Genomic DNA, 72,089 nt, shown 5'->3' with positions numbered 1-72,089 from the left:
GTAAGATGCTAGTTTTCTCATGGTCAATTACAATAAAAGCTTTGTACTTGTCGATGGTCGATTAACTCCACAGTATGAATATAATTGAAGTTAGAAACTAACTAGTATATATTATCTGTGTTATAATAATTAATAAATATTTTTAACATAATATTATTAATTCTCTTTTCAGGCATACAATCACTATCCACCGACGATGCTTCGTTAGAAATCTTACCCCAAGATGTACAAAGAAAACCCGTCGGCAAGTCATTAGTGCTAACGTGTCGACCGATCGTAGCCAAACCAGAACTGATCTCAAATTTAGAATGGAGAGACGCACACAACAGGACCATTTCACCAATCAAGTAAGCTCATTAAACTTTATTAAAATTTGATAACGAATAACTGTTAAATCATTATCTAGAGACAATACGGGATCGGTATCTCCGTCAATGTACGCCGAGATGATGGAAGGTCAAAGATTAGGTCTCGTCATACCCATTTTAACAGACAACATGGCAGGAAACTATCATTGTGTGGCGGTGTACAGTAACAAGCAAAAGTTATACGCCAATGTTACGATTGATACAATCGGTATTTATAATATTTTCTTTGATTTAATCATATATCTATACAAACAGATACTAATTTTAATTTCATCTATAGTTCCAGTTGAATGGGTAAATGCACCTGAATACCAATACCCGATCAAAGGCACTGATTATAAAGTGAAATGTGAAGTTAAAGCAAGACCGGCACCGACAGTTGATTGGTTGAGGAATAGGAAAGAAGTATGTGCTTTATTTAAGTTAAATATGCATTGTAAATTGTATATTATGTTATTATTATTATGCTTTTAGATCCGAACTAACGACAAATACGTGGTTGAAACAAAAGGTCTTCTCATAAAGAACGTTCAAGAAGCCGATGATGGAGTTTATACATGTAGAGCAATCGTAACTAGCACTGGAGAATATCTTGTGAAAGAAATAAAATTAGAAGTAATATAATATAATATTTTTATCTATTCATAAATAAAGTTATAGTTCTGTATATTAATAATAATGATACTATACTACATTTTTAGGTTCATTCGCCTCCTGAACTAGAACCAATGAATAACACTGTTGAAGTTGCTGAAGGAGAAACAGCGGCTATCAAATGTAGAGCTCAAGGAAAGCCACCACCAAGTTATGAATGGATCAAAGGAAACAATCATGAAGTAAGCTCATCATTAAATCATCATTCGGCATTGTAACGTTATAATCTAGTTATTCTTTATATAACATTTAATTTTAAATTATTTTATCTCTATTATAGTAAAAAATTAGCATTGTGACTTCGAAGTAATAATAATAAATAGAAAGTCCACATCTGCTAAACACTTTATTTGTACAATAGTGACTCGTGGTAAATGGATACAATTTATAAACTCTAGTCAATAATACCCTAATATAAATCAATGAAAGTAATAAAAAATTTTCACCCTAATTGTATAATTATCAAACACAAAAATCTATCCAAATATATATTTATAAATTTGTTTTATATTAGAATCTAGCGATGGCTGATAGATTCATGGTCGACAGACTCATGGGTACCTTAACAATGAAAAAAGTTGAAGAAAATGATTCAGGACCATACACATGTATCGCCAAAAATTCTGCTGGAGAAAGTGAATACACCGTTAACGTTGAAGTAAATATCTTTCATGCAATCCATAACATAATATGTTTTTCTTTTTTTAACATAAAAATTGTTCTTTATAGGTGATTGTAAAGCCAAAGATTTTTGAACTTGAAAATGTAACAGCTGAAATTAAAAACGAAGCCAAGATTATCTGCAAGGCGAGTGGCAGACCAGCTCCTCAAATTCTGTTCAGAAAGTATGGCTCACCAGATTACATGGTGATCGGTGCGCAACAAAACGACGACAGAATCACCGTCGATCAGCATATAAACAACGAGCGAGGTGAAACCTTCGGATACCTCACCATCTTGAACCTGAAGCGATCTGACGATGGACTCTATGAATGCATGGCGTCTAACAAAGGAGACAAAGCTTACAAGAACGGCCACATAACTGTCCATTTCCCACCTACGTTTGAAGCGTCATTACATCAACCACCAGTGTGGAGTTGGGATCGAAGACCAGCTAACCTGACGTGTATTGCTGAAAGTATACCGAATGCCACAATTGAGTGGAGGTAATATTTAATATAAATATCAATATTTTAATTAACACACACATCTTTCATCACATGTAGGCATTATATTCCTGTCACATGAGTCTATGGCAAATGCGAATTGTAATTAAAGCACTTGTCGCAAAATGCCAGATCTACTCAATCATTTTATAAATACTTTAATTTCATACAATTAACTTTTTCAGAGTGAGAGATAGACCGATTGAAGAAAATGCCTATTTACAAATCATCGGAAGGGGTCCTGCTAGCGTTTTAAGCATTGTTCCAGTAGATACTCATTACTACACTGTATATAAGTGCGTAGCAAAAAATCCTCTCGGAGAAGCAGAACTAGACGTTGAATTGAAAATGGCAACGCGTCCTGGAATAATGCAACAAGTATAAAATCATACATTATCCACATTGTATAATTATAAAACAATCCAATAATAATAATAATCGTTTATTTCCAGTCCAAATTAGCATACATCACAGCTACTTCTATCAAATTCACTCTCGTTGGACCTGGAGAAGAATTCGGATTACCGATGAGAGCCTATCTTGTCCGATACAAAGATGAGAGGGAGTTTGACTGGAACCGTGCCATGAACAAGACATGGAGTATCAATTCGCCGTATACGATCGAAAACCTGAAACCTTTGATCACATACGACTTTAGTTTTGCTGCTAAAAATGACGTTGGATTAAGTACTTGGGGAGCTACTCAAAAATACACGATGCCTAACAGGTTCATTTCTTACTTCGGATATTTTATGGAATGTGGTGGATTTTTAACGTTTGTTTGATTTAGATCTCCGCCAGAGACTCCAAAGCTCTTGCAAGGAGATATTGACGAGGCGGGAGTGGTTCAATCGCCGTATGCTGATCATTTTGAACTCAGATGGAAGATACCGGCTGACAATGGAGAACCTATTGATATTTATGAAGTGACATTCTGTCCGGTATGAATATGTTAATACATACATATATTTATTTTGTAAATGTAAGTGATATGCATAACAGCTTAACCTCAATGCACCTACAGGAATAAAATACATAAATTATTAATTGAATAATAAAAATTATATAGAACCTTCACTAAAATAGTGAGATACTTGATATGTTATACATGTGATGGATCAAATGATAATATTTTTCTCTGTAGTCTCCATTGCGTTCTAAACAAATTGTACAGTGATTAGAAGGTGCACGGTATCTCTAAAAAAAATACACAGCCCGTATACCGTCTACTGCAACACTTCGTCGGACCTTTGAGTAATCCAAATATGTGAAAATCACTGAGGGCGAAACCTAGCAAGTACAGTTTTGTGTTCAAGACACATTTCGGATCGTTGAAACCATTGGTCAGACAAGAGTGTTACTACATGATCCATTGCTTAAACCACTGCCGTTACCGGTAATAGGGCCCTACGAGTCCAACCCAATGGACGGCATCCCGCTTTTTAGGGCTAGATGAGCGGGATCCACCCCCCGTAGTACTACGTTATTTGAGTCTCAGTAGTGTTTCTCCCGATTGTTATTGGGAAACGCTCTCCTGATCACCTGCAAATCTGTTGCTTAGCTTTTGCATAGCATTAGCGTTGCATGCCCCTGCATTTCTAAGCTTCATCCTTTAACATCACTTTCGTGATGCCTCAGTTCCAGTTTCAACTCCCGGTCCTTAAGGGCCGGGCCCTTATTAGCCTGCTGGTTTGAAATGCAGTGCTTTGCTCGTCATTGATAGTCCAAAGGACGCTACCTCGGTTGGGTGTTCACAGAGTTTGCTTCCTCTTAAGAGCCTGGGGTTTTTCAAGCTCAAAAGAGGTCCCTCACTCTCCCACACTGTTAACGGCGAACTCCAGCGTGTGGTCGACAGGATTGTTCAGACAGTATGGAATTGAGCATTGTCACGTTGCAACATGCACATGTACTATGTTGAAATGCTTCTAAATAAAATACTGATAATAGTTTTCCCCTGAGCATATACTGCTCTAAACCTACTTCTTGTTCATCCTAAATGTCAGCATACTCTTTCTCTCAGATGGTTTTCTTCGGTTTTGACGAAGAACTGCTATTCCTTACTTACTAATGTTAGCTTACAGCTGGACTTAAACTCCAGTAACAATAAATTCTTCCTAGTAATCCTTAACTATTTTACTTTAAAGCGCTGCATGTACTATCCTACAGACACTTTGAAGAACAGCCCGGGCTGGCCCAAGAATAATCAGCGCCTCGGGTTCTAAAACAAAGGTTGTCATGGAAATTTTTGTTTAAAAACATCCGACATTGTGTTAAATAGAGTCAAATGGCGCTCTCATTTAGGGTAAATGACGCCTCCTTCGGAGTAATTGGCGCATCGGACAACCGCCCGTACAGCCCACCCCTTGAGCCGGCCTTGGAAACAGCAGAATATCATGGACAATGGGGTTTGCTAATCATTTCCAGAAGTGAAGCAATTTCATTTACCATTACTCGGTAATGTCTTCAACTACTGCAATGGATTGACACCTTCTTGGAACTTTATAGTCAACTCATACACTTGCTAGAGTGACAAAAATAGATCCAGGAACGTCATTTGGGACACCCCTTGAATTTGGCTTAAATAATTTAATGAATACTATGAATTTTAATGAAATCGAAATATTAAAAAAACGACCACTGACAATCTCGAATCTATCCCGAAAATATTTTTCAAAATATGTCATTTCAGTGAAATCATATCAGAATACTGTTTTACCGGTAGATACATATTTTTCCCATTGATAATATATAATTTATATGACAGATGCTAGTAAAATTATATAATTTTAACTTTATATACAATTACACACTTATCAATATTTATTTACACGCGATGTATAAATGTTACAGTGAATTTGTATTTTTCAGTGAAGTTATATTTTCACAAGTAAAGTACATATACATTTTCACCAGTATATACATATTTCTACTAGCGAAAATACAATTTATCTAATAGGTACTAGTGAAATTATATGCTGCTCCAAAATGTCTATGAAACGCAATATGACAGTTGCGATTTATTCATTTGCTGTTCAAACCCAAACCTAACCTAATGAAAGTTCTAAAACTAATTATAGTCTTAGATCAAGTCCAAAATACGAACTAAGCCAGCTTATCTCTCAGAGGTAAATAAGCGAAAGAAGAGTCGCGTCTCGCATATTGCTTCATAATTTGTCTGCACTTTGATATTACATTGTTTTAAAAATATGATAGCCATCCTTACTTATATTACTATAACCTCTGATATAAGAATGTCAGTCAAAGTATATTCAAACCAAATTTTGATCAATAGGAGGGCGCAAAAACAATTATCACTTCTCAGTAATTAAAACTTCATGTCAAAAGCAATAAAATCAAATATTCACAAAAACTTGATATTAAAGTTATAAAAACTGATTTGAATTCAGTATAAAATGCACTAAAATGTGCTATTTTAATTTTAGTAATAAAAAGAACGTATTTATAACTTTTATTTTCAATACTATACGAGATATTTTTCGCATTATGCGATGCGTTTAAATTAAAACGATATCGAACGCTGATGTACTATGTTCGCTAAGTGCAATGCAGGTAGTATAAATTCCCAGCTGTAATAGGTAATGGGGAATTTCCAGCTGTAATGACGAAACCTTTTTTTTACATTTCGCATCATTCAACTGTCTGAAGCGACCAATAAAATTGTCGTGAAGTTCGTGGAGCGCGCGGAACCCCCCTCGCGCCGGCCCTGCATTGATCACTATACTAAACTTTTAATGGGTTTCTCTATTTCACTACCTAAATACTGAATGTAAAGCTGTATCAAAACTAGGGAATGTTTCAATTATCGCAGCCATTTGAAACTACTGCTGTACCTTTATGTTGCATGTCTGATTCTTACTCCCACTTATCGACCAGTTATCAGGAAGACTTAACAGTGTTTTAAATGTTTATATCATTTTTTAAGGTTTTCGCTTACATCATTGAAAACCCAAATTGGTTATGAAATCTGTGTGATAGAGCAAGTTGTTGTCCATTTCATTATTAAAATGAATTCGTGCAATGCTAATTTTTACTTATTTAATTCCATCTTGATGCTAATTTATTTCTTGATTACTCTACATAGGTTTATAAGGTGAACGGAAGATGGGAAATGGAGGACAAAGATGCTTGCATGCTCCAAGAGATGAAGGCGTACGAGAACACTGCCTTTGAAATGAACAGCCTCACAGCGGACACATTTTATCAAATCAGAATACGTGCGCACAACATGATCGGTTACTCGGTGCCAGAGGAAATGTACATAAAGACTGCTAGAGGTGAGTGGTTAGAAAATCAGAGCGAGGAAACTAAAAAAGCCGGTTTCTATAACGTCCTGTATCACAGCTACTCGTCGCTAAATAGTGCGTCATCAGTTAAACTTAATAATATGACGCTTGTTTCGTTACTATTATGTTTTCTGTTGTGTTGTGCGAAGTAGTCATGACGCTACCTTAAAACTTTTTTTAAAACCTAGCACATTGTTGTCCCTATGTGATTACTATTATTTACGTGTCACTCATCTGCGTGTCGATATGTTCTTTCACCTGAAAGTTTTTTTTTGTCTACGTGAACTGCGTGAAATCTCTGTGTATCGTTGTGATATTTAAACCATTGTCTTTTAATATTCATAAATTTATATATATACATATATATATACATATAACATATTTATTTTTCATCATTTTTTTATGTTTCATTTTTATTTTTAATATAACATAATAAAATACATTTTAAAAAACATATCATTATTTTTTTATTTATTTATTTTCTCACCTCCACTCGAATACCATCATAACTTGGAAGCAACACTAAATTTTTAATTATAAATAAAGAAAATAGTGAAACACACAATCGTATTTAAGGCATTTAATATTTTTGCATGTTTGGGCTTATTGTAGTTTTTGTTGATTTTCGTGTGATATGGTGATAATTTTCGATTAACCAATTTCTAGATTTGTTTTTATTATAATATGAGTCATAAATGTAAATAAATTATTACATTCATGGCTCAGCACCAGTCTGATTTGTTTATGTGATATTTATAACGAGTAAAAATATTATTGTTTGTTTTATGATTTATATGTACAACAAAGAAAAAGCATGTCAAAATTTATAGTTATTTAATTCCCGTGGAAGATGGTTATATTTGATATTAAAATTAAATAGACCATCTTCCAGACATTTTATACAAAATAAAAATCATCTCACATTAAAGCACAACACCTCACGTTGAATTATTTTAATTTACATTTTTTCATTAGCCATCTTCAAATCAACTAAAATAATTTTCATGACCATAAATCATATTTTATTAAATACTTTATCTCAAAATTCATTTCATTATCATATTCATTAAATGATGATTTATGATATAATATTACAAAGAAAACGATCTTTCCATTTAGGTAATTTCTACAACGGATCTACATCTTTATTCTACTCTTCAACGTCACTGGTGATGGTATACTTCCTTATCGGCATATTTAACTTAGTTTTTTAATATGTTTGTTCTATACGAATCGTCGAAATGTGTGTTCATGCTCTTTCGAAGGCTTCCAATAGTAATTCAATATGATAAGAAAAGTTTAGTGTGTCAAAAGTCATGACTTTTGACAAGTCTGAAAATTTTAAATGTGATATTTATCATTATGTAACAATCGTATTAACGTTGATACAACGAAACTCCTTTTATTTAACTAATTTGGTGATATCTTTGGTTATTTCTACTTTGTAACTATTAAGGACCATTTATTATTGAAAAATCAATTCAAACATAATCAACTATTTACATAAATCACTATGATAACTTCAAGTATTTGTGGTTCTTAATAATTTTAAATCAATCTTTTTATTGGTGGTGGACATTTTCATTTTTTAATATACATTATAATGAAATATAAATTTACTTGACATACTTTTTTTACAATACTTATTTCACCTTTAAAGATATTAATTAATGTGTATATATATAAAAGTATTATCATTTTTGTGATATAACCACGGTGTCGATTATCCACTGTGAGATACTAAAGATTGCTTACAAGTGAAGCCTAAATATATAAAAATAAGACCGTAAACCACTTTTGTATTCATTAATTTTGAATATGTCTAGACAATAATACTCTTACAAAATGATCGATATAATAGATGTGTAAAGATATCTTTTATAACATACGTTTTTGTGTATATATCACTAATTTCCAATTATAAAATGTCAGTAATATATCGAGCCATAAGTTGTAATAATTGTTACGATCGTAAACATTTATTGTGTGTTATCTTAAAATGATTTAATATATAAATTATTAATTTAATGAAAAATATCTCTATTTACTATTTATTTTGTTAATTGTTGTTCTATAAATTTCCATTTTGCTTTACATATATTTTATAAAATGTTAGTGTTTCAATGCTTATATCTAAATTAAAATCGCTTATAAATGTTAAATATGAATTACTTTTATGTAATACGTTAATCTTTGATACCATAAACATATTATATCGCGCGATATTAAATTGCGTAACCTGTATATATAATATGTATTGAAACTAGACTGAATTTTTTTGAAGGCATTAATTAAGAAACTCATACACAAGTCAGATAATGTATTATATAAAAAAATATCTAATATATTCTAAAGTATGTCTAATATGATTTTTTTTCTACGATCATGTAGCAAACGCTAACTGTGTAAATATACATTTATATTATAAAAATTGTTAGTTTTTTGTAAGGTGTAATATCATTATTATATACTAATTGTTATAAACTAACAATTTAAACTTATAATCGAAATTTAACAAGTATTATAAATAACGTGTAATAAAATTAACCGTTTTATTAGCGTATTTGAAGAGTTTTATATATTCATCTCCCTTTAGAGTACTTCATATAACTTAAAATATAATACTTATATATACAGTTTACATACATTTTAAGTTAATAAACTATTTTGCGTTATATGGAGTATTGGTTTAATTAACACACTCTAATATTGATACAAGTGGAAAATTCGCATTAAAGTGCGAACAGTAACAGCTACTAATATGTAAAACGAGTAGTGTCATTTAACAGGAATCTGCGTACAATCTACCGTTTTAAAATGTAAAGTACGAAGAAATGCAAAATTAAAAAGGTAATGAACGTGTTATATCATGGTATGTTCTATTAAAGCATTGCCTTATTGCATGATATGCAAAAAATATTAATGTCGCTTACTAGCACTAACATTTATTATTATTACAATAGACAGTATAATAATGTATATGTTTTAATATCTCGGCTTGCAATAATTACAATATTAAATTAACTATAGTTGGGGCGCATCTTCTTGTGTAGATGTATGTGATAATTTCATTTTTAATAATATACACTAACAATACTTTATGAAACAATATAAATTTATGATACAGTTATTTGCTTATTTATTATAATATACAGACTTAGCTTTTTATATGTATTATACATATTAAATTATCATTGTAATTTATGTTTTTTAACTCTTTTATAAATTGATTTAAAAAATATGTATTTAAAAATACGTTTTCCCTGCAGATAATATTACTCGATTTATAAACGAACAAATATTTCAGTGGATTTTCTATTAACGGACTTTATTTTGAAGTTATTTTTGACTTAAATAAAATGTAAAAATAATTTAATTCGACTTTAATTAATGTACAAGTATATATTTAGCTCATTTGAAACTGAATAATGAGCTTAGGATAATATTTCTGTATTTCTAAAATAGAAAAAGGGACTTTTCCATAATAAAAGTCGCTACATTAACTATAAAATCAACTAAAATAAAAAAAATCTATATGTATTTCTAAATACTATGATAACAAAACTGTTAGTTTTGATCTCAAAATCCAACCTTTTAACTTATAATCTCTATTCAAATGAGTTATATAATTTATAAACTTAAAAAAATAGATTTATCTCAGTTATAAAGTTATAAATCTCTTATTTTTATATATTCATACATATAATATGTAGATTACTTTGATTACTATCTTAATTATTATAATAACTAACTGTATTATATTATTTCATATATAAAAATAATTAACTATTATAGGCATGCCATCACCATTTATACTAACTTTTATCTATTTTTAACATGTTTTTCCTACAGGACACTTCAACGGTTATCGGATAACACACTTCTCACCAAATTACAACATTTTATATTTAATATATATATATAACATACAAATATATTCAGCTTTTGTATTGTATACATATTTTTAATCTAATAAAAAATAAATATTTAATATATATAAATTAAGTATAAAACAGAGAACGGTTATATTTCACTATTTCTTTATTTACACTGAAATTGTGTTGCTGTGTATATATACATAATTATTATTTCCTTATATCTATATATGCGTTTCAGTATAAATCGCCACTCGACTTTCATTATTTCTTTATCATCACGATCATTCATTTCTGATTATTTATTTTATATTTATTATGTACGGTGTACGACTTGAGGAATGTAACGAATGCTCCACGTCCACTAAATGTTAGTCATGACTCCGAATGTTGATGTTAATGTTACTTTATTTACAAATTGCACGTGCTACCTCTTGATACTCTGAATATAAGGTTGTAAAGAAAAAAAGTTAAATTAGATTGTTTGTCTTAGAAATACTCCAAATAGTGGTCACCCCTGATTTATTTTAACTCCCAGCATGTGAACACTTTAAATTTATTCAATAGATTCAATATGTATACATTTTTTATTTTATAGATTTTTAAAACTATGATACTAATGGTGATAGTTATTCTTAAGAAATGTTTTTTATTTATTTTCGGGATTGTATTGGAATAGGAACAACCTTTTTTAATATTAGAACACTAACGTCACATAGCTTTCTCAGTTGTAAATAATTTAATCAACCAATCAACGGTGACCGTTTTAGAGATATTTCAATCGTTGAATTTAATGCACATTCACATTGAAAAATCTTGCTAATCATATGTTTTATGTTCTTATGTTGATATGGTATTTTATGATTTTAGGAATGAGCGTCCCAGTTCCGAAGCGCGGTGATCCGGCTTTATCTAGCGCGGCCATTATTGGCATCGTTATTGCTGGAGTATTTCTTATGGTTGTCGTCGTTGATCTTTTATTGTGTTGCTGCAGAAGACAGGGAGTCATTGCTACAATTTGCTTGAAGAAATCCAAGCAGCACGAAGAAGATGAAGCTAAACTTGGAAGGTATGTGGATTGTTATCATATATTTTCTAATTTTTTTGAATAAAGTAATAGCTGTGTTTCTCACATTATCCAGAAAAAACTATTCAATTCTGGAGATTTTTAATATTAATATATATATATACATATTCTGTCCAGTAATTCTTTAAATATAATTTTAAATAATAAAATTTCACCAAAGATATACTACGACATCCTCTTTATTTAAGCAAGCATTTATCTTCAAGTAAAGAAAATACTGATATATAGTACTTCACAAAAGTTCTTCTTGTTGGAAAAAGTGCATAGCCCTTACTTATTTTAAATAAAAAAATTACAGGAAATTCCTTGAACTTTGTATAAACCCACCATTTAAAACTAAAATTTGCATTGAATAGAAATTGACTTTTTCAGAATGAGGATAACACTGCTAATACATCCCATTTTCTTAAACTGAATTCCAATTCAAAATAACTAAAGAATCAGTCATCACAATTAAAATACATTGTATGATGGCTCATACTTAAACAAAAACAATCAAATGAAATTACAAGACAGAAGTTGTATTATATATTACTACGTTACAAATTCACTATTTGAGAAACACATGCACATAGTAGCACAAATAATTAACACGTTTTTCTAGATTTTTTTAGACAAATTTAAAATCTAAATGTTAGATTTTTTCCTAAACTGTTCAACTCTTCTTTATCGGTTTAGCTTTAATTCTTCTTCAATTTGCAAGATTATGTTTGAAGATGTTTTTTTATTTCTTCATGTTTTTAATATAGTCCCAATGCATTATTTCAATAATATATGTTTATTGTTAATTTTACGACGCATCTTGATTGGTGTTAGACGATCACATCATCATATCATTAAAATCAGCATTGAGCATGATTTTTTGTTAAATCATCATAAATCGATTCACTGTGGTTCAAATTGCGATTCTATCAGGACATTAAGGATGTTTACGAAGATTTTATTTGCAAATAAATGGAAATATACACAAAAAAAGGCAGTTATATCTATGTATATAAACAATAAAAACATTTAAAAAGGGTATAAAAAATATATAGCCTTATCTAAGATTATTCTCCACCTCGCTCTATCCTGAGCCACACGACGCCAGTTACTGATGCTGGGTGTGCAGAGATCTTGTTTAAATCCGTCCAGCCAACTCAGTCGCAGTCTACCTGCGCTTTTCATGTCTTATAAAAAGTTACTTTTTTCATGGGTTGCCAGTCCACCGAGACTTTGTATTTTAATATACTTGTCGACATCAGGCTCCTGATACAACTCATAGTTTTTTGTTGTACTAACAACGCCGAGTACCATCCTCACACATAAACGCAAAAATCTTCAGGATCCTTCGCTTGAAACTCTGCTGTCGATGAGTTGCAGGTTCTCAGCGTATATATCTCAAACTCATATACCAGGACGAATCTTATCGGTGTTCTTGTTTTTCTTAGTATACCAGTACTTTTGATGAGTCTGAGCTGACTAAAGAAATTTGTTTTTTGCCAATGCAGCATTTTTGGCGTTAATGAGAGATACAAGATAAACAAGAATCGATCATTTCAATGCAGACATCGTCGACATGAATATTGTGTTGGTTTAAACCAGTTTCCTCATTCGGCAACCCAGGATATAATTAGATATATATTAAGGATAACCCGGCTATAATTTAGAACGGTTCATCTTTACATCTACAGTAAATTATATTTGTTTTGAATTCCTTCCGCAGACTATTTGTATTTTTATAAAACTGTCTATACTCATTATTTGAGTACAACGGTTTTAACAGTACGAGCTGCATGTTTTCTATATTTGTTTATTCGTCTATGAACTTACTTCTCGACCGTTCGAAGTGGCACCGTTCGCCAAATGAGATAATAACGTTTCTCGGAACAACATTAAAATGGCTTTTTTAGAAAGATAAAAAACGTTCGCTTATTATAATAAATTTCAAAAATCCTAACAAAAACAAAAATTGCAAAATAATGATACTGTGTTAGCAGAAAATAATTAATTAAGTCGACTGTTAGATACTTTGGTGGCTAGATCGACGTCCAGTTAGATTTGAACAATGAACCACAGTGTGACTGAAACAAAAATTTAAGGTTGCCACCTAGGAGTATGAATAGCAGTGATTTATAGGTAAAAAAGGGGTAAAACAATAGCTTTATGAATCCGTATTTCTCTTAGTCTTTATGGTTGGCGCTTCCCGCTGCCATATTGCAGCAATAAGGAGCCTCCAGCGCCCCCTTCACCGGCTCCTCTGCCACCCCCTGTCAAACTCGCCTCTACCCCCACGTAAGAGCACAATTTTTCATGCGACCATACTATATCGGGGATCAGAAAAAGATATTTGGTATTTCGTCATCGTATTTCATTTTTGGTTTCATTTACTTTTTTATTAATCATAACTCACACAAGGCATAATTGAAATACCATTAGTTTTTCTATCTCGATTTATGTTAAAAAATCGCATTAATGAAATGCTTGCAACATATTAAAAGTAGAAAGTGTGAATGGTTATATTTTATATTTATTTGATTGCATGTTAATTATGACTAAGCTTATGTTTTGAAATTTATTTATTCATTTTTAAAAAGAAATGAAATTTTTGAGAACAGTTAAAAAACTTTTTCAGTGAAAAGAGCGTGAGCGTTGTTTTAAATATTAAACATAAATACAAATTTGCCCCTTTTTATCAATGTTTATTATAGATCATCAACTTAGTTCTAACCCCACATATCACATTAACTCATTTATTTATGTATAAACCTTCCTTTTAACTTTAAAATATATTTAGATTACTCAAAAAATATCAATGTAATTCACTTTTATGCGTTACAGTTATTATTTTCTTCTCACAGAGAACCCAAATGTAAAATAAAAAATAGATACATGGAGTAAGAACTAAGTAGACAATAAATTCATAATTTTGTAAATAATTACTATTTTTTAAACCATAGTTTATTTTTAAAAGAACTTCATTTTAACCTGTTTGTTCCCGTGTTTTTATATGCTTGCTCCTGGTGTCTTACGCCTTCTCATCTAATAGTTATATAGCTACCACGCCAATGTAAGAAATACACTATATTTACATTATTTTCCTTCTCTGAATGCCTGGATATTACAAATATTCTTTATCGGTTATTCACTTAATGTGTAATGTGTTTTTATTTATTTTATTTGAAATGCATGATCTGTTGATGTTGTTATTGATATACATTTTTAAAAGCATGTTTATAAAAAAAAATGATACCAATAGGTAGATTGCAAATTAGATTTTAATGACTTGAGTATTATTTTATATTGAAAATCGACGAGCGTAAACCCAATATGTTACAATATTTAACAATAATTCACGCTGCATCATGCGTGCTTCGAAATCTCATTTCGTTGAGTCTGGATAAAGTGTAATGAGACAGAGAATTTTAAACTTTTGGACTTAACCAAATAAATCCTACTTCACTTTATCGTCACAATGAACCTAAATGTATTTTTTTAGTACATGAACGAGTTTCTTGACTTCAACGTCATAGATGTCACACAACTTCTTTAGGTTCGTTGATTGTGAAGCGTGTTGTTTTTTGAATGAACTTATCAATGACTATGGTTGACTTTTGAACGTCACTTATTCCTGCTCTAAATTCATGACACTATTTTGCTATAAACGTTAGTGATGAACCTTGCTTGACATTTAAAACTCACTGTTACTGCAGAAAAGACAGCGTTACCAGTAAAAAAATTATTTCCAGTTTTACTAGCAATGTATTTTTATTTTCTGAATATCCCTCGTAAATAATGATTAATTAGCACTCCCTCAATCGTTTTGGGGTTAAACAAAATTTCTGTCGCTCCCAAACTATCAGAAATTAATGATATTTTTAATGGGTATTATTATTGCCTATTATAAAATATATTTATGGGTAGGGTAAGTATAAACATAGAACAAAAACCAATGCTTGCTATATATGTAATTGTTGTATTCGTCAGATTGCTTTATGACGGCCGTGATTCATATCTATGTTCTAACTTTATATATTTTATTTAACAGTGACGAAAAGGAACCGCTAAAAGACAACAACGATAGACACATCATTGACCATTCAATGATACGTAACTCGTCTGTGGAGTTTGACGGACACAGAGCCCACGCCAAGACCGGCGAAATCATCGGAAAGAATTCAGCCGTTTAATCAGTCGACCAAAAGTAATACTATGATAATGTACTTATATACTATAAAAATGGCAACTTAATCGTATACATGTATATTTTATTAACGAAAAAAAATATACCTATATGCAATCTGTTTGTTTATTCGTGATTGTGCCAAAAAAATCTTGTAATTTACATTTCAGGGTGGAAGTATTATTTCAATTGGTCACAAAATATTAATTTTAAATATAATGGACAACCCTGTTGGTGTGTATTATTTAATGTTAAATGTTGAAGATCTGTGTTTTAATGATAAAAATCTGTTACTCACAATATTAAATATTTAAAAACGCACAATGATCTTGATTGCAAGCTTTTTGTTGAATTGCATAATCACTCGACCGCGGACTGGAACGGGTCTTTGCTCGGAATGGAGTGCTTCACTCCCTTCGAAGTCCGACCATGTCGCTACACATTATTATCTGACAATGGGAACAAATAATATACATATATTACATGTTTGCATTACAAATGCATCTTAACCCTTTTACTTTCATGTAGAAAATGCTCGAAGATTATTTATAATAATAATTATAAGTAAAAGGGTTAAGCTCATAATATCGTTTCATGGCATATCCAGACTTTGTGCGCTTTGCTCTTACATTGAAAAACAAAATAGTAAACACACTCATATTCCATTACACTATGAGACTGAATAAAAAAAATGTTGTGTTCAAATACCCGTTACACCCCGTTTCATTCAACATTGCAAAAAATTGTTATAAATGAATATGAGAGTGCAATAAAACCATGACATTTTTTTCAAAACGTACTTAGGTCTGTTGGTTTATTAATGTTACAAATGGCCTTAGCTATATATACAAGATACAAGATGATCTAAAAATAATGTATAGATCAAATTAAAGTCGATTCAATAATTTTGGATCATCTTGTACAAATTATGGATATTGTTTAAGCAGTAACTAAATATATACGTGATTATTCCATTATTTTTAGCTTAATATTATATAAACGGCATAAAACAGTTAGCCCTTAAATATATACATATAGTATATATATATTTATTTTATTAATTCGTGATATTTTTTAAAATTTGAATTGGTAACTACCCGCAGCAAATTTTTCATGCAGTTTAAAGGTCAAAAGTGATCTGAACAATTATCAGAAATTATATAAAAAAAACATGTATATCGTGTACTTATTTAACGATAAATATAAAAGCTTAAAATTTATACACATATATTTATTGTAAGAATCAATGTAACTTATGTATATGATTCAGCTTATTGTGTAAAAAAATGAGACGTTACGAGATTAATACGTTGAAAATCGATGTGCTCTTTGATAGTTTATAAAAGAGAAACTGTGTGAAATTGCATAAACGTGTATTGGACGCTTTATGTTGTCGCTATTCTATTCTATATACGCAGCTAATATTATAAGACGAATCGTATAATTATTATGAAGATATAAAACGTCGATTGCTATAGTAAGAAAAAATATATTATATATTGAAAATATTTTAATTCATACGTGAAAATATCTATGGAGAGATTGTAAAGAAGTATTAATGAAAATCAAAAAGTATTTTTATATACTCGATGTAAATTAAACATAAATACAATTTGTAGAATGTATGATTTTTCAGATACACTAATTCAAAAGTAAGTTCATCAGAAATATTTTTGACGACAATAAATATATATGTTATATAAACAACACAATATCATATTCTTTGTTTTTGTCATGCTTAGATAAATTTTATCAAAGTGAAGTCATCGAAAGAGATTATAAATTACTTTAACTATGTAGCTAGATTATTGAGTTACCTAGATTATAGTTGTATACTTTACATTCATAAATTATTACAATTCTGTGGCAGAAATACTTCTAATGACCAGTTTGTAGATAGAGCTTAAATCATTGAATGTTTTTTTAGTCATTAATCCACATCGTAATAAATACAATTATTGAGCTTAGCATTGTGTAAATAAATCAATTTTGAGGTCCATATATAACTTAAATTCTCAATTTGTCAATTAATTCAACAGCGAAATGTATAACATATTCCAAATATTTACAGTTTATAATTTAAAATTATTTATATAAATTTATACGTATATATGTATATTGAAACAGAAATTATCTATCCATTTAATATTGATGTGCATTTCATTATTATTATTAGTTAATTAAGCCTAGTTTTAAGCTGCATTCTTATTATGTGACATTAAATATTTTCCGTATTTTATTGTATATATACAATTATATTATTTGTATTTATAATTTTAATGTATTATGTCACTATCGATTGCTTAATAATTTCTTAATGATTATTTTTTTACGTCAACTAGTCAGAAATAGCAGTTTTTCTTCTGATGTTAAAGAACGTCATAACTATAAGATTGTTGTTATTGAGAAATCTCTAAAAGAAACATCCACCCCTCACCAAAGAAACGTTCAGCAAAACGATCATTATGATTCTTCGCATTGCGTCAAAAACGTTTTGAGATTTTCTAAAAAAAGGATTGTTTCAGTAGTTATGACATGTGTGTAATTTGATTCTGAAAAATGTTTTTATACTGTGTAACGCATTCGTTTGTGAAGTGGAGAATCTGCTTATATAAATATAATAAATTTTTAAAAAAAATAAGAAAATAGTATCATTGTATCCCTACTGAAATCCTCCGATGAAGAAGAAAAAAATGGCTTTTTGAAGACTCCTTAAAAAATACTAGATGTTTTTATCAAACAATAGTATTAATGCAGTATTATAAATAATCAAAACAAAAACTGAGTATGACCTAATTAATGGTAGAGTTTTAAAAGAACTTTATGTTTACTGAAAATTAAGATATTCTTCAATTCGGTAAAAGGTGGCTCAAATAATTATATTTAAACCTAGGAAACATTCAGAAAATATGTGTATAAACCCATTAGTTAGCTACCAATATCCAGTCTTAGAAAAAGTACTCCAAAAAAGTAAAATAATGTATAGTAGCTCTACAACTTGAATAAGAACCTTCCATATAATGATTATTTGATCCTAAAATCATATATGGAAATAGATTCATAGGGTACTACACAGATGCCCACGTTTGTATGGGATCTTATTCTTAAAACTCGCTAAATTACTCTGATCAGAAGTGATTATTTCGACAATACTGCGATCACACAGACTCGTTACGACTAGAAAAAAGGGTTCTCCCATAAATAACACGTAAAGATTTTCTGGTGCATTGAATGAATATTTTTTTGTTACGAAACAGTCACGGGAAATAAATATCACTGGAATACTAATAGCACCGTATGGTCACAAGATTCCCGTTACTCAATTCAACCTCGGAGATATCCATCAAGCAAATGTCACTCGCTAAAGGCGTATACTTATTTCGTTGTTCTAAGAAGCGAGTGCAACGATTGGCTGGATGATCGCTGCATGATTGTGATTGGTGAGCAAGCTTTCAAACCCTGAACTCCAATGTGGGGAAGACGATCACCTGGCAGACTCCGGCACTCGAAGAGACTAGCAGACACTGTAGCAGAGAGGAATCAATCTCCGCTTTACTGTCGCTGCCACACCAACCAGAGCTCTAAGAATCTTTCACAGACACTATCCCTGCGCCAGCTTCTCCGCCACTGCTTGGAGAAAACATCTGGTCCATCATAGTCTATAGTAATATGTAAAATAATCTAATAAAATTCTCACTAGTTTCCAGCTGCATCTTACTGACTGCGAAGTCACACACCCACAGGGTTATCAAACCTTAAAGATTATTTTATGTCACTTACTAAGAAGAAAGAATATTATTTCATTTGTTCGATCAATCGTCAATCCATTATTTGCTTGAAGCAAATATTGTACATTCCATTTAAAATGTATAATTCTTAATACAATAATGACATCGGATTCAGCAATTTTCGCAGAGCATATTTATTTGAAATTCTTTACTGATCCTCTCTGCTGCCAGATATTCAGAAGATTCTTCTTGAACATCATATCTCAAAGATTATTTGTCTCCCACTTTCTTTGATAGTTGATCCTAATTAGATTTGATTTATTTTACCTTTAACGTTAATTTTCTATTTAAGAATGAGAAAAGGATATTTGGAAAGGGTGTTTGATTACAAAGAATTATCTAAAAATAAGATAAAACATATGGTAAAAATGTAAATATATTATTGTATAATATTTGCCATTTTACAATATATAATCACACTCATACCTATTTCAATATGAATTCGTGGCTTACAATATAATTCTCAAAAATAATAATTTTCAAAAAAAAAAAACAACACATGCACACAAAATTTTTGAAATCATACAATAGGCCAAAAGTTTATAACCGTGCACAAGTAATTTCATGTATCGATTGCCAATTATAATACATTTGGAATAGTTAATTTAATGTTACCAAAATGTAAATATTTTTCAATTTAATTTTCTTATCAATACTATTGCTAGATATTGTGGTGTTTTTATTAAATAATTATATATACAATGTATAAATATATATATATTAGAGGTACTTAGAAAAAAGGCTCGGCGGACTTGAACAACCCATCCGAATACATTTAGACTATTATTTTAATGTGCAAGCATCAACACCACTAACGTCTTTTTTGAGCGATAGAAAAAGTAAAATAAATCCATTTAATTCCATAGCACACACCGATTCTTCGTCAAGAGATCACAGAAACCTCACGGGACGGCATCCATGACGGCAACAAAAATATTTTTTTAATCCATTCCTAATAAAATATAAGTGCCCACTGTCCAAACTACAGATATTTATTACTACATTTTTATAAATATAAATTATTGCGGAAGTGTATATATTATGTAACATACACATACATTAAAACACGTTCTTCACTTTCATCTCTAAATTTAAAAACATAACCAATATATACAGAATTAAACTTTGGCCCTTACAATAACCAAACTGACCTTGAATAATGTGATTGAAAAATAAAACAAAAAAAATATGACACCCTCAACATAAATATGAATATCACATCATGATAAAGCAAGATTAGTTAAGGACAGGTAATGTTCAATTAAATTATTTTCATTATATAAATACTAGACTAGAGAGTGAATACTTTATAATAAAATCAACGTACGTAAACAAAATAAAAATCTTGCCAGTAAAACTTTTAAAGAACCATTATATAAAAATCACTTAAAATCAACGAATCACAAAGCCAAACACAAAAAGATAACGATAATATAAATTAATAATACATTTTCATTATAGTCAAAATTATGTCTATTATACATATTTACAAGAAATTTTATCTTTTTTAAAAATATAATGGCATCAATATATCAATGTGCATTTATTTGTTCAAACGAAAGCTTGCGTCGCTTAATAAACACATTTTTTTTTAATAATCTAATAGGGATTACAAGGTTTGGACATATTACTTGATAAGGTTTTATCACGCTCAGTATTATTTATGGTTAGCAATGTTTTAAAAATATTAAGTACAAACAAAACTAAAATGTTGAACATTATTAAATTCGTATAAATATACCATCATCTGTATTGTAATCCCTACGTATAAAATCATTGAGTCAATACAGCTAACAAGTTAGGAAGACGGATTATTTTTTCACTTAAACATTTGAAAGGCCTTTCTAATCAATGACTATAAACAATATTTAGAATCATTCACATTTGTACTCCAAAATGTCTAAAGTATATATTGAACTCAAGTGCTATAATAATTTAAGAGTCGACATTTCGCTTTGTTAAATTCGAAATATAAATATGTAATAATATAAGTGCATTTACAAAGCAATTGGAAAGAATCTACCTAAAGGCAAATGCCACACTCTTGTATATCCACTTTATATTATAATGATTACATCTATTACGAATAACACATGGATCTTAGAATCGATTTGGTAAATGTTTAGTTGGTTATATGTATAATTATATAGACGAAAAAATAAATAAACGGGAAGATCTCACTGGTTTGGAATATCACTAATATTCTTTGTTACAATAATAAATATATTGGAGAGAAATATTCGCATTTGAATTTTTAAGTTTTATAGCGTAAAGTATAATTTGCCATTTGAATTGGCTCTCGAGATTCAATTATCTATATATAATATAGAAAATGGAGATTGAAGAAAAAATTTTGATGATTAGTTATATGATGATTTTAATGATTTGACTAAATTGTCGTATATTTAAAAATGTCGTTCACATTAAAACCATATCGGGGTAACCCTGCCATGTTCAAAATACAATCAATAAACTAGCAATAAATAATGGTAAATACAATTATTCACCAGTCTTTGTTTACACTTCAATGGAAGAAAATTGATTTTTAACAATCAATGTTTTTGTCATTTTTTGCTTTTATCTAAACATCATTAAACTTCTATGCCGTCGTTTGAACCTTTGGGATGCTTGGCACGTAGCTTAGTCTCTTCGCTCATCCTCGGCTTTTCCGTTCTGGTGTGCCACACTAAAACTTTTGTACAACGATCGGCGAGCGGTTCTAGCTCATCTCTTTTAATCAACTGTCTCAAAATCTCACTTTCCTAATATAGAAAATATATTTAATTAATATCGTGTTTTTTATATATATACAATGTATAAAAGTACAAATTTACTTGATAACCAGCTTGAACTTTATGAGTGAAAACAGCGTTCGGATTATCTTTTATAAGCCTCAGGTTGATGGCAAAGCCCGCCATGTCTAATGGGAACGGTCGTTCTGGTCTCCAAACGCTATTAAAACCTGTAACATGTTTCCCTTCAGAATCCACCATCGGCCTTTCTACCATCATTCCACCCACAAGTCCAACAGGCCATACGCCTACTTTGCGTACTTTCCGCATCTGAAAAATCACATGTTATTAAACACGAATTATTGAATAAGACAATAATGAACGAGTTAAACACCTCTTCGAAGACTTTGAGGGAATATGTATTATCATCGTCCATAAAGTAAACAACGCCGTTCAGCTGATCGTCAGTGTCGAGGTTCTTCCGCAACCAATCCAAACCGGCGTTCCTTTGCTCGACGCCTCGGGCCTTCATCCAATGAGGTTCCTTTTATTTTTTTATTGTACAACAGCGTGGCGACACAAGCATAAAATCGTTCCAGAGAGATGATGAAGGGGAATATTTGGGAAATGAAAAACATAAAATTATGCTTCAAATGGGCTAACATACTAAATGATCAAAAAACAATAATTGTTATCGAACAAAATCTCAAAGATCCGAAATTAAAAACTTATATAGCTGCAATGCGCGAAACAGTAGAAACAAAACTTGTACATAGTTTGAGTTAGTTTGTGAGTAATAATTGTCGACTAGAGCGTTATGCGTAAAGCGTTAAAATTAAAATAAGAAAAGAAGTAGTTTGTTTAATACATATAATGTTAGTAAGGAGAGGAGAAGCAAAATTAGCATGAGTTAATAAATTTATTGAATGAATGATATTATATTTTGCACGAATAATGTGATATGTGTGTTATTTTATTTGTTAGTACGATGATGTTATTCAAGCAAAATGTAAAAAAAATCGAAAGATGCAAAATATAAAAATAATAACCCAATATACCAAAATAAAACTGAAATATGTGTCAAGGGCAGTATACCATTCTTGTAGTGTAATGTTAGCTACGTAGTTCATCCGTATAGGTAATGCGTACTTATTGAAAAATTAGTTTAAGAGAGTATATGAATTTATACATTTATAAAACATTCTTTAATTATCCCAATTGTAAAAATTGCAACAGATGCACCCAATATGACAAATCCAACCATTTTTTACTTAATTATAACACCGTGATTCCAAAATCAAGGAAACCCTTCACCAGCAATCTGTGTTAATTTCCAACTGTTACCAAATAGTAGGTACTTTCACTATGTGTTGTAATTGCTGAACGCGCATTGAACGCACACAACACCATCGTCATATAACGCACAATTGTGCAACTTTAAAGCGGTGTGTGTGCGATAAAAATATGTATATTTATTGTAATTTCTCACTTTGGACTTGGTTTAAAAACTCACCGTCGGCTTCAACTGTTTACTCTTTTTCGTTCTAGCCGCCAAATGCGTGTACTGAAGTGAAGTTTCTTTCAAAAAGTTGTCCACCAGAGGCGTCTTTTCCTCAGAGTCCTCCACGACTATCCAATGGAACTTATCTAACCACATCAACGTTTGGGAAAGTCTGAAAAGAACGAATTGAAATCAATTTTTAATTAAAATATAATATATTTCAAGATTCTTCCAACAAAGAAGACTCAAAAGTGAGGAAATAATACATAATTTCAAATTGGAGCTAACAATCCATAGATGCAACTATAATCTGTATTTGCGTTAACACAGTCAGTTCGAGAGATATCCATTTAATCATTACTCAATAGAGATACTAAGTTTGGGTTTACCCCCCTACTATTATATATACGGATATACGTTCGATACACGTATCATTACTCCGATTGATTGATAAATATGAAAAATATAGTAATGATTTTGATTTTTATAAATTTGATCAAAATATAAACAGGAGTAAACTCAATTATGAATAATGATGAAATGGATAGCTCTCGAACTGACTGTGTTAACGCAAATATGGTATACCTCCTTAAAATGAATATTATACAACTTTATTTATAATTTATAAGACTTTATAAAAAAAAATTAAAAAGTGTTAAATATCAGATGGGTATGTTTAAAATATTTCTTAATTTTAAAAAAACATATTACAAATAGCTTTTAACAGCTAAGATAATATAATAAATGTTCTTATCATGCCTTAATTCATTTTTCCACAGATTCATTAAATGGAACATTTTTCCTCTTCCTGAGACATTTTTGGAAATAAAAATACGCACGCGAAACTACAGAACACGAGAGCATGTTAAATATGTTATTTAGCAAATGACATATTTGGCTCTCTAAAAATTCAACATCTTCTAGCCATTTATATTTAAAAAGGCACAAAAAACTCATTTTTAAAAGTCATGTAACATTGCCTTAATGGTATTATTTTGAAGAGGACATTTCACTGACTTGTTTAGTGTATTTATTTTCGAACGAAAGAAACATCCTATTATTTGCAAGAAATTAAAAAAATGACTACGGAAACATATTTATAAAACATCCTAAACCGGAAATTCTACATCATGGCATCTGGAAACTATTCAGTAATCTAATAAACAACGATAAAATAATACACAGAAAAAAATTAGATACTATTTTTTAACTTTCTTGTTAGCACAAATTTTTAGAAATACTTTTTTTATCAAATAAACCATTTGTCCTCAAACTGTATTGTTTTATTTCTAGTTTATAGGAAAATACCACAATATATTTGGCTGTGTAGTGAAAATGCAATATATTTAAAAATGGCTTTTGCAAAGATTATTTTTTGTTATAAATTATTTTTCATGAATTAAACTGTAAAATATAAAGCACTTTAAATTCTAAAAAATGTATACACTCAAACACAAATATAAATGTTTTATCTTAGTCCTCAGAGGGCGATAAGGCTTATCTAATTTATCGCCAGAATTTATAAAATTAATCCACACAAGCCGCATAAGAATAACTAATAAGCAGTGTTTCGTTGTCTGCGCTAAATTACAACAATACTGTGCACTAGCACAATTCGTAGAATTAGCAGCATGACTCGATCTTTTCATGGTCGATCGTGCTACGAAATCTAATCAAAAGTTTGAAGTGTGAATAAACTCAATTTACCTGGTCAAGTCTGCCTTTTGCACATGTCTGGAGTACGTGGGCGTGATGGCGTATACCATGGGCAGGTCCTGGATGTTCTTCGGTTCTCGGGGACATGGCGCGCCCCTAAAATAAAGGTAAATCAGTGTCGCAAGGATGCAGAGGAACAGGGATCGCAACTTCATATCGGGAAGAAACGAACGGCGACGATCGCCACTCATGACTGAATGCGATTAGTAAAAAATTAGACGCCATACCATGTGGCATATTTTTTGGGATGATTTAATTTTTTAATTTGTATGCATGTGTTATTTCGCTGGTGCTTTAGTGTTTCAAAACAATTCAATTACAATGATCCGTTTCGAGAAATCGACGATGTTTGAACGCATTGAAATGATAACGGCCTGAAGTGTTTATTATACGCGCATTGTGAATTCTTAAGTATTTTTACCGATTCATCTTCAATTCTGACCGCTCCGTTAAAAGTCAATAACCTCGCATTCAACATGACTGATGGAATGTCGCTAATCGAAAGTTGGATAACTATTTAACAAGTACGAAAATCTTTTAAAAAAGTAATGGTGTAGTTTTTCGATTAATTTAATAATAGTTGGTTCTTTTTTTGAAAATGTTAATGACCATAAGTGTCATTTGCATAGCGGTTGCAAAACCCATCTAGAGAACGGAAATTGAGATCATTGTACCATGAAAAATATTCCGTCGCCTGACTGAATTTATTTTAATTAAAATTATTTAATTTTTAAATAATTAATCGACAGAAGCAAACTTTAAATAAAACTGAGAGATAATTAATTAATCACTAATACAAAATTCTATATTCAATTTTCGTAAATACATAAATTTTATGTTTATTTAAATATATGAATTCAGAGTGAAATCAGAATCTTTTATATATGCTTTTCATTCGAAAAAAGAATAGATTTAACGAAACCACTAAGAGAAATATACATATATACATAAACATGTATATAGCACATTTTAAAAACGTTTATTCACTAAATGATTAGTGCTAAATTTTAAACGATTCAAATATAACGATACTTTAAAAGTAATTTAAAAAAATGATTTAGTAATTATTATCATTATTTTTGGACAAACATGTCTATGAGACTCAATTTGACAGTTGCGAAACGTCTATTTATTGTTCAAACCCAAACCTAACCTTACAAAAGTTCTAAAACTAATTGTAGATTCAGAATTTTCATTAAGTTAAGTCTAAAATACAAACTAAGCCAACTCATTTCTCAGGGAAAAATAAGCTGACAAAGAAGTAGACAGATGTCACATCTAACTCGTGTTTACCGAAGTATATTCAAACCACTTCTGATGTAAGAGTGTTGGTCAAAGTATATTCAAGCCGAATTTTGGTCAATAGGAGGGCGCAAAAATAATTATCACTTCTTAGAAGTCAAAAATTCACGTCAAAAGCAATAAAATCATGACGGCGTTGGCGCGATTTTATTACTTTTGACGTGGATTTATGGCTTCTGAGAAGGAATAATTGTTTTTGGCGCTCTCCTATTGGTCAAAAAATGGAAAGCGTTTTTTTATTAAAAGCTTGAGATAACTTGGGAATTTTCAAGAGAGTAGAGATTCCCTCGACCTGCAGGAGGATCTCAATTCTTTATATAAGTGGGCTTACTATAACCGATATCCTTACAGTATAAAGAAATGTCAATTTAATTTTCAAGGTCGTCGATGCCAGAGAAATATTCCTACCATCTCGGCGGATATATTTTGATCGTCCTTAATGTACTAAGAATTTAGGTGTGGCTTTCGAAAAGCACTAAGTTCAGCCTACAGATTGCAGAGACTCGCAGCAGATCATTAAAAATGCTCGGTTTTATCTTAAGAAATTCAGGAATACTTTAGTACTGCGCACTCTTTATGATGATCTAGTCTGCAGCATACTAGAAACTGGCTCTATTGTATGGATTCCAGGCGTAATGAGTCAATGTAATGAATTGAGGCTAGAAAAAGTACAGCGTAAATTCCTTCGATATTTTTACTTGAAGGAATATAATCCTTTCCTGTTTCCCAGTGCTTTCGTTTTGGGAGCACTGGGATACGTTTCATTGTGAACTTCAATTCGTATGGGACAATGTACACCTGTTGAGATGATTTGTGTTTGTCCTTTTATATTGTTTTCGTGTTTTTAGTTATATGTACATATATGTATTTATAATTTTTTATATATTTTATACTTTTGGACATCGCGACGCATTAGGTTAACCTGTCAGGTAACGATGACCTTAATTTTAATTAATAAATAAAACATGCAATTAAATATTAAGGTACTTTATGAACAATGGCAGCAGGCTCGGTCCGTGCTTTAAGACCGTGCAATTGCGCGCTCTTATCTCTCACTCACTCTCGCCAATTAACACGAGAGCGAGCGAAACGGAAATTATCTCTCCGACCGGCCGTGAAGTGAATGACAGGTTCAGATTTATCTATTTTATGAAGCGATTACATAAATATTAGGCTATTGTTAACTAATTTAACGTTACAACAATACACCACAATCAACACCCAATCCAACCTTGGTTCTCTTGAACACTTTCCATTTTGGCATCAACGAACCACTATCGTCCCTGAGCGGACGACAAACTCGAGATAAACTCATTTTACAAAAATATAAAAAAAAAACACATTAATGTAATATTAACTAATCAAGCGTCGCGTGCCATCCATCGATAACGCCATTATTCTAACGAAACGCGCGCGCGCGATAACGATTCATCGTTAGGCGTAATATACTACGTTCATAATGAGACGATAAGCTTTGGTTAGTTTATCTCATCTCAAAATATACGCCTACGTCAAAATTGGCCAGCAAACGCCCGGAAAAACATTAATCATGATAATCTTGTGAATGTTTGCATATCCAACAATAGCTCAGTAGTCCTAAACGACTTTGTCGGAGGCAACCCTGTTACGAAATATGTCATTGAGTAATAAAAAAGTAGGCGAACGAATGATGAATTATTTTAATCGAAAATATTTTTTATATTAATAAAACCCGATTGGTCCGATAACTTTACGATGCATCATGAAAATCGTAGCATTTATGATATTTTCCACGATTGACATGTAATGTACTCAAGCAAAATTATTATAAGGTAACCAGACGAACTCTTCAAAAATGTCCGAGATAACCTTTTTTTAGCTCTCGCAGCATCTCTAAATGAACAAAAAAATCCGAGATCTTTTTTTTAGTGTCCTTTGATATTTTTAAAATCTGGTCACCTTACCTAGTATACACTATCTCATATAAAATTAAAAAACATATTATGCCTACATCATTGAAACTATACATATATATATTTTATGACTGAATATAAATTGTTTTTTTATTAAATAAAAACAATTTATGTTAAGCGAACATAAAATATAAAATATTTTTTTTTTTTATTTTATAAATTGAATTCTAGGTATAATATTAATAGAGCATATGATTTATTAAGTTGCAATTAAATAATATATTGTTTATTATTAATAAATTGTATATAATCCGCAGAAAATACACAAATCTTAATTTTGATACTATGTATATCATCATACATTGTTTAAGTGAAATAAAAAATCATATTAGTATTTTGTAGTGTTTACGTACTTCAGATGTAAAACATATTCACACAACCTATTCTTGGACAGAATACCATGTGCACATAGTATAATTTATTAACATAACTAAAAAAAGACTTGAAACATAAACATTTTTAATATAAAGTTACCAACTTACAGTTGGTTCAATTCAATAGAATGAGAAGAAACACTTAAAACAAGGTCATGCTCAATCCAGTAATAAATTTCAAAGCACACATGCACATATTATTATCTCATAATCTGGGTCAGAAATGATAAATACATTTGAAGCCTTTAATGTTTTTTAATATTTTATACATTTCTAAAAGTATGTGTTTAATCATTATTTTGCAAATTTTAACAAATTTTACAACTTCACAAGGTACTTGTAAATATTAATGGCATAAATATTGCATATCAATTAGTCATATAGTTGAATCATTATTGAATAAGAAGAATATAATATTATTCATAAATAATTGGTTTTAATTTGTTCAATTTCATGTATCCAAAATGATATGTTTTTCTCCTTCCAAAGTATATTATTAAAAGACCAAATTACTTGATAAAAATTGTGTATTTATAAATGTAGATGCACGTATGAAGAATGTATAAATATAAAAATATATTTTGTTAAATCTAACAACTTGTATCCCATAAGTGTTGATGTTTCAAATTTACAAAAATAATTACTACCAGTGCTGGGTGTGTCTTAATTAAAGGTATACATAAAAAGTATTATTATTACTCTGTCCTAATTGGAATTGTGACTCAGAATCATTACTGACCAGTTTTGAACTATGCTTAACAAAACCCAATATACACAATAAAGCTAATCTAATCAGTTATTTAATAAATATATACTTCTGCAATTTCAAAATTGAATATCACGTGTCAGTTATTGATAAAAACAGTTTGATATTGACGTTGACGTTATACTTTATAATAAAGCTACATAATAGACATTAAAATATGTAGGTACATATTTCGATTTTATAAACATTTGTGTTGATTAAAATAATTTGTTCAATTAACCAATCTGAAAAATGTTTATATGTGATCATAATTAGCTATAACATAATGTGCCCCTCAATCACCTTAATAAAGATTTTGCAATTTGCTTTGAACTTTGATATTATCTATAAAGCTCTTTTATTCTGATTTGTACATTACAAGTAAATTTTCATTTTATTATTTAAAATTATATTTTCCGAAAATTAGACAATTGGTCTGTGCATCGTCATTCTTCTGATTGTTACCTCTTCTTAAAGATTTGTATTTTTTGTGATTTGATGATCTCCTTGCTTTGTGTTAAAGATTACCTTTCACGTATTATCAATATTTGACAACTAACTCTTTGCAATTCGCGTGTTTTGAACGCCTTATTTTCGTAAAAGGTTGTTGAAATCATTATATTTTTATTTTATGTAATAATCTACAGCTGCATTTGAATATATTTTTGTCTTGTGTAAATCTTTCCTTTCGCGTATTTAGATGCCTTATCTCGACTTGAAGATTTATTATAGGATGTTTTATCTTTAAATTTGGAATTATTAAAAAAATCCAATGCTATCATATTTTGGTGAAATTGTATCAAACGTGTTTTTACATTTGTGTATGTGCGCCATTATAGTAACTAATATTATTTTATTAATAATTAAATATTTTGGTAAAATAGAATATTACATGTAAATAAAATTGTAATTTTGTATAATTTTATATAAATCTGGTACTAGGCTCGGAAAAGGCAATGTATGTGTCGCTGTTTTTTTGTTGTGAGCAAAATGTTTGGGAATTTTGTTAAAATTTACCAACTATACTTATTTTCATTTTTTTCAAAAAAATAACTGCTTTTGAGTAAAAATGATTAAAAAGTGTCATTTCACTTTTACCATTCTGATACATTTACAAAAAAATAATAAAATCCTTTGAAAACATCATTGCACAATTTGTAATTCCAGTATTTTGTTTGCACTTTTGTACTTTCTGTAAAGTTGGCAATCCACATTTTTACACATTAACACCGGACACTGCATTTTGCAATTCGCAAAAATTCTTAAAACTATTTGTATTTTTTACAATTTATAAGTTGTTAAAAACCGATGGATTAAATGCAATAAATTTTGAAAAAAATTGCCTTTCCATTATCTGCGTTAGTCTATCTAAAGCCATGTTAAAATATTAACAATATATTTTATTGTTTTATACTCATAACGCAGTAACACGTTTATGTTAATAAATACTACTATTCATAAGTTATTTGATTATAATACTTATCAACTTTCTATACTATTCCAAGTTTGGATAAAAATAAATAAATTTTAACAATATGCTATGAAACAAAACTTTTTATTTAAGTTAGTCTCTTATCAAAAACATGTGCAATGTTTCCATATATAACTAATAAGTAATTAAACAATAAAATTTTCCTTTACCGAAAATGAATCTAATTTGAAAAAGTAAAGAAACAAATTTATCTACTTTTAAGAAAAAAATCAAAAAGCTATTAATTTTTGATCATAAAACATCGAGTATTGTCCTTATAAAATGTCAACATAATTTAATATGTATATGAAATGTCAATGGGCAATAAAAAAATTGTTTTATTCAAACAGTTCACAAAACAAAAACATCACGAGTTTGATTGGCCATAAAGCTATGTATATTGTCCTTACAAAGATATTTTTTAGTTAAATTTAAAAAAAAACACAAGGGTATCGCCATCTTTAATGGGTCGAATCGTGACGATTTTTTTGAACATCATCATGACTTTATGACGAAACGAAATGATGTCATAGAAAAGTAGAAACGGCGAACATCGGAAGGTTCTGTCGTATTTTGCGCAACTGACCTCTGCGTAGATATGACCGAGTAGACGACGGGCTGGTCGCTGGTGGCGTCCTGCGCCGAGGGCGTTTCGCCCCCGCACTGCGAGGTGTCGTTGGCGGTGAAGAGGGCGAAGAGCAGCAGGGCGAGCAGCGCCAGCCCGATGAGGAAGGTCTTCTTCCGAATGCGGATATCGGCGCTCATCGCGCGGCCGCCGTCAGCGACGTTCGCTTGCCGTCATGTCCGGAGACGGACGCCGGCCAAAGCCAGCGCCGAACACCCACCGCTCGCTCTCGGCCGGCGAATGGCCGATGTCCGCAACACGATAGTGTTGCCATATCGAACCGATTTCCTTACTTATTCTCCCTAATCATCGATCGTTTCCCTACACATACTCCGTACATCTTAACAATTTAACGCATATATGCGTCATTCATTGCCAGGAGCTTTAACTACTTAAAAAATGAGAATATTACCATTTAGATAATAAAATCTATAAAAATGACTATCAAGATCTCTGAATTATTACGTACTTGCACGTGAATTAAAGTAAACGACCAATCTTCAGTGTTGTACTTCATTCCCTACGAAATTTAATATGTAATCTGAAAATATTTTTTATAAGAGATATAATATCGGAACGAGAAATACAGAATAATATTAACCCGAATAAAGAAAATTCTCAGCGGCCATAACTTAAGCTTGTTTTTAGAGTGAGAATAGTAAAGTGATATGTTCTCTGTCTTTCAATACCACAGGCTCCCAACCTTCTTCGGATGGCGACCAGTAGTGTAGTTCTAAAAAATTATTTTTGGGTGATCTATGATATTACAGTTTATGTGAACCCGGAGACGATTACCCTGGTTATTTTGTTTGTTGCGTTGTAGTTATAATTGAGTTAGGAAGTGTGCTGTTTAAAATTGTGGTGTCGGTGACTATTTATTAAACTCAAAGAATTTCTTACGTACATATGTTGTAACAAATCGTACCTGAACGACGTTCCGACATTTTCTTAATCGGTAAAAGTCGAAGCTACACCAGATATTCTTTATTGTTCGAGTCAAGCGCGTACTAATATAATGAAATGCATGATAACCATTAGCATATTTTAGTAAACTTGAAAACTGTTTATTTTTATAAGCATATATAATGTGAATGGTTTGCAGCGTAGCTGTGAGGTGGGGGGTGTTGAAAATGACCGCCTGCCCTGAAATATTTTGGTATATTGGAGACATGCATTAAGTTGCAGATTTTTTATTAAATAATTGTATAGGGGGAGAGAGACAAAGTTTAGGATCGCCCCGGGTGGCATAAGCCCTAGCTATGTCACTGATTCCAATACAGATTATTTAGAAATCTTACATCTCTGTAATCTAACTCGATATAAATTAGACCTTCTATAAGATGATCATGTTTTACGCGGTCTAAATTTAACGAATTTCGTATCATCTCTGAAATAGCGTCTGTATGGAGAAAAGTGCTTCTTGTGACCTAGGCCTTTCTTAAATCCAAATTGCTCCCAGCTAATAGTTTTTTCGCCACGTGTGTAAATTCTTCCTTGCATGAGACTTCAGCGAGTTACTCATTGGGTTGATAAATCGCTGTGTGTTATTTTTTAGTCAGAGAATATACGTATGTCGATAGTAACCAGTCGTAGGGAATTTTTTCAGAGAATTATATTTTATTGAGTAATTTCTTGAATTTGTTTAAGTTTTCCTCGTTCAGATTTTTCAAAAACTTTATAATTTAAAATGCAAATTATTAAATCATATTTTATTACGCTTTAAGTCAGGTTGCTGTCAAGGTTAGTATAAAACCAACAGTGTGATTTATTAGCTTATTATCAAAGGTAAATAACAGCCGTAAAATAATCTGTAATATAAAATGTTATGTGTATTTCTGTAGAAATAAAAATATTAACAAAGAAAAACCGTGAATTTTATAGAACACTTTATTACAACCTGTAATTTTTGTCATACAGCATTTTTCCCCAAACAAAAAACTGAACAATGTCTCTTATTAAAAAAAACATGTTTTAGCAAACAATTGAAAAAACAGTAATCATTTGTATAAACGTCGATTAGTCGCATATTAAATACAGGCATGACAATAATTATTTGCGGGTTGTACTATCATAATTATTTATTAGAAGGTTCATTGTCTAAAATTTAACATATCCAGCATGTTTCACTAGAAGATCAGTCTTGCGTTTCTGTTTTAATGAAACATTTTCATTATATAATCAATTATCACACAAGTAGTACAATTTTAAAATCACAAAGAACAAATATATTTACATAATTATGTAAGAAAATATCCAAACGTTTAATTTTATATAATTCAATGAATCGTCCCTCTGCAACTTTAAATAATGCAATATAAAAATCTAATAATGCATTCTATTCATGACAGATAAATTTTAAATAAAATTCTATATTTCAGAAAAATGTAGAGGAACTTGTCAACTTTGGCAAACTGTGATTTTAGTTCTCGCCGTTCACAAAAAAATATTACGGCGATCTCTTACAATAGACACGGTGAGAATTCTTCGATACAAATTGACATATTTATAGGTTAAACGATCTACGTTTAATAACTCTTTATAGACAAAATACTATTCATTATATAATAATAAAAAAATCTAAGGATCTATATAGTATAAATTATTATAACTTTTATTTAAAAAATTTACTATGTAACTCTAAGCTACGTCCGAGAAGAATCTAAAAATAAATTATAAAAATATTTTTATTTTCATATAATAAAGGAAATATCTTGATTAAATACAAATAGAAAAACCATTACGAAATTAATCAAAATTTGATGTTAAAAAAGAAGAAGAAAAACAAATATAACAAAGCTTCTTATTACAAATATTATCACAGATTTCGTCGCTCGAAAATATACACAATATAAAGTTCACTTAATTAACACGGATAGCAATATGACATCAAAGAAATCTGTGATATGTAGTCAGTTATTAATTTGGCAATCGTAAAATCCACAAACATGAGTCATACGCGTAAATAAATTAAACAATACATAAATAACGAAATAATAATAATAAAATGCATAATTCACAGCTACCACCGAAAATCACACGTCACTATTTGGAAAAAGTCTAGGAATATTATAAATGCAAATCTAGAATCGCACACACGACACTTATATATAAATAACTATGTTCATAAAAAAAATACAATAATCGTCGAGATTACTGTAACGCGTTAGTTATTGCACATTCTGATCCCACGACATTTAATTACAAGTTAATTCGCTAATAATCACGCACACCATGAACACATTTTCTTCTATTATTTGAAGACAATCATAACGTAACATCTCTATCAATATATATACATAGTATATAATAATAATGTAAAATTGCATAAAATTCAATGATGAAAAGGCCAAACTTGTTTGATTAACTATAAACATTATGACAAATCGGATGAGTCGTAACAAATTTATGCTAAAAATGGAATAATATTTACGCGCAGCGTAAACAATTCTTAGATCAGTCTGATTCAGATACGTTTTCGTCATATAATAAACAATTGTGCTATATAAATAGGTTACTTTAAGCATTTCGAGTACTTTTTACTTTAACAGTCCTAAGACTAATGGTACAACAATATTCGGAACGAAAATAACATTAACATACGTCGATATATCAAAATATAGTACATTTAGGCCAAGATAGTACCCATTTTGTATATTAAAAATTAAAGAGTTCCTTTCAGGTTGTGTTAGTATCAATCTAATACCATCAACAAAAAAATAAAATAAAATACAAAAAAGCAATAACGATAAATTATCACGTATTTTCTTAATATAGTTGTTAATAAATATTCGCGAATATTGTGCATATGACTCCTATTTTCTAATTTTTAAATACTACTTCATGAAATACGAAAGTAAAACAAAAAGAAAAGACACAAATATTTCACTAGTTTCTTGTACTCATTCAGGCTTTATGTAAACATACATATATATTATATTCTAGACAGAAGGGAACCTTTATCATATTCACAAAAAAATAGTGAATATGTACAAACGTATCCATTCTTATTTTTTGAGGGGGTCAGTATTCAATTGTGATTTTTTTCCAGACCTTTAATCGTTGCCTAATAGCAGTGCATATTTAAGTCGTGTTAAATTTTGTAACACACTTATTGATTATCATAAATCGTTTACCATTAAGAAATAATCAGTAAAAATGAATCAGGCTATCCAAAAAAATTTGGAAGCTGACATATATTTGGTTTTATAAATTATTTGCCTTTACTTTTTGGTTTACTCTCGTGTATGTATATATTATTTTAAAGCGACGTTTGGATTCCCGTAGCTGTTTTATCGTCGTACGTAAGTACTGCATCAAAGATAAACTAAAAACGTATAAACTTAACCTACAAGCTTTTGCGCATGTATATATTATAATGTAAATAACTGCAATATTGCGTTTCCGTCAAAACTAGCGTCTCCTATGTAACAAAGTTAAATTGGTCATATAAAACGAAAAACTAAAGCTAAGAACGAATATCGTCATTTCGTATTCATAACCAGTATGATCGGCAGCCCTTTGTTGCGTAAATTACGATACAAAAATTACTCTATTTGAAATTTACATTTTCTATAATAACGACATAACTAAAAAAAATGTAGTTGTGTCAATACTTTATCGTCATATCTTACTAACACTTTTTGCTTCAACAATGTCTTATCTCAATTATTATTTAGCAGTTGTAGTGGATTATTTTATTTACAAGAATAGTGTAATTTCTATTGCTAATATGGAAATTGTTGAAGTGTTATTTAGACTTGATGAAATAAAAAAAAAACAAATAATACTTAACTACAATCGGTAGTAAATGGCATTTTAAAATTGCAATAAATTTCTGTGAAACTATTTTTTAGTTATGTCGTTGTTATAGCAAACGAGCGATATATAAAGCTACTTCAATAATATATCAATGCTTTATTGTATCGTGTATATAAAATTTTTATAACTATTCTTTAACATTATATTTTGTATTCAATAAATAAAAATCTCCAGCTGTTAACAAATTTATAACTATACGTCAAAATGATCGAAATAAACATATAAGGCCATGTGAACCCGTCGTATACAATAAAGCTACCAATCGTGAGAAAGAAACGTCAAACATACGCAAGGGTCAAAATAATTCTAATCAGTACACTGCGTATACATCGTAATAAATTTGACTCAAATATATATATAAAAGTAAAAAATCGCAAAAGATAGCTACACACTATGTGGCGATATATAGATCTTATTGTTTATATATTATAAAATATATTAATTTAGCTACTTGGCAGTATATATATAAAATAACGATTCGACGATCATTATAAACGAATGCGCAGAATGAGGTCATCGATGAGATGATCTACGCACTCGGGTAAGATCCATCGCTAGTTGATCGCCTGCTCGGTCATTTGAAGGCATAGCGATTCCAATCGCGAGTTGATGTCTACCATGGAGGAGGCGGGCGCTGGATGCTCTGGCGGCGGCGCCGGTGGAACTGGAGGGAAGGACGGAAATGAGGAGCTCTTGCGATTGACGTCGCCGTTCGTCTGCCAGCTTTCACCTTCGGCACAGTTGCGCCATCTTTAAAATAATAAATTAATCAGTTATTGTACATTTTGATAAAAATCAATGGGTGCTCACCTTGGTTTGGTTCTTCTCTGGAATGGTGCATCTCCGAGGTGTGCGAGGAATTGTCGCGGTGGTATTCGATACTTGAGGGATTTGAGTTCTGCAGCTAAACTGGGACTGCGGGTGAACGCGTCGTGTGCTAATGCTCGATCGACTAGCCAACAGTGGAGTGATACAGCAGTTCCTCCGTCTCTACAGGTCGATCCGCCAGATAGTATTCTGGCCGAGGCTGTGAAAGGATATTTATTAGCTAGATTGATTTAATCATGAAATCAAAAATTAACACAAACTGTCACTGTAATATTCCATCTATCAATTAAACTTCTACTAATAGAAAGCATTTACATTAATCACCTAAATCTAAAACTCGTACAACAAGCATAGCTATTGCAGAATCCGGCTTTATCGGACTGACGACGATACTCCTCAGACGCTCAAGCAACGAAGTGACTCCAGCGATAGATGTAAATCCATCAGTTGATAATTCGAGTTCCATTTCTTCGAGAGAACCTTCTCTTTCAGATAGTTTTCTTATCGATAGTAGTAGTTTGTGTCTAGCTCCCTTTGTGACACCTAAATTAAAAATATCGATTAATAAAAATCCAACAACACAAAATGCAAGATTTAAAATTATAATATCTACCAAGCCTTTGTAAATAGTCTTCGTCGATGGCCATCATTTGATCGTACGAGAGATTGGAGAAGAGCCATGCGTATTTGTGTAATCGTAACGTTTTAAGCCAATGTGCTACAGCAGACATTCCGCCACGATCGCCGACTCCGTCCAATTTAATTTCACCATCGCCGTTCGGCTGAGGGAATAGACTACGCTCACTCGATAGTGAGAAACTTCTCGGCTTCTGTGCAAATCGCTCCGCACGCAAGTTCTCCGAAGACGACGAAGCCGGCCATCGCGACGCCGATGGCGGTGTTAAGCTGTTGGATCTTCGAGCTTTCGGTTGCGCTATTGCAGGATCAAAAGGAGCTTCGTCTCGCTCATCGTCGACTTCGATTTCTTTGCCATTTTTAGAAAACGATTCTTGTAAATCATCAGCGGGCGCCTCCGGGGTTGTGTGCAATCCGTCCGTCGCAGACTCTTCGACGGCTCGTTTGAAGTCGACATTTTTTCCTATTGTTCTGCGGAAGGAAGGGTCGCCCTCTTCGCGAAAGCTGGTTGGCGGCGGCGGCGGTGGTGGCGGCTGTACGGTAGGATCTAGGACGTGTGTTTCGAGGAATGCCAACCAGCGTCCGAGAGAGCGACGATCGGCGTCGTCGAGTGCAGGATGTATGAGCAGGTATGAAAGCATTTCCTGACAACGATCGACATCATCTGCAGCCTGAAAGAAAAATTCAAACATTTAGAAGTTACAATGCAATTCATGAGGGAATTTTCCTGGTCCAATTATTTCCAAAAATGACGATTTAAAACATCCGCAGCCCGGCGAAAACGGGAAAAATATTTCGCGGACCAGCATCAACCCAAAATAAAAACCAATGTTAGATAGAATATTATTTATTTAAGCTATAAAATTACAATTTTTAGTTAGCGCTGTTTTTTTGCAAGCAAATTTGATATACGTGGTTGCAGCGTGTTTTCTGAGAGACGAAGCGCTAAACTAACATCCAATCGATTTCGTTTTTATTACTGACATAGATGAAACAGTCTTTTCACACAAACATGAAGTTGAAAAAACTACCAAGGCTGTGTCGCATCAGTAGGGGATTCCCCGAATCGGGTGAAAGTTTGTACGGACCGGCAATTATTTCTTATGGACAGGCGCCGGTTCGAGGACCACTGCTTTATAGGACATAAGCCGAAAAAGGTCGATATATCGACCTCCTGTATTGCAGTGTTGTCGCCTTTTTAGCTCTATCCATTCCCATGAATGCTCTTTAATCGATGAATAAACCACCAATCTGAAGTTGGCTCTCAATCGCTTGTAAAAAATGTTTTATATCAGTGGTCGTTATATGAGCCACTGAACGTTTAAGACTGCGACTCAACGCGTCTGTACATTTATTATTTCTGTGATGACAATTTAGAAAAAAGGTATGTATGTATTTATTATAAATATATTTCTGTATCACTCTATATCACAATATGTATATTAAAATTAGATTAATGTATTGTTTTCGTCACGTTAACTCAACGTGCATAGTTCACAATTTCAGATTGGTTACAGCTGACGCCAGTGGCAGCCTGCCTACATGTGCTACAAAGTGAATGTTTTCGTTCCATAATCATCGTTCTTAAATTTGTATTTTAATTAAATTCTTATATTCGTCTTATACATATGTACAAATGCAATATATACTTCGATTGTTGTATGTGTTGATGACATCGTTTGTTGCCTAATTGTTGAGGCAAAGAACTGCGGCTATATACCTGGCTTGCTTAAAATGATGCTCTTCGTTGGTACGGGCAAGAGAATTTTGCAGCCCATGGATCAATCAATGCACTTCTTTGTAAAGAGATAAAAAATGTTTCCGTGATATTTTCTTGTGATTTTTTATCTTGCTTAGACACACGTTATTTTTATTTGTTTCTCTGTCGGATTGGTGAAGGATATTGTAGCCCGAAAATTCATAAATTTCCATAATATAAGTGAAGTAAAGTATGTCTGTGTTGGTTACCTCACATATATGTATATGCATGCTATATATTTTGGCTTTCGGTCACCGTCGCCATCTCAGAGGAAACGCTCGATTATCTAGCGTTCATATTAATACTTTTTATAACAATATTACGACTTAAAATAAGTGAGAATTGAATAAAGCAAATTTTGACCAATATGAGAGCGCAAAAAACAATTATCCTTTCTCAGAAGTCAAAAATTTACAGCAAAAGCAATAAAATCGTGCCGGCGCCGTCGCAGTGGGAGCCACTGCGATACGATTTTATTGCTTTTGACGTAAATTTTTGACTTCTGAGATGTGATAATTGTTTTTGCGCCCTCCTATTGACCAAAATTCTGTTTGAATACACTTTGACCAGTACACTCATACCAGAAATCAGTAGTAATATCGATAGGGATAACTATCATATTTTTAAAACAGTGTAATATCCAAGTGTAGACAAACTATGGAGCAATATGCGATATCTGTTTACACTTCTTCTGCTTATTTTTTCCTGATAGAAATATTATGGGCTTGACTTTTTTTTAAAAAACTATAATTAGTTTTAGAGCTTTCATTAGGTTAGGTTTGGGTTTGAACAGCAAATGGACGTTTCACAACTGTCAAATTGAGTTTCATAAGACATTTTGGAGCAGCATATAATTTCATTAGCGTCTATCAATTAAATTATATTTTCGATAGTAGAAATATGAAAATGGTGAAAACGACAGACCTATTCGTTTGTTAAACGTCACAAGGTCATTTTTGTCCATCGGCGATCCAGAATACACTATGATTTTTTTATATGAGTCGCTGCGTCTATATATTTCTTTACTCTATGGGCAGATAACAGATCAGCGAACTTAATAGGAAGGGACTACCCGTACCGTCGGTGACCAGATTATTGCGCACACGAAAATTCCACACAGCGAAAATTCTGAATAAAGCGATTGTTTGATTGTCAAATATATTTTACTTTTAATTCCAACTGCCTAATATTTTTCTCTATTTTTAAGGAAAAAATTGTGTAATCATAGGAAATGTAAGTGTATCATACCAATGTAAATTACTAATATTATTGTAAAATATTATTAAATTAAAATCATATTATCCCTGCCGGTCAAAAGAAAAACAAAACATGCAAGGATGTTTATGTTACGAATTCACCCTTTTTTCTTTTAAATAATTTTTTTTAAATCGCTATTCCTTATTTTACATATAGTCGTAAATGTGGATAAGTGTGACTAAAGCGTTTCAGATGTTTAATTTTTTTCTCTGCTCATTTATTGACATGCATTCGAAACTACAAGAAAGCCATAATCAGGAGAGTGTTTGTTTTGGTTTTAATTTAGTTTCATTCAAGCTATTGGACTATTCTCTTGCTATAATGGGGTGGAAAAATAATCTGACACTTGGAAAAACAGCTTTAATCATTACTTTTCCTATGGAAAACAAAATTCAGCGTTACAAATAAAAATTAAATATTTTTAAGACGGCAGTGCATGAAGCGATTAAAAGATTACAAAGTAAAGGACTAAATTCGTCTTGCTTTCTAATATTTTCATTACCACTATTTTTCACAAGGAAATTTGCTTTCTAGTGAAAAATAGTGGTATTGATATTTCGTTGTCAATCGTGCAACGTCGATTATGGGAAGCAAATCTTAGAGGACGCATTGCTGCCAAAAAACCTTTGCTATGCCGAGGAAATAAAAAGAAAATCCATGAAAGTCCATGGCCATAAAGCATAAAAATTGTAAAAGTCCTATGGTCTCATGAACGCACAGTCGGCGAAAAATGAGTCCTAACTGTATTGTGCCAACTAAAAAGCAAAGCAGTGATTCAGTCATGGCGTGGGGTTGTTTCCTAACAACAGGAGTTAGAAATTTGGTTAAAGTAGACGATATTTAAAAAAATAACATTATAAGACCATTTTAGAATACTAGGTTTTACCTATGGACAGATATTTGACTGGACCAGGTTTTGTATTCTAACATGACTACGATACCAAACATGCTTTTAAATTATGCAGAGGGTTTTTACAAACAAAAGAAGAAGGATTATAGAAAAATATGATTTGGCCACCTCGTTTGCGTGATTTGAACTCATTTGAACGTTTGTGGGATAACCTGGATTGGAATATTCGTAAACAAAAAGGCTTTGTGGGAATGTCTCCCGAACAAGTGGATTAGCAAAACAACAAATACGTTAATAAATTTAGCTAATAGGATGCCAAAAATAGTAAAAGCTGTATTACATAAAAAAAAGGTGGATTTTTCGATGAAAAGGCAGTTTGATCACTTTTTACCTCTTATGTATATAATGTCGTTTTTATTTATTTATTTAAGGCATATTAATAGAATCATCAAGAAAATAGTTTGATCTTAAACTTTTGACCGGCAGTGTATATAGACATTATTTTTTATATATATTTACGTATTCTTGAATATACATACATACATATAATATATGTTTACTGTATATCTATGATCAGAATTTTGGTTGTTTGAAATTTTCGCTGTGCACAATTTTTGTTTGCGCAATAATCATCGAAACCGTACCGTCAGTTAAGTGTTAGTAAAAAATAGATGTTTAAGTTTTATGGCAAACTTATGTGCGTAGTAAGTTTTCATCCATTTCTGGTTAAAACTATGAAGGAATTCCAGATGTGACAAGTGTAACGTTATAGGTTTTTTCGTAAAAGTTGGGCCATAATCGAGTTTGAATCTAGTAAGAAAAATACCTGCACGCAGTGTCTGAGCAGCGCCGGCACGTGAGTGAGGTAGAGCGCCTTGGCGGGGGCGTTCCCCGGCCTGAGCAGCGGAAGATGCGCCAAGAGCACGGCCAGCCTCTGTTTGGGGGGCATGGCATGCGCAGCTCTCAGGAAGTGCATGTCGTTGGCGTTGGCCTCGGCCTCCAGCCGGCTCCTGTCTTTGGTGGCTAGCGCCGCCTCCGCCGCGTGCGCTGCCAGTCGCAGCCCGGGCCAGGGTACGCGCCGCAGCAGCGCCACCAGCACCACCGTGCGCTCGCACGCGCCCCACGACTCGAAGCGCCCCGCCAGCGCAGACACCTGCTCGTAAAACGGCGGGTTCATGCCTTCGCGCCCATGAGCCGCCACCGTTGCAAACTGTCAAAATCCGACCGACGCGACACGGCCGCGCGCAACCAAGAGGACGACGCCGCGAAGATAGCGCCGAATGACCGCTAACCGTCCACACGTCTACACTTCCACACGTCTTCACCTTTACGTTTATTACGGCCGATTCAGCTAGCGCTAATGATAATTATATAGAATATTATTCTTGTCTAATTAATAGTGGGTAGTTTCGATATTATTTTATTATTATCACATTCGTAATTAACCAATCGAATATATAAGTATAACCAGTAATATATATAATTGTAATATTAACTTCACATAAAAGCGTTTAAAGGTGGCATTGGGCCTTACTTTTTTTGTAAACGATGAAGGTCGAACTGTAACAGTCAATAATGAGCGTTATAGGCGCATGATTATTTTCTTATGTTAGGTTTAAAAAAATAATTTATGGAAGCCCTCTAAGCAAAAATCTAACTGTTTTTTGCATATAACGAAATGTAAACAAATATCAAATTATTTTTTCCAAAATGTGTAGATATATAATTTATTTTATCGAATATTTTGACCGGGCCCCAGTTATTTGCGTACTATGTACGACCCCTCTCGACGGCTTTGGTTCTTGTACTACTTTTTTTAGAACTACACTACTGCTGGAAAGTATCCGAATTATAGTAAGAAAAGTATCACTTTAGTGTGCAGTCTACCGTTACATTTCTACTTTAGCGTGCAGTCTATCATTAGATCTGTTGAGAGTTACAAAACGTCAATTTGTTATATTTTAATAGTGCAAAGTTTTAAATTTATTGTGCAAAGTATTCCAATGAAAAGTATCAAATTTATAAAAAAAAAATATAATTTTAAAGGTAAAGGTAGTAATAATATTTTTAGCTTTGCAAATAATATCTATATATAAAAATATTTGAATTACACCAATTGTTTAAATGATATAGACGCTAAGTAATAGCTTCGTGATTGCGGCAGGCAACGGCCGAAATTGAATATTGCGTTAAGACCAAGTTAGAAGATGCGTCGATAGGCGGAGACGGCTGCAGTGACGTTTGGCGGCCGGCGGGCGTAAATATCGTTGTTTCGAACGTTGTCGCTTCGGTCGCGGGCGGTTCCGGCGTCGGGCGGCATGTCGGTGACGGCGTCGGCGCCGGGGGGCTGCGCGGGCCCCTTGTGCCGCGCCTGCCTCTCGCCGGGGCCTTCGCTGCGCAGCATGTTCGCCGGGGCCCCCGCAGCCCGCGAGCCCCTCGCCGTCGTCTACGCCGCCTGCACTAGGCTGCCGGTACGCTGTCGACGACCCGTTCCTTGCGTCGCGTGGCGTTTTTACTCTCTTTACTGTCACCTCTATACTTTTATTAAAAACATCTATCAAATGACATACACGTACAATTATAAAAAAATATAATGTTTATTTTATTTGTTTTTGCGTACATCGCAAAAAACATGAATATATTTTTAGTGTGTTAATTTCAATACACTACAATTCGTCGTAAGTTTGCTAAAAATTGTACAAGGAAGACCAGGTCTCGTTGAAACTTTATAATTGTTCCAACTTAAAATTGCCTGTCAAATAAAAGAAAATGTTCGTCTTAAACAACTTTTTTGTTTTGTCTTCATTTTTATATTTAAATAGCGCCGCAGTCAAATTTCTTTCGAAATATATCAACTTTGTACCACTAGAATACAATTAAAGTATTAAAAAATAATGGCTTTGATATAAATAGCATTTCGTTAATACTTACTACATATGTTTTTATTTTATCAATGCTGATTTTTGAGTCAGCAAAAACAATATCAATGTCAAAATATTTTTTTAACAAGATTTGATATTTTGTACACTAGGTTTATGGGTGTCATTAAAAATAGGTACATATATAGTGACCAGATTTTCAAAAATAATAAGTTTCCGAATATAAAAATAGTGTTAATATATATGGATTTTTAAATTATAAATAGTTGTAAATCTAGTGTTAAAATAAGCACAATACAAAAAGGATAAAAAATTCAAAATAATAAAGAGATCAATGTATTGTCCATATAGCTGCTTCATTATCAGGCATGTGTTTTTAAGCATTTTTTATTAACTGATATTTGTTGCCTCTCTGTGATGATTGTTTATCCAAGAAATAACATATAGAACAAAATCCTGATCAGGCAACGGCTTTCCCAATTGTATAATACTCATTAAATTTGAGATGTAGTCTACAGTAAAGCAGCATCTTAGTCTTATACATATTAAATTCATTAACCACTTAAACGCCATCTACTCACCGGTGAGTCACTTTTTGATAAAAAAATTTTAAACAAGCTAACGGATTATTTACAATTGTTTTTAATTAATAAAGATTATTATACTAGCTTCATTCATCAGTAAACCAAATAGTTTATATTTATTTTTATAAAGAGATACTTACCCGTAAAAAGAAATAACAGGTGACTCGCTAAAAAGTTGCTGGCGTTTAAACTTAAAACTCGTTTAACTTCTTAACTGCTAAATGCAATTGTATTTGTATTATTTTAGTCTTTAATATTATATCGGACATCCTAATATTTTGTTATTGGATGTGCTGAAGGATAAAATATTTCAGAAAGTTGTGTAAAAAATTATAATTCTCATCATCAGTAATTTCTTCATTGAAATTCATGTGGGTAGTAGATAACAACCGACGTTTCGAATTATCTGCCACAATAATAACTTGTCTCTGGGAAGAGAATTTAATTAATTGATGTTTGGAATGGAATATTCTTAAACATATTTTCCGCTGTTATTAACATTAATTATTTTAGATCTAAAAAAACATTATTGGTTCAGTTGCAGATTGTACTGCACACTAAATTTATCACCAAAGTTATTTTTTAAAAGGCGTTGAAGCAATTAAAATCAATTATAATATAATTTTTGGCATTCTGCTCTATAATGTTTTTAAATACAATTGTTTTAATTTGCTTTGCAATGTGCTCATCAATTTTTGTTGCAGTATATATGGAATGCAAATAATTTTTAATATCAACACCATTTTTTTCTGTAATTCTAAAGCTGCTTCTATATAATACATAGGTTATTTCGTTTTACTAGGCTATAAGCCGTGTTGAATATATTTTCTGTGCTTTTAATTTCTTAATAATTTATTTATCTAACTGTTAATGGAATATCTTGCTTATTATGTTGGTTAATAATACCGTGAATTTTTAATTGCACAATTGATTTAAAATATTCTTTTATTTTTTTGCGAAGAGAAGCTTACTTATTATATTTTTTAACTTTGTGTGCAATTACAAGGCGTTATCCATTATTTTCAAACGATGGTCGATTCCTAAATGGATAATGCGTGAACAATCTTTAAATTGTTCTTGTTTTTCATTCGAGCTATTGGGTATTTGATTGTTCGTTTTAGCATTTGATGATAAATTATTGATTAGAGTTCACTGAAGAAGATTTGTAATGAGATTTGAATTTCTATGGATAATTACAGAATTTGTCGAATTGCGAATTGTTTTTTCTTTAATTCAGGAACAATTCTAAATTTTCTTATTTTCTCTTAATTTTAACAATAATATCTACAGTTTCAATGTAATTTGCAACTAGAAAATATTTTATTGAAGTAAGAAAAGCTCGATGTTCAACAATTGTTACCGGTTTCAGCAACAAAAAAAATTGATATAAATGATTTTGTGAACTTGTGTTTGCATTTAAAAGTTTAAACCATTTTTTTCATGTTCAAGTCGTGTAACATCAAATTTGTAACAAAAATAAAATATATGTAATATCATAGTAACTGGTTGTCAACTCCTACAATACAATTGTGTGAGTAGAGCATCTGTGTGTTTTGGATTAAAAGTAGAAGGCGTGATGTTCACTGACGTAGAATATATACAAATTAGTTCAATATCCATACTGCAGATTTTACCATTTCTGTTACTGTTTTTAATGAACGAAAACTTAACCTATATAAACGTTCAGTTAAGTTGAATTGTTCAGATTGTAAAACAAAATTTGAATTTTTTGTTGGTTTGCCTTTATTATGAGTTTCGTTGTTAAACTGACATTACTTGATACGAGTTAAATCTAAAAAAATTGACAACCGGTTCTATGAACTCACAATTTTTTAACAACCGGTTCCCGAGAACTGGCGTACAGAACACTGCTGCATGCATCTATACCAGCACCATAGACCATTGCTATAAGTCGGTGACTAATACCTAAAAGACCTGGGGTTCAAATCCCATTTAATTTCTATCGCATCTGCGAGATTGGAATCTGTGATTATTATATAATTATAATTCCGATTGATTATTACAGATTAGTTTTTCCTAGTTTTTCCTAATCTCACTGATGAGTTTTGTGACGAATAATTAAAATAGAATCAAGCTAAGCCATGCATAGTGATGTCTATTGATTGTGAGCAATAATAATAGTTTATAAATAATAAAATAGTCATTGATTTACAGAATTTTATTTCAGTTTATTGTCTCACTGTGTTTATGTTGATCCGGTTGTAACGCATTGGGATAACGCCTGTTATGTTGCTACGGAAGATTTACAATAAATTAACATGTCATACCAAATCACTGATGAAAGCAAGAACTTAAACTTGTTGATTTTCTATCTGATGTTTTCCCTCTATGAATTTGACTACATTGAATCTTTAAAAAAATATTCTAGTCTTTGTATTTGTGTTAATTTTGCGAATAATATCTATTGGTTTCTACCACAAATAAATAAACCGTATATGTGCTGATAAAGAGCTCTTTTTTGAGAACACTGATCCCATACAGAAAACAGCCATACCAAATGAGCGCATATACGCGCTCTACTTTGTTCTCATTTTACTAGCGAGGCTTGAAAGTTTTGTATGACATAAAAAGTTAAGCACATAGTGACATCTTTCGAGATGACGAAAGTATATTAAAATCGGATAAATTTCGAATATTATCGATATTACAGGGATCCAAATGAAAGCTTTGTTGGCGTTCAATGAGAGTCGCTGTTCAGGGTTGTGCCACGCAGTACTTTTTGATTACTAACGGGAATAATTATCATCAATTTCATCTTTGGCTTGGCGTGTGCTTGACATTATTTTATATTTTACCTTTTTCGTCGATATAGAATTTTTGATTTTCTTGTATTTTTTTTATGAATGTATTTCTTATTGAATTTTTATAAAAGCTATGTGACAACCCTAAAATTTTATTTTTTAAACGTCTGTATTTAATTAACCAATAAAACTAATTTTCAAATATATATTTTCCAATATATTATAATTATTTTATTTTTAAACTCTTCTATTAGCAATGTGACAACCCTGACTTGAATCGAGAAAATATAATTATGTTTTTCTAAGTAAATGACAGTGAAAATGTCACATTGTACATTTATTTGATAAGTCGTCATAATATACCATCGACAAATTTCCGAAAAATCTAATTTAAATAGATTTTGTTTTTGCTAGAAGATTCTCGGCGTGTAGTGCACGTCCTTACCAATAATTTGCGGCGTTTAAAAGGTTAATATAAATTGATCCAGGAGAGGTGACAGTTTTAAAATCCGGTTGCGGTGATGTGTTGTCGTTTTGCTTATTTTATCTAATTTTTATTTGTTTTTTGTTTATAAAGCTTACATGCGTTGAAGTTTTATTTTGCAGTTTTTGTATATTATGTTTAGTGCAATAAGAAGACTATTTTGAGTTTCTGAGAAGTAAACCGAGCATGCCAGCTTTCGAAACGATCATAGTTTCTAAAGGTGCAGAGCGTAACTTCCTATAGCAAAATTGAAATTTTTTGGTAATGCTTGTTTACGTTTATGATTTTTTTATATTATTAATTATTTTTAGCCTTTAATCTCAATATTTTTTTATTGTTTTAATGTGAGTTTTTATTATGTTTCAGGCCTCAGAAGATGACGGATTATCGTCATCGTTGTGTCTTCGTTGCGTTAAGAATTTAATGCATGCTTACAAATTCATCCAACAGTGCGAGAGAAACGAAAAAAAGTTTCGCACAATGTATTCCAATTATGGAGAAATGAGAACTTCCATGTTGATCAAGGTCGAACCAGATGACCTGACGTTCGAAGGTGGATTGCAAGCCTTGGATTTTGACGAGACTGAATCTAAACGCTCGAGTGAAGATGTATCCAAAGACGATACAGCGCCAAGTTTAGATTCTAACTGTGACGACGAAGACGATGACAACTCAGACGTCAAACCTGAACTTGATGACGCCGAATTAGAAAATAGTTTTTCTGAATTCGGCGATGATAATTCAGATGATAAAATCTTGGGACTCAAGTCTGAAAACGAACAGTATAAACATGTTTGCGAAGTATGCCATAAGACGTTTTCGAAACGATCAGGATTGACGAGGCACATGTCCAATCACGATGCCAGTATCAAGCCTTATGGATGCGGTCAATGCTATATGCGTTTCAAGAGAGAAGATCTTCTTATCAGACATTCCGGTTTGCACATAATCGGACTCGGATTGAACAACTATATATCTAAGGAAGAAACTAAAGAGGATTCTAAAGATGAGAATGATAAAACATATTCTTGTGAACTGTGTAAAATGGAGTTCTCCACGAAAAACGGTCAATCGAGTCATATGAAAATTCACAAGTCTGAAGATGGTTATAATTTGAAAAAGTTGTATCGATGTGAAGAATGTGGGAAAGCGTTTCCGGTCAAAGGCCATCTGAACAGACACGTAAAGATACACTCTAAAATTAAACAATTTAAATGTAATATATGTGAAAAACAGTACTCTCGTCAAGATCAATTATTATCTCACATGAACAAACATAATGGGGTAAAACCAAACGTTTGTCCTGTGTGTAATAAAGGTATGCATTAATTTGTTTTCAATAGTCAATATTATTTTAAAAGAGTGGTGCCTAGTAATGTAATTTATTTTCGCTATTCAATTCACCTATTTTAAACATTTAGAATAGCGCAAGTTAAAATTTTAAATGTAAGTTTTTGATTCCATATTTAACCTTTTATACAGCATTAATCCTAAAATTTGTGCCTCAAAATCATCTTAAACATTATTGATGAAAAGATAATAAAAATGATATCTGTACTCTATTCATATCCATTATTTTATAACTATTATTATATAGAAGGGATAATATATACTTAAAAATATTGTATTGCAGTACACATGATACAGTTTGATAATTTAATCTTCGTACTCAACAAATAGGAACGTATTCTATTTAATTATGCATCATAGTTTTTAAATTAGGTTTCATATTTAATTAACTTAGCATCTTGCTAATATATATTTTATAATTTACAGCCTTTGCTCAAATATGCAATTTGAAAGATCATCTGCGAATACACACCGGAGAAACGCCTTTTTTGTGTTCCGTCTGCGGCAAAGCCTTCAACAGCGGCTCAAATTTGAGGCAGCATATACAGCGGCACACGGGTGTGACGCCGTACGCTTGCAATCTGTGCCCCAAGAAATTCATTAGCAAGGGTATTTTATTAGAATCAAACTTATACTAGTTAAGAATGATGTTAACACGATAAAACACCTCAGGAGAGCTGACGTGCCATATCACATCTCATTCCGGTGCTCATCCGTACATTTGCGACATATGCGGCCATTCGTTCACCAAACCAAATTCGCTCAAGAAGCACAAACGGATACATTTGGGCGTGAAGCCATTCGCATGCGACGTCTGCGATATGAGGTCTAGATTAACTTTCATTATTTTGTGGTATTGTATACATGTATATATATGATATGCGATGTAATCTTTTCATGTTTCAGTTTTGCATATAAAGATTTATTGAAGAGGCATTATAGAATACACACTGGCGAAAAACCGTATAAATGCAAATATTGCGAGCGTTCGTTCATACAAAGCAACGATTTAGTTAAACACACTAGAATTCATGTCGGAGAAAATATATACGAGTAAGATTATTATAATTTCCTTTACTGTAATAAATAATGAGTATTTGAGAACCTGATTTCTGAATTGATACTTTTGAACTAAGTATTTCAATAAATAAATTGTAGTAGCAAAAACTGATTAAATTAAATTTTAATGTAATTTATCAGAAATATGAAAACCAATCACTCATGCTTCAGAAAAAGCAACTACTTGGGTGTCTTATGCATTTGAGGTGTATCTCATATTACTCGTATAATTTTGGAACTATTTTCAGAGAGCTTTTCAAATGTGTGATTTATTCTTAATATTTTTTACAGATGTAAAATATGCGGGCAAAAATTTAGACTACAGAGTGATCTGAAAAATCACTACCCTTCTCATTATATCAAGACTGACGACGATTTAGACGATACGAATATAAATAAAACTGCCATAAAATTAGAACCTATCATCACTATCACCACCGCTGACGGAACCATAGCCAAGCTGGAACGTGAAATACCTATGGAGTAAACCCATCAGATTTATTAAAACTTGGAAAATAAATATTAACGATCCATCGATCAAAATAGTCAGATCACCGTTTTTTTAACGTAGCGTGTAATGATCATTTCAATATCAATTGCTTGAAATCATTAACGCACATGTGACTGATTCTTCGCTTGTTGAAGAAACCTTTTTTGTCGACTGATGTGTGATGCTAATCCGAGGATTGCTCCTTAGCATTGAACACAGTGCAAGTGTCCTTTGTAAAGTTGTCTCGTCGGTTGAAGAATTTATTGGATAATCTGGAGATAGGAGCTTCATTCTATTTTTTTGATTTGTATATATGTATAGCCATGTTGAGTTAATTTTCACCCGTTTTTAAAGAATGATATTCCGTCTAGTACAAAACTCATGTAACTAGTATTTTTTAAAAGAAAAATATTAAGAAATAAATTATACCAAATTAATTCATTGTTTTGCTCCTGTAGTGTTACCAAATTAAAATACTGTATTTCACGCTAAAATTAATATTTTTACATCAATTTTAATGCATTTCTCCGTTGGATTGGGGATTTCTTCGAAAAGGTTCTAAGTTATATTTTATGGGAAATTTGAGTAATAAAGAAAATATGTGACATCTAGAATCAATATTAGACATGAAAAAATTGTCTGTGTATTTGCTTTTAATAAAGATATAAGAAGAGAAGTCTCATTTATATCTTCTTTCAAATGGATGCTATTTAACAGGTAATTATTTTGAGAGATATATGCATTTAAATGAATACTTTGTTCCGTAAAAAGTTTGTGCATTTATATAAAGTAAATCTTTGGATTTTTTCGTCAGGAAAGGATTCGTTGCGGAGTTATTCATAAGGTGTTCACGGTTCTGACCAAAGTTCGCTCACTCGCATCTAATTTGTCTAACATTAATGCACAAACAATTTGTTTTATTGAACAATTATTTTATATATTGCTCAATTAAATTGTCCTCTTTTTAACTAGGATCAAAAACTTGAGCGGCGTCTAAAAAGCTATGTCTGTTCAAAAACTAATGGAATATTTTCTTTCGAATTTGGCTTTTAAATTAGTATTGGTAAAATCATGTTCTCTTTTGCCTCGACTGATAATATTGGTGGAAGTAGTTATTTGAAGTAGAAACAAAATTCAGTCTGAGTAGTCGAATATGCAATAAAGGATGGAGTTGAAGACTAAATTTTTTATTACTACAGTTTTGTCAATGCTTAGGTCATTAATTCGTAACTGGCGTACCAAGGACGACGCTAGTTGTGTTACGGTGTTATAGGTTCAACAGAAAGAAAATCCTTAATGGTACTACAAGATTTTTGCAAGACTATATCAATTAAGTTTTTACCATAAAGTCTACATTAATCGGCTGCCGTTAAAAAAACATAAAATATCCTTTCACACAGATTGTTCAGGTGATTTTATAGAATGTACAACCATATTGAATACAATATCACTGTGCACTACATGTGCCACGCTAAACCACTTCTAAGATAATAGAGATAAGGAGTGACTCATCGATGGAAATCTCGATAAATTATCCAAATCTATGAAGTTCTAATTATATGACAAATATTATAATTAATCATGATTCTTTAAAGGAACAATAATAAAAACACTTAATGGCACGTCATGCGATCGCCTATATAGATTGATTATGTAAAAAATAGTATGTCAAATTAAAACTGAATAAAGAAGTATTAAATATAATATTTATTTTTCACTTATATCTGCGGTTAGTGCAAATGAGGCTAGATCTATTTATAGGTTCTCCGTCTTTACAACTGTATACAGTTCTTCTCAAATAACAACCATTTTATTTGATAACCCTCTTATTTCCTCCATTTATAGTTTGCAAAATATCCATTATAAAGCTAAAAAAAGGTCATCTCGAAATTTTTGTGAAACTGGGGCGTATGGCAAGCCAACTCATATTTGTATGTTTCATGTACTGCTATAATTATAAAAATATATTTTTTCAGTAATGCACAGATTTATATGTATGTATATATAAGGTGGCCAGACGTTAAAATTTCCGCAATCACATTTTTTATTTTTTAGCTCCTGTAGTAATTTGTCCTATGTCCTCGAATAAAAGTTTACGAGATGGCCTTTTCATTATCAGTGTCGTTCTATGATATTTTCAAAATCTGGTCATCTTATTATATTTATATCAGCTATGTGGTGTGCTGTGAAATTCTGGGAAGAGCTTTGGTGTGCCTTGGGTAAGAAAAGGTTAATAAAAAGTGAGCCAGAAGAAATTTTAGGCCAGAAGAGTCGGAGTTAGATATGAAATATTTTTTTTGCTTACTATTATACTTTTCAATAGTTTGCAAAACTGAATTGGTAATTGCATAATATTAAATAAATAAGAAAATCATTCCTTGGGATTTGTTCTAAGTATGTTTAAGTACATATTTCTTAATCAATCAATCAATATTAGTAAAATTATGGTGGAGTACATATATTTACACATTATATTGTGCTTTTTTTCTTTAAAAAATAAAAATATTGTTGAGGTAGATTCTTCTATTTTTTCACTGACATATATAGATAATTTACTTATTTAAACATTACCCAAAATTAAATAATATTTGCATCCAAATGCATTTTTCTTTGTAAGCCTGTTTTTGTTTATTTGAGTATTAAATCTTCTGTTTCTAAGAATCATAGAACTTTAAAGTAAGGGAAATCTTATCTTATTTACTTGATTGTCAAATAACAGTTGCAAAGCTGTTCGTAATCTACCACAATAGGCAGACAATAACAGCATGTACTAATAGTGATTTTAAACATTTCTTTAGCATATTCAAATTAAATTAAAAGATACATATTTTTTACTGATACAATAAGTGAAACCATTAAAATGACAATCACCAGCTACTAAAATTGATGTAATTTTAATGAAATTCGTGATATGGGATTGTGACGCTTTATTTAAAGAAATTAAAAATATAAACAAGGTTATATCATCATCCCTACACAAGCTTTTACTGAGGCCCAAATTTTAGAACGAAAATTTATAGTGATCCTAGTAGCATTGTCTTCAAATCAATAAAAATTATCCCCTCTAAAGTTTTTTATTTTATATAGATAATATGAAAATCATTAATAAGCTGCAATTGTAGTAAAAATTTAATTAAAGAAAAAAATTGTACTTTTAATTGTAATTTTCATTTATCAAAAATATTGAGATTTTTTTTAAAGAAAATATAAAAAGTAAATTTTAAATATATTTTTGCACTAATTGCTGTTTATAAATTTATATTTTATTATAGAATACACCGATATATTGCATAATTATTTATTATTTTGATATTTGTAGTAAAATATTATAGGCATATTTTGCTTATTGATGGATTCATATTTTAATAAACTGTTTTGCAATTAAAAAAATCATTTAATTTTTTTAGTAAACGCTGCTATACTCATGATTATAATATAAACCGTGACTAAGCCTGAACCATATATTTGTAATTTAGTTACGTTTTGAACTTTAACAAGCATATTACAAACTCATTAATTAGGTCATCTATTTTAATTTGTAAGGTAAACTAGTTATTAATTAAATATGTTCGCAGTATCTTTTTGGTATGGTACTTAATACAGCTATTTATTAATTATTATTAAAAAGCATACAAAATAAATTCTCAATAAGAAGTATGATTACTTATTTTATCTAGTAAAAATATTAATTATTTATAAATTAAATAGGATGTATGCAAATTATTGTGTCATTTAAGTGTCAAGTGAAACTACAATATTATTATGTAGTTCACTTTTATATCACTTTCACATTTTGCAATGCATTGTATTGTACCATTTTTGATGCATCTTTCCAGTTGACGTCATCAAATATCTCGATGCTTAATATCAGGTAGTGAGAATTTGCCTTAGTCCTTCGCAATAAAAGGTATAATAAAACGTTGCGAAAACTGAACAAAACCGTGAGAACTGTTTACACAGTTTACCGCCAGCACGGGATCGTGGGAATACAAAAGCGGAAGTAGAATCCTGTCGATTGGATGAGTCCTAAAGGACGAAAATTGTACGCAGGAGAAAAAAATGTTCAATTGTGAGCTTGTATGACAGGAAAAACACTTTTGCGGATTGATATGCGTTTACAGTTATCTCAGTTGTAAATCAAATCTCTGTTATGGAATATAATCTATTAATGAATAAGAATACATAGTACAGTTTTAGCATATGCACATTTATATACATCAATTTCGTTAAGAATATAATTGAAATTAATCTGATATTCAATCACAGATTCTGGAAGACGTGAGCCTTAGAAGAAGAATTAATTTAGCTAAAGAAAAAAAGGCAAAGTTGACTAAAATTTGTTTTTTTCTAGATATACTTATTCATTTCGTAGAAAATATAGACTAAATCAAGCCATAGAATGAAATTTGTAATATAACGACCGAATAGTATACACATATTTTTTAATGTTTCTTTAATTTAAAAACGAGCAAAAACTTCAGCGACGTTCTTGCAATCCAAAAAGCAACTTAAGACACTGCATGGGCAGTGGGAGAGGTTCCAGATGTAAGTCAAGTGCATGAAGTGGGAGTAAGTCATTAATTCATGCGTTTGTACATCACCGTGCTACACGTTTGGAACCAAATATGTTTGATTTAAAGTATTTAAAGAAAATTACTTTTTTTTAACCGCGAAAGTATTGCGTAAAATAAGAGATATGCGTATTCCTATATGATTCAGAGTTCTGAAATATGAAACTTGATAGATAGGATAATAAAAAGGATATACACATTTGAAATGAGTCTTTTATAGAGAAAATAAAACCAATGTCTAAATAATAGAAGAGGTAAATAACCAAGAATATCTACAAATTTAATCTTGCAGCTATTCATTCTCTTTAATAACAGAGGAAAGAGGCGAAACCGCACACTTTAGCCTCCACATTTAAATACAGCATTGTCTATTTGGAAGCATATTGCAAGTGCGGCGATTATTTTAAGCTACTGTTATACATTTGTGCTTCATAGCTAATTCGTACTGCCATCTGCGTCTTAGGGCTTAGGCTATCAGTCCTCGTTCTATAGTGAATTCTTCATCGAACGTAAATCATAAACATTAACATCGAGTAACGGTTAATATCAATCATTTATTATCAATGTTGATTAGATAGCTTGAATATGATGATTATTTTTTTTAATATTGGAAGTCACTGAATTGAGTTTTTACCGTTACACGCTGTTATCAAATGCTTCTTATCATTTTTACATATAGCTTAAAAATTTCTTCAGTGATAAATTCATATTGGGAATTCCATTTTTTTATTTGCGTTTTAACTTTCTATTCAACCCTTTTTACCAATCTGTTCTATGTCGTATAAACGATACAAAGAAACAAGTTATTTGTACATGAAATACCATTTATTGAAAACAATGCCTAAATAGTCATGCAACATCAATGCGATATTATTGTGTCATGCAATAACATGTTACACCCAATTTCTTGAAATGATTTGAAATCGACTACGCAAACAGGAACTTTAATTTCTGATTGTGTTATCATTAATTCATTAATAAATAAATAATTATTTATGCATTTATTATGTGATATATGGCTTGTATTTTCAGCATTTTTTTTACAAAGAACAGTTACGCATTCGATGGGTTCTTTTGAAATGCTAAATCCTTAATGATTTACGACCGTGCAAAACCAAAATCACTTAATGGGCGAAAAAGTGTATTCTGTGTTTGTTTACGACACTTGACAAAAGGGTTGTATAACAGTCGTAAATTTTAAGACTCCAAGGTTTTCTCGAAATTTGCATTGCGGGATGTATAAGCGAAATTGACGCAGAAAAGGCTTAAAATATAATGAATAGAGAAGATTGTATGGTAATGACGTGATTGACCGTTATTTGCATATAGCGAATGCTATTGTGACGATCAAACAAGATATGTTACTTCATATCATAGATTTTAATTTAGATTAATACGGTTGTTCATCAACATGTTATTGATTTTGTAATTTTAGCATGGATTTCCAAAACTTTTTCAGACAGTAGAACATTTTTTACGGTAATGGACAAAAGGCTTTTCATATCTTTTATAGTATTTACGAATTAATATGATTTATTTCTAATATTAAAGCTTCTAAATTTTCATACTACAAGAGAGATTTTAAGCATTTTTATTCTTTGAATATAAATTTATATTACAAATAAAAAGTATAATTGATTAATTACACATAATTTATTTTAAATGTATCAATCCTATATAAAATAAGAATGAACTGATATGTTATTGTTGTATTTTATAAAAAGAGAGTCCACCAGCTATTTTATTTAAATATTATATCAGCAATTATTCTATAACACTACAATATAATATAATTAAAATTTAAATCGATTTATTTAGTACGGGCACAATTAATTAATAAAAGTTAAAGAGTTAAAAAATGTTAATAATACTATTATTTTTATATTTTGATTTTTTACGACTTAACAAGTTTCCCCAATGCGTCATGATGGCCATTATACAAACAATAATAATAAATATACACTTATCGCATGAGTTTTAAATTTATATGTTTGGTTAAAACCTTTTAGATTTTTTGTGTAAACTTATCATTTATGATCTTATCTATAGCTTTTAACTATGCGCCTGTAAAAATTGAAATTAATTTCTGCGAAGGGTTGTGCCGTTTTTAAAGGCTTTAAAAATTGCGATATTCTTCCAAGAAGTAGTCGATAAAAAACTAGTTGAAAATATTTTTATATGCAATTACAAATATTGATAATGCGTGTGTAACAAAAAATTATTATTTTGCAAACAATTTTTTTGAAGTCATTGTGTATGACACAAAATATATAACTCAATTTATTTTAAGTACAAAAAGAGTTATTTTAAGCTTTAAAATATTTTACTATATTATGTATATAACATAAGAGTTTTAAGCAGTATAAAGTTTACGAACAAAAATGCCATATTAAATGTGTAGTAAATATATATTTTTTCAATTAATAGTATCGTCTGTTGAATAATAATAAAATTAAGACGCAGTCGCTAGTAATGATTCTTTGTTGTAGCATAGGTACACGTTTTAAAATCTGTTCTATTGTTTGACTTTCTTATACATCGGAGACTAAAAGATTTTGGCTATCGCTCGAAGAAATGCAAATTTCTTTAGAAAGGTTTGGAAGGATAGATCAAAGAAAGCATAACAATTGAAAAAAACCGTTAGCCTTGGAAGAAGATTTGCAAAAGAAAGCATTTCAAGAGAATATAATATGACGCATCTGTAATTCTGTACGGTTATAAGTACAACTCTGATTTTTTCAAATATTTAAATTTTATTTGTTTTATTACATTATAAACAAATGCTGTGTGAAAATATGCTATGTCATTTGATTAGATTATTTGTTGTAGCACATTACCTCGTGCCTGTGTATTTCAATTATTTTTATCACCGGATGTATATAATTTCACACATCTTGGGCGACAATATGTCTGGTATATTAACAGGTAAATTAAACAATATCTATTTTTTCATTGACTATGGTCAGTGTTTTAAAAAATAATTGTCTTTTGTCTTAGACCGAAATTAAAATCAAACGTCGGAATTAATCATCAGCGCTTCGCTAACGAGACACAGTGATTGTCGTAAGTTTTATTTTTATCAATATATCTAATTTAATGTGTGCTAGATCTATTGTGGATGTATGATTTAATATATTTATGGCCATCATGACACATTGGGGAAACGATGATTAGATTTCTTATTTATATATAAATAAATTTCTTAAGTATCGATTAATCACTGAGAAAAACTTGCATCTTAAAAAAGTATTTTAATTTATAACTATTATTTGGATTTTGTATTATTAGGGATATGTATGTATTAGTTTAATTTATAATATTTTAAGAGTAAATCCAAAGCAGCATGTTTAAGCCAAGCAATAATTAAATTCTCAAACATCAAGAGCAGCACTGTGATTTTTTTGCATTTTTTACGTTTTACGCATCCCTTTGATTTTCAGAATTATTTCTCAACTTAATTACTTAGTAAGCATAATTATTTCATTAAAAGTAATTTTAGTTAAAATATAGCATGAATCATTGATTGGAAATTTAGATTTTTTTTAAGCGATATAAAATTTTGTGACATTGTAAATTTGCCGGAGATTGTGGCAAAAAAATAATAAATCCATGATTAGCAAATAAGTATGTTTTATAGGATGTATTAACTATTTTTAATAAATTGAATTAGCATAGTACTCAGTGATGGAGAAATAATAAACTAAATTTACATGAAATAATTATATTTCCTATAGAAATTGAGCGAATCAAATTTAGTTTATGAAAAAAACACATATAAATCCTTAGTTAAACGCTAATTTTTACCCTTATCTTTCACAAATAAACATTATTTTATAGAGCAGATAAACTTTCGGATAGTAAACATTAAGTTAGGGAATTTAAAAATGTCAAAGAAGCATTAAAATTAAACGGCTTCACTAATATTTGTAATAAAATGGAAAATTTCACATTTATCATAAGTTCGAGGTTGGGTTTTAAATCGAATATTTGATTATTCGAAATATTCGCCCAATTTTTTACTATATAAATGTTCTAATAATTGATCAAATATTCGGGAAATATTTTATTTTATCTCGAATGAAATTTGAAAAAATCTAAAAATAAAATAATTAGTAATCGTGTTTTCTTTCAATATATCGGAGTGACTAGTGCCGCTCCAAAATTCATGGTTCCTAATGCGTATTTATTTTGTTTCCAAACGCATCTTCTCAACAAAAAAAACATTTGTGAATAAAACATTTATCGGCAGTAGCTACTATGACCGAAATTCGCAGAATTCGTTCGTTGAATAAATTGAAATGTCGAAAAGCCCACAAATTTTGTGTTATCTTTTGGTGATTTTTGTTTCAAGACACAGATTTTATTTCAATCGATTCAATGAATTGATCGAAGTTAATTTATTTCTTGTTATTTAATTTATATGTAAATCCGCATAAAAAAACGTTGATATAAATCCGATCTTTATGTATATCAAATTTATTCCAAACATTACAAGCTATTGTATATTAAATACATTTGAGCAAATTATGTGTTTTAAATGCTCCATAAATTTTGTTGAATTAATTGAATCAAAGCTTATCTTTAATGCTGAAATGACCATTTTTTGCCACCCTTACTGATTAGTAATTTGCGCAGCATTGTGCTATGCATATTTTATAAAATTCAGAAGGTTTAACGATTATGAATGTTTATAATGGTTAACAAATTTTTTGTTTTAATTAAAACATGTTTGATAGGCCATTCATTTTTTTTGTACCAATTGGTTAAATAAATTAAAATCGGTAAAAACAGAGAAAAAATTAACGAATATATTCGAATACCTCTTTAATTTTTTATTCAATATTCGAATAATTGAAAAGAACAAATAATTGTGAGCCGTAGTTTGAGGAATATCAGAAAACATAGGGCGTGTACTTTTCAAAGAGGGTGTTTTAAATATTGTAATAAAATAGTAACCATTCTACCGAATAAATAGAAAAAAAATATAATGAATCAGATGAAATATACCACATTTATTGCGGCAATTGTGCTAAAATTTACATTGGTGAAATTAAAAATCGTAGAATTTCACAAATAAAAATATAACATAGAAATGCGTTAAAATGTTATCTTCATATTATTTTTATTAAATAAATTCGCACAGCAACAACGAATAGACACATGTTACAAATTAATTGAATGTAATTAATATTTTATACGTGTATCGATTAAATATTTAGTATAAATTAAATCAATAAAGGTCATTAATCAGTAGCCAAATCGAACTGTCGTATTTTTGTTGGAGCATCTACGCTTCACTTATTTCTGGCTTCCGCCACCACAGCGCGCCCCCCCATGAAGGGCGGGCGCCAAAAGTATATTTTTAAAATATTTCACACAGAAAATAAGGTATTATATAATATAATTTAAGAAATGGGTGTTAATTGTTACAAATATTTTAACTTTTTTTTTATAATAAAAAAATTCATTGTTTTTTATAATAGTTAAATACTACATATTACTCCTATATATTTTTATACTTCTAAGTAAATAATACGATTAAATGTAAATTTAAAATTAAATAGCTTGATAGAATAGAATAATTGTTTTAATTTTTTTATCTAAACGTTTATATATACTATATATTAAAATTAGGTACAAGTTTCTAATTTATATATATTTTATTATTTTAAGGGAAAATCAAAAATCAAAGTAAGACTAGTAGTGAAAAAATATAAGATAAATTACAAAAACCGTTTGCATAGTAAAAGTAAAATAAAAAATACATAAATTAATTGTTTAAATTATAAAACTATTTATAACAATTTGCATAACTAGGAATTTTGAGCTACTAAAAAAATTAATTTATTTCTCGATGACAGCGGTGAACAAACTTTTTTACCAATTACCCAAAAATATGTTCATCAGCGTTACCCACTTGATGTAAAAAAGTCATATATTATTTATATTGAAAAGGTTTATTTATTTTATTTATACGGAAAATACAATTAAATATATAAAAAATATAAAACAAATGTAATAAAATATATTTATATTCTTATTATGATGCCTTTGAAAACATTTTTACTTCAGGTTTTGTAGAAATTATATTGTTTCATATTTCATACAATAATATGCGTTTAATATCAGTACAATTTAAATGCTGTATTCTAGGTCCAGTCAATTTTTCTGCTTTACTTTACTCATTAAATAGAAAAATCCTTGTTCACAAAGGTAATTTGTTGCTAAAAGCAGCGGCTTTTGGACCTTGCCTCCTCATGTATAATTTTAAAATCTTTTGTAGCTATCGAACTCTAAAAAGATCTTCTTTTCTTTCAAATTCAATACATGCTTATTGGATCGAAGTTCAATAAGTGTATATGCTAACTCTTGAGGTTCGTCTGGTACATTATAAGTTTCACATTTAAAGGGATTTAGTATAACTCAACTCGCAGTATGTAAATCTAGATCTGGAAAAAATTAGAGAACCGCTCTTTGAGTTTAGTAAGATAACTTATAACTGTATCCTCGATTTCGTCAATTGTAATATTTTCACAATCTTAAGAAAAGCTAACTTTGAAAATGCAGCAATCTTATTTTATTCTGCTTTTTGCCTTAAATATAAAATCTTTGATCCAAACGCTGAAATTATATTGATATTCCTGCAATTATTTGCTTAATGCATTCACATACACAAAATATTAAATATTGCAAAAAATATTAAATATGGCGCCGTCGCAGTGATAACGCTCCACTGCGACGGCGCCGACACAGTTTTTTTGCTTTTGACGTGAATTTTTGCCTTCTGAGAAGTGATAACTCTTTTTGCGCCTTCTTATTGACCAAAATTCGATTTGAATATACTTTGATCCCTTCTTATATTAGAAGTCTATAGTAATATCAGTAGGAATAGTTATTATATTTTTAAAGTGCAGACAAAATATAAATAGATATGTGAGATGTGACGTGTATAATTAATTATAAGACCTTCATTAGGTGAGGTTTGGGTTAGAACAGCAAATGCATGATTCACTACTGTCAAATTGAGTTTTATAGACATTTTAGAGCAGAGGTCCCTAAACTTTTTTGTCTCGTAGACCACTTGCCATGTTTTTCGGTATTGGGTAGACCCCCTGCTTGCTTGATATTAATTTTTTGCAAATTCATCAACTTCAAATCTGTTTTTGACAGCTGGTATCGTGCTACTCATTTTAAAAGATTTCTACTATCTGTGTATGTGGATTATTCCATTCATTGAAAGCCGAAAATAAAGTCACCCACATTTACATCTCATGGATCCCCAATTTTATTTTTCACTGACATGGACCCCTTGCAGGTCGTCGTCGACCCCTAGGGGTCGATATAGACCACTTTGAGAATCACTGTGGTATATCATTATGTGCAGGTTTTTACAAGTTCAAAATGTATTGCGACCACAAAGCGAATGCCTACATCCTACAACTTACACAATTTTATAAACATATATAATAATTTTTTTACTTCATAGGTACTTTTATAAATAATGTATATGTCTTTATTTTATAAGATTATAATGTAAGTAGATAGGTACTATCAGTGGTTGTTGAGATCCACTTAAGCGGACCCCCATTTTTATTTCACGGACCCCCAATTTTTTTTTCGCTGACGTAAACCCCTTGCAGGTTATCATAGACCCCTGGGGGTCGATATAGACCACTTTGGGAATCACTGTTTTAGAGCAACATATAATTTTTTTGCGTCTATCACTCAAATTATGTTTTCGTTAGTAGAAATATATATCTACTAGTGATAATGTATTTGTACTTCACTAGTGAAAATATAACTTTACTGAGAAGTACACATTCACAGTAACATTTATACATCGCATGTAAATAAATAATGATAAGTATGTAAATGTATATATTAATACATATGGAAAAGTTGAAATCATATAATTTTTCTAGAACGTGTCAAATTATATTTTCACTATTCAAAATATATATCTATCTGACACGTTCGACAGAAATTAAAAACTGTAAATTGCTGCTTTCTACTCGTAATGAAGTATTACTAAAAACTCATTTGGATTTTCCTACTTTTATTGTGTCATATGCAGATGATGTATTTGCAAATCTTCCTATTTCACTGCAGATTCTTTAAACTGTTGCAGTATCGATTGTAAGTTGTGAGCGATCATTCAAAAAGTTAAAGCAAATTTTGACATATTTACAAGCTTCAGTGGAACAAGATTGTCTTAGTAATTTAACTCTTCTTAGTATTGAAAAATAAACATTAATTTGGATTATCTTATTGATCAGTTTGTATCATAAAAATGAAAAAAATAAGCTTTAATAAACTGTATATATATTTTTTTTAACATGTTACTTTAAAAAAATAGTTCAGTATTAGTCTTACCGTATTTGCTTACTGGCGTTTCGCTATTTTATGTGTTATTTATTTTGCTGTAATTTTTAATTGGATATTTATGTACAACATTTGTATAGATAATGTTTAGTAACTATAAATATATCATAAATAATAATATATAATTCACTATGAATGTTTTTTTTATCTACGATTTGTCTTATTATAAATATTGTATTTACTGTTAAAACTGATTAACAATATATTCGATTTTTGCTATCATGAAAATTTATATCATTTTCACATATTAGACGTATTTTGAAGTTGTGAAAAAAAATATGAAGATTGGGGGTCCCAAATAGCATTTTCGCCATATAATTATTAATAGACCCTGTATTAAAAATATTACTGAACATCTATTCCTATATGAATTAACTATTTGATTTGTTACCTTTAACCTACCTTTAATAATTAAAAAACAAATGCTATTAATAATTATGGCTGAGTTTACTGTTTCAATAAAAATTTTAACTATTTTAATTCAGCATCATAAATGTTAAATTATTTTTTATACTATATAAAAATGTAAATTAAACTATTTTTTCTATTATGTATAAATTACAATCAAAATTGTTATTATTTATATTATGATGCAATTTTAATAAAGATATAAAAATCGATTAAAAAAATTAAAAGTGCAGTATTAAAATTCCATAAATTCCGAAAGTATCAATAGATATTTTCACATTAGCACCGACGCGCATTACAAAATATTAGCAATAAGTTGACCGTTTACCCCCACCACTATTTCCGCCCAAAACCTAAAATTCTACTTGTGCCTATGCACTTACCCCTTTTAGCCATTCGAAGCAGTTACTTCTGTGCAGTGTGGTCAACTTCGCGAGGGTTGTCCGTCGCTGTTGTTGACAACGACACAAAGATAACATTGCCATCTTCTGAATTAATTTCCATTGAAATTTATATTAAGTTGAAGGTAATTTATAATTTTGTTTCGGTTTAAGTTAAGCCGCGTCTCTCCAAATTAACCCCGCATTATAATGCATTGTGCACCCAATACACATTTCAACTTTTAATATTTTATTATTGTTTTTGTTATAGAAATATGACTTCAACACATTCATCATATACCATGGATTATAGCAACATTGCTTCTGGAGTGCTTGACTTATCCACGTCGAGGAAGCCACCCGCTGCGTTCTATTTGGATAGAAACGGAGCATCGTCGCAGCATCATTCCATGGAGCAAATAATGTCATCGCGTCCCAAAGCTGAATCTCCGAACCCGAATTATGCTGAAATGCAGTTCAGACAATCGTCTCCCAACGCCAATGAAAGCAGATATCAAAACTATCACAATGAAAACGGAAGCCCGACATCAATGTACAATTCTGCCAGCCCTGAAGATCACTCACGTCAACAATCGCCAGCATCGTTCAGCGCTGGCTATCCTGGAGTTGATCAACTCAGTCAGTACGTTATACACGCAGCATTTCAACAACGTCTCGCATTGAATCAAAATGCAGCTCCGAGAAACGCAGAATTTGACATCGCATCTGAAGCTGGATCGGATACATCACAGCGTTCAATGCCGCTCTATACCATGCCTTTGACAAATAGAGAAGGCAAAGCAACGAGGCCTTTTAAGGCTTATCCGAAGGACCCGCTGAGCTTAGCCCTTGGATTCGCATCTGTAGATACACACTCCGCCGAGAAATTTACAGCCTTCCGGGAAGAAATGTTAAAACAAATTTGTAAAGCGAACGGCGGACAGCCGACGGTTTCTAATCCTAGAATGAGAAGGACGGTCAACACGAATAATAATTACACCGACGATGGAAAGTCCAAATACCAAAGCAAAGACAGTTCCTACACAGAAAGAAGAAAGAAGAACAACGAAGCCGCTAAAAAGTCCAGGGATAGAAGAAGAATCAAAGAAGACGAACTTGCGATTAGAGCGGCTTTTCTCGAAAGAGAGCTCTTGGAGATGAGGGTAGAGTTAAATGCAGCTAAAAATCAATTAGCGGCTTTGGGCATAGTTCTACCGTCTCAAAATTCAAATCAGTGACGGAAAAGTGTTACTTTTTGTAATATGTTTTTTTTTGGTTTTACAGTGAGAGCCTGTGTTCTTGTGTTTCACGCAAATTTGTGATTTTAATTTAATTGTTATTGTTAAATTCAACTCAATATGTATTATATCTAGTGGTAAAATTTATCATTTCATCATTGAACAATTTTGATAACGATTTTATATTTGTAATCATGTGATATTACGTTCTTGTCAATGTTGTACTTGTCACAACAGTTGCAATATTATTTTTAAGTATATTTAATGGTTTTATTTTAATAATAACACCCGTTGTATATATTAATGTTTTTAAAACGACTATAAATATAAAACATTGTACAATTAAACTATGTATAATTTTAATCACGCAACAATAATTCTGACGCAATAGTTTAATTTATTTTTAATGGTAGTATCGTGCGTATATGGACTCCCTTGCGTTTGTGTAACATAAATTACGTATTTAAGCGAAAAAATTACGTTTTAAGTTATTTGCGGATTGTTTTTATTAAAATATCATTATATATTAATAATCTTGTATATATAATATAATATAAAAAATATAATAATTTATATTTTATGAGCATAACATTACATAATTGTCTTATGTATACATTTTATACGTTTATAATAAAAAATATCATTTATTTGGCAAAACATAGTATTTTCATCTTACCATAATAAACAACACAGCATCAATTTTTTTAATATACTTCTACTAGATGAATTGAATTTTTAGAAAATAAAATTATTATTTAATAAAACATTACACATCCCTGACCAGGAAAAGTGTTGCGGAAGTCCTTGAACAGTAGGAAGCTCTTGTAACGCAACACCCCTCTGCACTACCATAATGATGTCCAATAAAAGCGCACCCCCGAAGGTTTTATTGATGAAATGCATTCAAAGGTTTATTGGGGGCAGTTTGTGTAACAGAGGGATGCATTCATTGGTCAACATCGAACACTAGGGGCGAGTATATGAGGGGTGATTTCTATCTCAGTAGGACCCTTTTCCATAATAAATGGATCTTATTGGTTGTCAGTTGGGTATTGATAAATGACGCCATTTTAAAAATACAGTTTTATATGATTCTTTAATAATAAAAGGATTATTTTAAATATTATTAAAATCGAACGATAATAACAGCTTAGTATATTTTATTATGTTATAAATACATTGCACTCTTTAAAAAAATACTTATTCATTAATATTATCTATTTTAAATAAATTATAGTTATTTTTGTATTACATAAAATATTCAGATTGATGACACACTGTTTATAAAATAAAACAAATATTGAAATAATAGTAAAGTTAAAACCGTTTAGATTTATACGTAACACACGAATACGGGTGTTTCTTATAGTTATTTTTTTATGTGGTCAAATGGGACACGGTCAATTGGGCGACGGCGATTGGGCGACGGTCAAATGGGCGATTCAAAATGGGCGACGGACAAATGGGCGATGGCCTTTTGGGCGACGGTCTTTTGGGCGATACAATAATAATGCATTACAAATAAATGTGTAGCAAATCATGATCCTATAATTAATTAAATAATTTACATAATTTAATACATATTAAAATATATATATATATATACATATACGTACATACGAAAATATAAGTAATATTTTTTATAATAGAATTAAAAGATGAAAACATTATTCGGTCTAAACAAAATATAATATACCTACATAAGATATAGTATGTATATATTTACTTATCATTTGTGCTTATTTAATCATAAAATATCACTTAAACAGTTTGATTTTTTTCATTCAAGAATTTAAGAGAGTTACCCGATATCATAAAACACTTAAAGCACACGGCTTAAGTCGGTAATTTTATTATAAATACCTACCTGATAAATGTTCATAGTGGGCCCTTACGCGATTTTTTTTTATGTTTTGAGCCTTGGAAACTACTGTGAGAACAAGCTTTTGGAATTTCCAAAAATCGCATATTTTACAGTTATCTATTTTAAATTAGATAGGATAGGTATATAAAAATATAATAACACAGAACTAGATACTGATAAGTGTTTATCGTGGATTTTACCCTTTACGAGATTTTTTTTATGTTTTGAGACTTATAAATTACTGTGAGAACAATCTTTTGGAATTTCCAAAAATCGCATATTTTACCGTTATCTATTTTAAACTGGATAGAGTGGTTATATATGAATATAATAAGCTAGAACTATCGCTGATAAATGCTTATCGTGGATTTTGCCCTTTCCGCGATTTTTTTTATGTTTTGAGCCTTGGAAATTAATGTGAGAATAAACTTTGGGATTTCACAAAAATCGCATATTTTACAGTTATCTATTTAAAATTAGATAGGGTAGTTATATATAAATATAAAAACCCATAACTAGCGCTCAGTATACTTTTGAATTTTGACTGAAAACATTCGAAAAAAGTTTCGTTGCGTCTTTGAAAATTATTTTTGTCGTGGTTTTAAAACACTTTGTCACAGTGTCATTGTGTTTTTGGTAAAAAATTCAGTACAGCAAGAAAATAAGTATGTGTCTTTATATTCACATGTGGGTTATATTATATGTGTTATTTATAGATAATTGTTTTTTATTGATTATTGTTGAGAGCGACTAATTTGAGTTACCACAGTTTATATTCTTTATAAATGGATAATTCAGACATATTAAGTCAAAAAGACAAGGAAAAATATTTTTGGAATGGATATCTTTATGAAAAGAATAGACCAAAGAATTTTTATTAAAGTTTTGAGGTACAATAGAAAAAATATCATAGAATATTTACATGGTATTGCATATAATTATAATATGAGTTAATAATTTGAAAATAAAATTGTTTTTCATTTAATATACATTTTCGTTTTAATGTATATTTTATTTATATTCAAAATAAAGCAAAGCGTGCAAGTTTTTTTAAATTTCTGTCGCCCATATGACCGTCGCCCAAATAACCATCGCCCAATTGACCGTCGCCCAATTGACCGGAATCGCCCATTTGTCCGTCGCCCAATTGTCGCGTACCGGGTCAAATATTTCGTAACATTTATTTTTTACGGAAAAAAAAAATTAAATGACTAAAGTCTCTCCGCAAAATGCGTCCTTTATTAATATTTATTGCTTATTTCAAAGCATATATGTTTTCGTATTTATTATGTCTTGAAATGCGAAGTGGTGCATGCGTGAAGACTTTCGTATCGGTTGTTCGCAATTTATTCGGAAATTTTATTCTCGGTAAGTAAACCTAATATCTTGATCGCGTTCCAGTAAGGCATTCTTTTATGTTTTATCTCTTTATATTTATTTTGTGCAATGAGTATATTTTATCTATAAAAGAGTTTTATTTATAACGTTAAACATAATATTTAGCTGGTTGTTGGCATTCATACGCTAGTTGTCTTCACTTGTGTTAAAAAGGCAATCAATCACCAACCCATAAATTTATCCTTCACAATTTTTTTAGCCTGTAAGCTGATACTTTACTCCATTGCTTTGATGTATGTACTTAAGGATCAATATATTAGGTCAACAGACAGTGATTGGAACAAGGCATATGTAGTACATAACTATTTTTTATTTATTTCACAAATGGGGTTTTGTTCTTTATTTTTTAAATCTTATTCACAATCAAATTTTATTGTGTGAGGACAATTTAAATGAGTAATATTGAAAATAATTTTTAATAAAAATAAGCAAAAAGGTCGCACGAACTGATCGAAAGGAAAAAATAGCAGGTATATAAATTTGCGCTTCATTAGTTATCAGAAACAATAGTTTAACATTTTTAAAGATAAACTTTACCTGCGATTACCAGAGGAGATCATGGCAATGGTTAGATAGCAAATATGCCACGTAACCTAGCTTAGACACGAAAAAAATATGGTGACAGTATAGTGATATTATAGAGAATTATTTATCGATCGATTCTTAAGCATTGCGAGACTTTTACAGCATAATCATTTTATAGAGAAATTTAAATCATGCATAGAAAATTAACCATTGAACATTCGATTTTGGTCTATAGACTTGAAACGATATTGCTTTATGATACTGCGATGCAGCATACTTCACTAATTACTGTTGTGAAATTAAATGAATTAGGATTATAAATTTTGCCTTATCTCCCACATTTACCATACCGATTATTAGCTATTTAAAAATTTAGACTTTATACCGAAATACATAATTTAATAATTATAGTGATATTATGAAAGTCATTGATTTTAAAAAATCTGAAAAAATTTTTTTTTTTATTAACAAGGGTTCATTTTTTGTTAAATTGTTGACAATATACCATTTTTGTAAATGAGATTATTTTAAATACCGAATTTGTAATAAAAAATATATAGAATTTTATATCAATGATAATAATTTTGATGCCACATTTATATTTGATTAAATTTTTAGTAGTATAAAATAATGCATGAAAGTGATAATTAAAAAATTTATGCATCTTTGCATTTTAGTTTGATTTTTAGGTCACTGATTATATATAAAAAAATCCACTTGAAATATATCACCCGGATTTACAATATTTAATGATTTATTTATTATAAACCTTCCATTGAAACAAGTCAGGCCTCAGCGCAATGCGTTACAAGAGGGTAAAAAACACAATAAACAACTACTAAGTAAGTAGTGAGACACCAGTCTGAAATCAGTCTGTAAATTAGTGACATATTTTAATTATTATCTATGATTACAACGGTCACTATGAAAGATCTAAGTCGATTTTATTTCAATTATTCATCACGATATACATAGCGTGAGATTTAGAAAATATAACATATAATAATCTATCGGAATTATAATTATATAATAATCACTAATTTCGATCACCCGGACACGATAGAAATTGAAAAACATACATAACATTTTCGAACCCAGCTTTTTCGGGTATTAGTTATATTTTATACCACTGGTTCATTGTTTTTGATTTAGATTATGTAGTACTGTTACTAAATTTTCATATATTATATGTTTCCACATTAACTATGTTATTTAAAAAATGTGAATTTATAAATTTCGCAATTTCTTTTACGGTTCCGATTTTTCTTATATAAGATATTATACATAGAAGATATGTGTATAGATATATTATAGGTGTGATATAACAACGGAACCCAAGAACAGATGCAAATACACATTTTTCTGGTAACGGGTAACGTTTGCCAACCTGACGCTAAACTACATCAACAACAGTGCCACCAACCAAACGGTATGCATGCCCACCGTATTTTCGCATTATTAGAAGACAACCGGTCACGTCTATATGACAATGTGCGTCACTCATGTGTTCCTTTATATTCGCAAGAATAATCTTTTCATTCATCATAATATCTTTTTGCATTTCACGGTTAATCTCCCGAGAAGGGATCGCCATTTGTGGTATGCAAGGTGCAAAACGAGTTAAATTGTAAAGCGTTTAGAATTAAGATGGCATTCCCTTGATAGGAGCTCGGCGTGAAAGGGCGAATTAAGCTATGCGTCTTCCTTGTCTATTCCCATTTTGCTATTATGTGCGTACCGTTATT

General features: G+C 30.7%; 5 protein-coding genes across 16 annotated transcripts in view; 3 read left to right on the top strand and 2 right to left on the bottom strand.

Moving 5' to 3' along the window:
* The window catches only part of Fas2 (neural cell adhesion molecule fasciclin 2), a 382,989-nt gene extending 366,515 nt beyond the window's left edge, over positions 1–16,474 (top strand). The window contains exons 2-15 of one of the 4 annotated variants that reach the window (XM_088205092.1): positions 173–347; positions 407–576; positions 649–773; positions 843–983; positions 1,070–1,204; positions 1,537–1,680; positions 1,752–2,188; positions 2,374–2,566; positions 2,641–2,915; positions 2,979–3,129; positions 6,291–6,483; positions 11,238–11,436; positions 13,621–13,728; positions 15,482–16,474. In XM_088205092.1, coding sequence (XP_088061218.1) covers positions 173–347; positions 407–576; positions 649–773; positions 843–983; positions 1,070–1,204; positions 1,537–1,680; positions 1,752–2,188; positions 2,374–2,566; positions 2,641–2,915; positions 2,979–3,129; positions 6,291–6,483; positions 11,238–11,436; positions 13,621–13,728; positions 15,482–15,623 — 2,588 coding nt within the window. In that variant the 3' untranslated portion in view covers positions 15,624–16,474. Of the gene's footprint in view, positions 1–172; positions 348–406; positions 577–648; positions 774–842; positions 984–1,069; positions 1,205–1,536; positions 1,681–1,751; positions 2,189–2,373; positions 2,567–2,640; positions 2,916–2,978; positions 3,130–6,290; positions 6,484–7,611; positions 7,822–11,237; positions 12,688–12,744; positions 13,406–13,620; positions 13,729–15,481 lie in introns of those variants that run through there. The other 3 variants (XR_015812612.1, XM_088205093.1, XM_088205094.1) reach the window with 3 other exon arrangements.
* Positions 16,475–19,762: 3,288 nt separating this feature from the next.
* GlcAT-I (Glucuronyltransferase I) lies at positions 19,763–32,121 on the bottom strand. Of its 2 annotated transcripts, none has more exons than XM_088205090.1 (6): positions 31,784–32,121; positions 25,345–25,449; positions 23,650–23,809; positions 22,531–22,680; positions 22,239–22,466; positions 19,763–22,166 (listed from the first exon to the last, which is right to left on the bottom strand). In XM_088205090.1, exons 1-6 carry the CDS (start codon positions 31,960–31,962, stop codon positions 21,996–21,998), a joined length of 993 nt encoding a protein of 330 aa, XP_088061216.1. In that variant the 5' UTR covers positions 31,963–32,121; the 3' UTR covers positions 19,763–21,995. The 2 variants fall into 2 exon arrangements, with proteins under 2 accessions (XP_088061216.1, XP_088061217.1); XM_088205091.1 differs by having other exon boundaries at positions 22,531–22,662.
* A 3,925-nt stretch (positions 32,122–36,046) lies between these two features.
* Positions 36,047–43,258, bottom strand: smg (sterile alpha motif domain containing protein 4 smaug). The gene is made up of 5 exons (XM_088181393.1): positions 42,797–43,258; positions 38,082–38,775; positions 37,793–38,011; positions 37,451–37,667; positions 36,047–37,390 (listed from the first exon to the last, which is right to left on the bottom strand). The coding sequence occupies exons 1-5, from the start codon at positions 43,145–43,147 to the stop codon at positions 37,195–37,197; spliced, it is 1,677 nt and encodes a 558-aa protein (XP_088037519.1). The 5' UTR covers positions 43,148–43,258; the 3' UTR covers positions 36,047–37,194.
* A 909-nt stretch (positions 43,259–44,167) lies between these two features.
* On the top strand, positions 44,168–52,015 carry LOC148238083 (uncharacterized). Of its 8 annotated transcripts, none has more exons than XM_088205148.1 (7): positions 44,168–44,227; positions 48,822–48,940; positions 49,046–49,997; positions 50,456–50,638; positions 50,702–50,855; positions 50,936–51,082; positions 51,380–52,015. In XM_088205148.1, the coding sequence occupies exons 3-7, from the start codon at positions 49,103–49,105 to the stop codon at positions 51,573–51,575; spliced, it is 1,575 nt and encodes a 524-aa protein (XP_088061274.1). In that variant the 5' UTR covers positions 44,168–44,227; positions 48,822–48,940; positions 49,046–49,102; the 3' UTR covers positions 51,576–52,015. The 8 variants fall into 8 exon arrangements, with proteins under 8 accessions (XP_088061274.1, XP_088061272.1, XP_088061270.1 ...); XM_088205146.1 differs by having other exon boundaries at positions 48,802–48,940; XM_088205144.1 differs by having other exon boundaries at positions 48,789–48,940.
* Positions 52,016–65,765: 13,750 nt separating this feature from the next.
* On the top strand, positions 65,766–66,742 carry gt (transcription factor giant). The gene has a single exon (XM_088205886.1). It carries the CDS (start codon positions 65,790–65,792, stop codon positions 66,555–66,557), a length of 768 nt encoding a protein of 255 aa, XP_088062012.1. The 5' UTR covers positions 65,766–65,789; the 3' UTR covers positions 66,558–66,742.
* Positions 66,743–72,089: the final 5,347 nt, after the last annotated feature.

The sequence above is a fragment of the Plectrocnemia conspersa genome, unplaced genomic scaffold (genome assembly GCF_051122295.1).
Source record: "Plectrocnemia conspersa isolate PC_06_02 unplaced genomic scaffold, ASM5112229v1 ptg000002l, whole genome shotgun sequence".
Taxonomy (NCBI): domain Eukaryota; kingdom Metazoa; phylum Arthropoda; class Insecta; order Trichoptera; family Polycentropodidae; genus Plectrocnemia; species Plectrocnemia conspersa.
This window is presented reverse-complemented; position numbering and strand designations above follow the sequence as displayed.

What these genes read in the sequence shown, in the direction of transcription:
- gt (XM_088205886.1), top strand. Translation starts at nt 65,790, where the DNA reads ATGCAGTTCAGACAATCGTCTCCCAACGCCAATGAAAGCAGATATCAA.
- smg (XM_088181393.1), bottom strand. Translation starts at nt 43,147, where the DNA reads ATGAACCCGCCGTTTTACGAGCAGGTGTCTGCGCTGGCGGGGCGCTTC. An exon ending in TGTACGAGTTTTAGATTTAG is followed by an intron (nt 37,668 to 37,792) that starts GTGATTAATGTA and finishes ATCCTTTCACAG; the next exon opens with CCTCGGCCAGAATACTATCT. An exon ending in CAGAGAAGAACCAAACCAAG is followed by an intron (nt 37,391 to 37,450) that starts GTGAGCACCCAT and finishes ATTATTTTAAAG; the next exon opens with ATGGCGCAACTGTGCCGAAG.
- GlcAT-I (XM_088205090.1), bottom strand. Translation starts at nt 31,962, where the DNA reads ATGAGCGCCGATATCCGCATTCGGAAGAAGACCTTCCTCATCGGGCTG. An exon ending in TCGGTCATATCTACGCAGAG is followed by an intron (nt 25,450 to 31,783) that starts GTCAGTTGCGCA and finishes CCTTTATTTTAG; the next exon opens with GGGCGCGCCATGTCCCCGAG. An exon ending in GTAAACAGTTGAAGCCGACG is followed by an intron (nt 22,681 to 23,649) that starts GTGAGTTTTTAA and finishes AAAAAATAAAAG; the next exon opens with GAACCTCATTGGATGAAGGC.
- LOC148238083 (XM_088205148.1), top strand. Translation starts at nt 49,103, where the DNA reads ATGCATGCTTACAAATTCATCCAACAGTGCGAGAGAAACGAAAAAAAG. An exon ending in TTGTCCTGTGTGTAATAAAG is followed by an intron (nt 49,998 to 50,455) that starts GTATGCATTAAT and finishes TATAATTTACAG; the next exon opens with CCTTTGCTCAAATATGCAAT. An exon ending in GTCGGAGAAAATATATACGA is followed by an intron (nt 51,083 to 51,379) that starts GTAAGATTATTA and finishes TATTTTTTACAG; the next exon opens with ATGTAAAATATGCGGGCAAA.